This window comes from Malania oleifera, chromosome 7 (assembly GCF_029873635.1).
Source record: "Malania oleifera isolate guangnan ecotype guangnan chromosome 7, ASM2987363v1, whole genome shotgun sequence".
Classification (NCBI taxonomy): domain Eukaryota; kingdom Viridiplantae; phylum Streptophyta; class Magnoliopsida; order Santalales; family Ximeniaceae; genus Malania; species Malania oleifera.
In genome coordinates, this window is record NC_080423.1 from 93,240,748 (window position 1) to 93,312,836 (window position 72,089).

At 37.9% G+C, this 72,089-nt stretch overlaps 2 protein-coding genes across 8 annotated transcripts; one reads left to right on the forward strand and one right to left on the reverse strand.

Moving 5' to 3' along the window:
• The first annotated feature begins 10,654 nt into the window (after window positions 1-10,654).
• LOC131160129 (V-type proton ATPase subunit E1) lies at window positions 10,655-24,575 on the forward strand. 4 transcript variants are annotated; one of them, XR_009137936.1, is made up of 7 exons: window positions 10,655-11,121; window positions 12,163-12,263; window positions 13,407-13,563; window positions 13,761-13,957; window positions 14,412-14,511; window positions 14,813-14,945; window positions 23,985-24,575. XR_009137936.1 is itself a non-coding variant. In XM_058115485.1 (6 exons), exons 1-6 carry the CDS (start codon window positions 11,020-11,022, stop codon window positions 14,846-14,848), a joined length of 693 nt encoding a protein of 230 aa, XP_057971468.1. In that variant the 5' UTR covers window positions 10,655-11,019; the 3' UTR covers window positions 14,849-15,037. The 4 variants fall into 4 exon arrangements, 2 of the variants coding, with proteins under 2 accessions (XP_057971468.1, XP_057971467.1); XR_009137937.1 differs by lacking the exon at window positions 23,985-24,575 and adding an exon at window positions 22,909-23,166; XM_058115485.1 differs by lacking the exon at window positions 23,985-24,575 and having other exon boundaries at window positions 14,813-15,037.
• LOC131160128 (BTB/POZ domain-containing protein At3g08570) lies at window positions 15,640-28,913 on the reverse strand. Of its 4 annotated transcripts, none has more exons than XM_058115483.1 (6): window positions 28,103-28,832; window positions 27,871-27,944; window positions 26,769-26,878; window positions 19,500-19,566; window positions 17,089-18,243; window positions 15,640-16,586 (listed from the first exon to the last, which is right to left on the reverse strand). In XM_058115483.1, exons 3-6 carry the CDS (start codon window positions 26,864-26,866, stop codon window positions 16,065-16,067), a joined length of 1,842 nt encoding a protein of 613 aa, XP_057971466.1. In that variant the 5' UTR covers window positions 26,867-26,878; window positions 27,871-27,944; window positions 28,103-28,832; the 3' UTR covers window positions 15,640-16,064. The 4 variants fall into 4 exon arrangements, with proteins under 4 accessions (XP_057971466.1, XP_057971464.1, XP_057971465.1 ...); XM_058115481.1 differs by having other exon boundaries at window positions 27,871-27,975; window positions 28,103-28,702; XM_058115482.1 differs by having other exon boundaries at window positions 27,871-27,953; window positions 28,103-28,397.
• Between the last annotated feature and the right edge of the window lie 43,176 nt (window positions 28,914-72,089).

Consider the following 72,089-nt stretch of genomic DNA (forward strand, 5'->3'; position numbering starts at 1 on the left):
TAGGGATCACCCTTCGTTCGAATGACGCCACATTTTTTGGGTTAGCTCAAATGACCTTAGATAGACCCTAGGTCCCTTCACGTCACTTGGAAAAATCTCCTCTACTTTATAGGTCACATCTATGTTAACAGGGGTAAACTTCAAACTCAAAATCGGGACCTAAATGCACACTTTAAGTGTGTTCGGTCGACTGAACCCAAACCTACATAAAAGCCTCGGTCAACCGAACATACTAGGGTCAACTATTGACCATTTGGTCAACCACTTTTAAAATGAACTTGCACTGCACGGTCAACCGAATTGGCACGTGGCTGATTCCCAACGCCCTGGTCGACCGAACTTCTAGTTGAAAAATGACCTGGTCAACCAAACCTCTGGATTTGGTCAACTGAACATATCGTGGTCAACTGAACCTCGGAGGGTCCAAAATCGCCTAAATATGATCGACCAAAACCTCAGTTCAAAAATGTCATGGTCGACCGAACTTAGTGATTTGGTCGACCAAACCTCAAATATGGTCAACCGAAACTCTCGAGTTGCTCAATTTTTACCGAGGTTAAACTGGGGTTATTTTTTATTAACCGTCATTAAAATTTTTCCAAAATTCCTTATATGTTCCCAACGGAAATATTTTTGAGGATATCTATATATACCCATTCATTTGGAGAGATTAGCAACTAATTAGAAATATAATTAGCAAAAATTCTCTCTGATTTTTCTTAAGCCCATTTTGCTTATACTTCATATTTCTAGGATAAATTTTTAATACTTTCTCATTTTATTCTTGCTAAATCTTTTTCAAAACAGAGAGTTATATTTTTTCCTGAGCTCCTTCTTGCAAACTAATTGCAAGTTAAAGTGAGTTTGATTCTCATTTGTGAGAGGTTACATATATTGCTCTTGAAGCTTTTTACTTTCATTGTCTTGCATTGTTTGATAGTTTTCTTGGAGAGTAAAGCTAGGGTTTTTCTCAATATATTTGATTGATAAATATTATTTGAAAAGAACTCTTGTTAGCTTCTGAGTCTTGGCATCTTCATTGCTAGATTCGAAAGCTTACTTGCACTATAAAATAAATTATTTTTGAGCAAGCTTGATCCCTAAATCTCGATTGTGCTTATACTGAAAAATATTGTGCTGAGATTTTCTCTTTGAGATTCAAAGTTCCTTTGATATATATTGATTTTATTTGTCTTGAATCAAAGGTAATCTCTCTCACGTATACACACATATATACATTGTTATTGATGTTAGAGATGGAGCCAGAAACATAGCTGGAGACGCGTTGAGCGAAGTCAGAAAACGCGTGCTTTTATTCTCCATTAATCTCTTAGTTTTAAACTTCCAATTTGTGATTAATTTGTAATTGATTTGTATTTAATCATGATGTAAATTCCAAACCTATATAAAGAGGGCTGTGGAAAGTGATATAGCACAGTGCAGAGATAACACAGAGAGAGTGCAGAAAACATAGAGAAGCTCAGGAGAGCTGAGAGGAAGAAGAGAGGAAGAGAGGGAGAGAGAGAGAGAGAGAGAGAGAGAGAGAGAGAGAGAGAGAGAGAGAGAGAGAGAGAGAATTGTAACATTTTCGGCGAGTTATTGAATTGTTAGTGTGTGCTTCGTGGACGTAGGTCGTTATTGACTGAACCACGTAAATTTTTTGGTGTCACTTTGATCTGGATGCTCACAGGGTTCTAACAAGTGGTATCAGAGCCGACGGTTCGTAACTCTGGGTGAGCGACATCGTAAAAAGTCGAGACGGGAAGCTAATTCTCCTGACGTGCTAATAGTTGGAGGACCAAGTGTGTGGCTGAGGCCAATAAGGATCATCTAGGTTGTGGATGGATCCGAATAGGGTCAAGACGTGGGAGGTAGGATTGGTTTGGAGGCACGTGGAATGCAATCTGAGGCACGTAAGATGCCAGTGGTAAGGCCCACTTGAGCAACTGTTGGAGAATTGTCCCAGAAGGGAGATGGTTTCCGTTCAAGGGGGAGCAAGAACTCACACGTAAGGGGGAGATTGTTGAGAATTCCACTTCTAAGCTTGTCCCACATTGGAAAATTAAAATGGATAATGGGTGCTTATATACATGGATGGACCCAATACCCAATTAGCTTGAGCTTTTGGGTCAAATTGGTGTTCACTCATGTGTATCAAGCCCACCCATGGGCTCCTCCGGTCCTAACAAGCAAAGAACTCACAAGTGAGGGGGAGATTGTTGAGAATTCCACTTGTAAGCTTGTCCCACATTGGAAAATTAAAGTGGATAATGGGTGCTTATATACATGGATGGACCCAAGACCCAATTAGCTTGAGCTTTTGGGTCAAATTGGTGTTCACTCATGTGTATCAAGCCCACCCATGTGCTCCTCTGGTCCTAACAAATAGTATCAGAGCCCGGTTGGAGCAGAAAAATCAGAACGAAAGTGATCCTGAAATTCAGAGCTCTGTCTAGTAGATCGAAACTGTGTTTTGAGGACACCATCGCATTCAGCTCGCCAAGATGAAAAGAAGGGTGTCTGACGGAGCTCGAACGAAGTTCAGATAAGGCAACACGCGCCCACACGCGCCTAGCCGGAAAAAGTCATCTCTCCACACGCCGCACGCGTCTTCCTCGCCCGAACCGCCTCAACCCGACCTGATACACTACCTAGCCCAACCCGAAAAAACTCTCAGACCCGAGTGAACTTGAGATCCGATCCATGAATCGGCCGCTCAGAACCGGCCACATCAGCTGACACGCCAGCGAAGCGCCACGTCAACAGGCCCACTGCCACGTCATCAAGTGGGCCCTACTGCCACGTCAGCCGACACATCATTCGGTGGGCCCACTGCCACGTCAACAGGTGCCACGCAAGTGCCACGTCAGCAGTTTGACCAGGTTTGACTAAAAACTTTGACTAAGCTTTTCGGAGTCATTTTGGGTCTGTTTTTCGAGCGACTCGAACCATTTCTAAGGTTTTTGATCGTTCTGGATCCAACCGTGCTATCCATTTGAGCTAATCCCATATCTAGATTAGCAAATCGAGATGTCAAATGAAAAGAGCTCAAAAATTGAAATGTTCAACGGGAATAATTTCGGTTTTTGGAAGATGCAGATAGAAGACTATTTGTTTGGGAAGGAATTGCACTTACCGCTGAAGGGTAAGTCAACATCCATTAATGAGGACGAGTGGGAGTTACTTGATCGAAAAGCCCTCAGAGCCATCAGAATGACGTTGTCGAAATCTGTGGCGTTCAATATCAAGCATATAACATCCACCAAGTCTCTAATGGATGTGCTCTCTAATATGTACGAGCAGCCTTCAGCCGCAAACAAGGTACATCTAATGAAAAGACTATTTACGATGAGCATGTCTGTAGGTGAGAGTTTCAGCAGACATCTGAATAACTTCAATGAGTTGTTTGACCAACTCGCCTTAGTGGGGATAACGTTTGATAATAAGATTTGAGCCCTACTAATTCTCAGTCAGTTGCCTGAAAGTTGGAATGGTGTTGTTACTGCCATCAGTAGCTCCGCAGGAAAATCAAAACTTGTATATAATGAAGTGTCAGCATGATTTTAACAGAAGAAATAAGAATGCAATTGAACCATGGATCCACTTCAAGTTCAGCCTTGAACATGGAGAGTCAAGGCAGAGGAAATAGGAATGGATGATCAAACAACCGAGGCAGATCTAGACCCAGACGGTCAAAATTCAGAAATCCTAGAGATACTCAAGACACATGTTCTCAGAGCACTAAAGTTATTGAGTGCTGGAACTGTAGAAAGACTGGTCATTACAGGAACCAGTGCAGGAGTTAGAAGAAAGAATTTGAGACGAGGGCAAAGACAAAAGCAAATATTGCTTCCGAGAATGATGAGATGTTGATCTGCTCTTCGGAGAGCAAATAGGACTCTTGGGTCTTTGACTCCGGAGCCTCATTTCATGTCACATGCTGCAGAGATTGCCTAGAGGAGTACACACCAGGTCATTTTGATAAGGTATACCTTGGCAACGATCAACCTTGCGACATTACCGGTAAGGGAGTTATGAAAATCAATATAAACGGGTCAGTATGGAAGCTGAAGGATGTCAGGTATATTCCAAACCTGAGAAAGAATTTGATCTCAGTTGGTCAGCTGGCAGATGAGGGATACACGACGAAATTCATTGGCGATGAATGGAAAGTTTCAAAGGGGGTACTAACGATTGCGCGAGATAAGAAAAGTGGAACACTTTTTCTAACCTCAAATGCCTCCATGTCTATTTCAGTTGCTGCAGGAAATGATGATAGCAACATCTGGCACCAATGACTTGGTCACATGAGTGAGAAGGGACTCAGGGTGATGCACTCAAAAGAAAAATTGAGTGATATACAGTTAGTGCAAGTTGACATGTATAAGGATTGTATAGTCAGAAAACAAAAGAGGGTTAGTTTCCAGATAAACACCCATGAATGTGTTGGGACACATCAGCAAAATACCGAGAATCCTCAGGTGGAGGAACCAGTGGAGCATATTGTCGCACTAGCGTCTCCTACTCCAGCTCCGGAGCTTAGGAGATCTACTCGGTCACATATGCCAGACAGAAGGTATATTGATTACTTACTTCCTACATATGGAGGAGAGCCCGAATGCTATGATGAAGCATGTCAGGTGGCAGATACGAGCAAGTGGGAGCTTGCGATGAAGGATGAGATGAAGTTCCTCACCTCCAACAGAATGAGGAAGTTGCCCAAAGGCCTTCACAACAAGTGGGTGTACAGAATTGAAGAGGAGCATGACGGCTCCAGAAAGTACAAGCCTCAGTTGGTAGTTAAAGACTTCGAGCAGAAGAAAAGGATTGACTACATTGGCATTTTTACACCAGTTGTGAAGATGACAACCATCAGATTAGTCCGCAGAAATCGAGTAAACAAGAAGATGGCGACTACAGAAAAGCTGAAGTTGTGCTCAACTTCAGTTGGTCTTCATGCTTGAAGACACATATTAAGAGCACATCATTTATTCATGATACTGGTTGAGGAGGTGTCTCTGTCTCCAAGTGGGAGATTGTTAGAGATGGAGCCAGAAACACAGTTGGAGACGCGTTGAGCTGAGTCAGAAAACGCGTGCTTTTATTCTCCATTAATCTCTTAGTTTTAAACTTCCAATTTGTGATTAATTTGTAATTGATTCGTATTTAATCATGATGTAAATTCCAAGCCTATATAAAGAGGGTTGTGGAAAGTGATATAGCACAGTGCAGAGACAGCACAGAGAGAGTGCAGAGAGCACAGAGAAGCTCAGAAGAGCTGAGGAAGAAGAGAGGAAGAGAGAGAGAGAGAGAGAGAGAGAGATGTAACATTTTCGGCCAGTTACTGAATAGTTGGTGTGTGCTCCGTGGATATAGGTCGTTATTGACCGAACCATGTAAATTTCTTGGTGTCACTTTGATCTAGATGCTCAGAGGGTCCTAACAATTAAGAGCTGATATAGTGTTTTAGCAAATCTAACTTGAGCATTAAATCCATTTCAGCTGTGAGTGCATATTTATTTGGACTGTATTGTAGTACATAATCTATTTGTGTAGAAGCACTTAAATTGTACACAAAATTTCATATTCATTGATTGTATTCCAAGCGTGGCTTGAGGGGGTTTGATCTAACCCATAAGGATCGGTAGGGCCTTCTTCGCCCCGCAATGAGAGTTTGTAAATGTTGAGGTCAGCCCTAAAAATTTGACCTGGTTGTAAAACGATGTCACTCCACCCGTTAAGTGAGCAATAGTGGTAATCCTTGGGCTTGCGAGCTGAGGCGGGGACGTAGGCACTTTTGTCGAACCTCGATAACATATTCGTTGTTATTTTTACTTTTCTCGCTTTTCTATGCATGTTTGGTTGATTTAATTGTATAATTTAAATTACAACTGCATTTATTGGTTTACCTTATTATCTACTCTAGATTGACCCTAGGATTGTGAAATACTGGTGCTAGATAATTGACCTAGGGGAGAAATTCTTTAAAATATCAATCCACCCCCCCCCCCCTTTTGGGATTGCATCAAATTCCAACACTACCCCATTCAGGAATGATGCATTTATATTGCAGTTAATTACTCAAATTCCTTGATCATACTCATTCTATATTTCAGCAGCATCTCCCTATAATTCTCCAAGTACACGCGATGGAGGAAGTAAACATGTTGCTAATTTTTCACTAACAAATTGTCTCGATACCCTACTATGCACCCAAAGAACATAAGCAAAGACGCTATCGAAATATTTAATGAGAATGAACAAAGTATGAATGCTGACAACAATGTAAATACAAATTCCTAAATTGTCCACACATTAGACAATTCAAGAATGGTTAAAATACAAACATTAATCATAAATGAAACAAATAATTAACATGTTCCATTGATTATTAATCTAGATAGTATGAATAATAATTAATTGAGTATTAATTGATCTGTCTCACATTTATGATAAGACATGAGTGTATAGTAATAATTTTTGAATGGGTCTAAGTTTCAATGAACACATGCATATAATGAATGAATGCTTTGATGAAAACCTTATTATAAATAAAACATATACTATCGAAATATAATATATGACCAACTAAATGTTGTTAAAAATTATTTTAGTAGCCTTAAATCAAATTATAACAATAAAAATAAGTTAAGACATACAAAGTCATGTCTAAGGCTATAGAAGTATAATGAAAAAAATGGACATGAATTACATAAGCACCATTAAAAATAGCAAATCATGAAAAATGTGAAGCCAACATTTTTTTTCTTATTATTGTTGAGTTTGATTGCGCAAGTTGACATAAATTATCTATTACCAGAAGTTATTGTCTTTATGTTTATGTGAGGCTTGCGTTTCTACACATTTTTTCTTATTTGATCAAGGTTCTACTTGGCTAGGGTGGTACTCATGTTTCCTCTGTTTTTAAGATTCATAGGTTGTTTTTTTTTTTTTTTTAATAGTATGTTTAATTATTTATTATTTTTTGTTTAAGTTTTTTTTTTATTAGAGAAAGTATATGCATGGGATATGATTTTTTATTGTTGGTAAACACCAAAAGTTTTGTTTTTCGAATAATTTTCTTCATCCCATAAATAATATAAAGTTCAATTTTTTATTAATTTTTCTCGACTCATCCCCTTACTTCTATTGCTTAGAAAGTATGAACAAAATGATTTTTTATTGTTTAAATGTATTTTACTATTTGTTTGTTGTACCTATATTAATATATGCAATTCTCGATTATATATTCTAGAAATTAGGATTTCAATTCATCACTCACATCTTGATTTGGTCACTCCAACGTACAGCCTGATTACTCCCAACTATGACTACCAAATGTATGTCTATCTTACATTCAATTAAAAAAACTTAACTACAAATTTACCCCAACATAACATAAAATTTACACAACAACAATGTATAAAAGGCATGTATTCTAATGTCCTAAATCTATGCCTAAAATATGTATGATGAGTAGGAAATCTAAATATAGCATAAGAAATACATAGGCAATATCTATACAAACACATTAAGCCCTCCTTTGAAATATCTTTAAAAATAAAAAAGTACTCTTTATAGAGCAAATCACATGTGAGAATTCTCCCCCAACAAGTTATCCATAGGAAAAAAGAAATTCTTAAAGGGATAATATATAGAGCATCCAAATTTGTTTATATATATATAAAGTTTAAGAACTCAGGGATGCTTACTACAGCAGCACTAGGCTTGGCCTCGCTACAGGCGGGCGGCAGCGTGGAAGGGGATGGCAGCAGGCAGGTGGTGAGTCCTTGCGGCGGTGCAGTTGACGAGTGGCGGTGCGGGAGGGGATGGCGGCAAGAGGGAGGCAGTCCGACTCTTCAACGAAAAATCAAGAAGGGGCGATTTGGGGGAAGAATGAGCGAGAGTTCAAGGGAGGGAAAGAAGTTGTGGATATATTGGGTGAAGTATTAGCGACGATTTTAAAAACTATCACTAAAAGTCCACTATTGTCGCTAATAATCAGTCTTTAAACCATTAGTGATGGTTTTGAAGCTGTCACTAATAGTGGGCTTTTAGTGACGATTTTTAAAATTATCACTAATAACTAAAAAATTGTTACTGCTATATTGACGTCATTGTTAGAACGAGAAAATCTACATTTAGTGATGAATGCATTAGTAACGCACTGAAAATCGTCATTAATAATACATTATAAGTGACGGATGTAATTATGTATTAGTGATGAATTTTAGTTTCGTCACTAATAGCGCATTATTAGTGACGATTTTTGGTTTGTCATTAATACTTTCGTCACTAAAAAATACATTTTTTTGTACTAAATGCAGAAATACTGACAATAGTTTTCTATATTTTTTCCTTGGCTCTTGTCAATCTTCTTTGCACCATATACCTATAAAGTGACATTTTCAAACTAAGAATATGCATACTCAACTTGAATTACCCCTTTATGTTCATCATTTTGTGCCTCCAAGATAAATCAACCAAGCACAAAGAGCTTAGGCAAAGACTTTTATTCTGTATAGTCATTTTCAAATTCATCTGAATTGTAAGGTAGAATTTTTAATGATCTTGCTTAATTTCAATTTTAATGTCACTTTTTTAAAAAATAGTAAGCTTAAAAAAGAATGACTAAATTTGTAATGATCTTTCTTAATCTTGATTTTTATATCATGAGTCTTGAGCCCCTGATGCAGAAACAAGTGCGGGAAAAGAAGGAAAATTGATCTAGTATAGGTTTGTGGAAGATATTGTTGATGAGAAGGTCTGAATTTGATTTACTATTATCTCGGGTTAGAAAAAGAACGAAAACTCATTGTAAAATGTTCGTCCCACTTGTAAATTAGTTATTGATTTTCTATGTAATTTGCCTTCATCATGAAAATGAGGCATAACTGTTGTAGTGATTCCATGAATTGATTGGTTGATTTTTGCATGTTGTGATACTTGAATTTCTTTTTTTCCCAATTGTGATTTTTTTTATCTAGGATTTTCCTCTATCAATTGTGTGCTAATTGATTGATATTTTTCTCATCTTTTAATGACGCAATAAAACGTATGCAATTGACACTTTTAGCCAAGTTTTTTTTTTTTTTTTTCCCATTCAAGTGCATATAGATTGCTTGTTAAGATGTCAAAGTATTGAAATATTTTTTAGTTTTCGTATTGCAATCATTTCTTATTGAAATTTGTTTCATAATTCATAACAAGTTTACTGTATAATTAATTCACATGAAACAAACTTTTATGAATTATGAACCTAACTATGGCTTAGATTTAGTCATAGGAAAGTATTCATAACTTTTAATTAATGTCATTCAAATTTTTCGAACTCAATGGAGTGCAAAGAAAAATAAGGTAACCATGAACTAGGTTAGTAGTGATGCATGCAAGAACCAATTCCTTTTTGAAAAATAAAACTATTATTTGCTTATTTTCTTAAACTATTTGACAGCCGATTCACTAACCTTATATCTGGAAGCATGGAATTTGAATCTAAGATGTACACAAGACACATTGTTTATAGTAGTTCAGTCGAAAAGAAGTATTATGCTCTACACGAAAATATTTTGGTGGGGCGATGTGATTAAATTAAAATTAATTTAGTTGTATATTCATTTATATACCTTATCTTTTCAAAACATTGATTCTCCCCTATACGTCGTTTCCTATATAAATTTCAAAGGGTTTATGTGTTGAATTTACATTGAAGTAAGTGATTCTTATTAATATATAATTATTTATTAAAAGCTATTCATTATTGCTAGTGTTATGCATATGTTTCAAGAAATCTTATTTTTCATTGTCATAGCTAAAATATTTACGGTCAATGTATGTTAAATCCTTTCACATGCATCACACATATTCCTACTAGTATTATAAAAAAAAATTAAAACTTAATAGTTTGCCTATATTTATTACCCACTGCATAGAGTCTAATCTTTACATTTAGATTTGCATAGATTCCGGCAAAACGTTATACAAAATTATATTGACCTTAATCTAAATCCAAACAAATACGAGCCCAAGTATCAACACTCACACTCTAAAAACACTACCTTAGGGCATACGTGTCATGTTTATTTTATAATTTTAATATTTAAGATAAAAGACATTGACCGGTCCAAAGATTAAGTAAAAAGAGCATAGACTTTTTCTAAGATTTCAAATATCTCAATCACCTCTTCTAAGGTTCGACAAAAAGACATAGACATGTCTTAAGATTTCAAAAATCTCAAAGACATTATCTAAAGTTTCAGAAATTTCAGGTACCTCCCCTAAAGTTTATTATAAAAACATAAGACTCTCTTTATAAGTGGCAAAACAATAATTTTTTGAAGTCTATAAATATCTCAAAAATCAAATATCAAGAAATTTGTAAAATTTTAAAATCGGAAAAAGGACCGAAGGATTTTTAAAATTTCAATAAAGTTCTTATCTTTTTGTTAAATTTGAAGTGAGGTTAGTGTTTTTAGTCTTAAAATTTATTAGGTCTCTATATTATGTGGTGTCATAATAATATTTTATATATGTTCATGTTTAATAATTTTAAAATATATATATAAATTTTTATACAAAACATTGAATATTTATTATTAATTTATTTTGAAAATATTAGAAATTACAAAAAAAAAATACTTTACACAAAATTATTAACGTGCGGCGAAATATTTTTTAGAGTAATTGAAAAATGGAGAAAATGAGGAACTGCGGATTCATTCAAAGCCACTGCTCGGAAGCAGATTGAAGTTCGCCCAAATATTCGCGGTGAAGGCAAACTCAGAACCCTGAAGAAATGTTCTCCAATCTACACTCGCCTCAAACTGTGATGCGACCTTTCCTCCTCGCTCCTCTTCTCGTTTTGGAGCCTCTCGTGTCTCCTCATTTCCTTGAAATTACCATTTTCGGACGCTTCCGTTCTCGCTTTCAATCCCTCTCAGAAAGAACAAACCCCGGAATCAGAGCCAGAGATAAAATCTTGAATTGGGTTTTTCGTGGGAACCCTAGTTTTGGAGAAAGATGAACGACGCAGATGTCTCCAAGCAGATCCAGCAGATGGTCAGATTCATTCGGCAGGAAGCCGAAGAGAAGGCCAACGAGATCTCTGTCTCTGCCGAGGAGGTTCTAATCTATTTCTATATTTGTAACACTTGTTTTAGCAATTTGTATATGATTGATTTTGGTTAAACTTTGCGTTAAGATGAATAATCATGAATGTTCTAGAGCTCATTCTTTTCCTATGTAAATTACGCCTTGTTGAAGTTAGCTGTAGTTATCAGTTGCACATTGAATGATCTCATTGCAATTTGCAATTTGCTTAGTATTTGATCCAAAAATGAAACTTTAGGTTTTTTATTGCATCCGAAGAAAGTGGTCCGTTTTTTCATTCTTACTCTATTACATTAAGGTAGTTCTTGGAGCGTGAATTTTGAGTTTGAAAGAAATTCGATATAATTTCATACTACATAGTTGTTTAACAATTTGTATATAATTGATTTTGGTCAAATTTTGTGAGAAGACGAACAATCATGAATATTCAAGATTTCATTCTTTTCCCATAAATTGTAAGCCTACAATTACGCCTTGTTGACGTTAGCTGTAGTTATCAGTTGCTAAGTGAATGAGCTCGCTGCAATTTATGTAGGATTTGACCCAAAGAAGGAACTTTGTGTTTTTTGTTGCATCTGAAGAAATGGGTTATTTTTTTCATCCTCATACTCATTTGCTTTAATGCTGCATTTGGGAGCATGAATTTCATGCCTTGGATTTGGATTTGGATTTTGGTGGATTTGGACTGAACTCAATATAATTGTGTATTACATTTTATGTACATCCATACAATTCCAAACCTAAGACCTCTCCCAAACATAAGGGAATTATAAATTTCCTTGTGGGTATGTCTTCATCTCACACTATTAACTCTTGCAGTAGATGACTGATTCAATCTCTGCAACGTCCAAAGTGTCATGAAGTTTGCTGAATTATGCTAGGAATTATTTTAGAGCACTGGACTTGTATTTCTTTTGCATTTTCTTAAATTTATCTATTTTCCCCTTCTCTTTGCCATAGCTGGATTTTTAGGAAAATTGAGCAGGATCCATCAAAGTTGGTGGGAGGATCTATTGGCAGATTTTTGTTCACACAAATATATATGGCTTGCAGGAATTCAACATTGAGAAACTGCAACTTGTCGAAGCTGAAAAAAGAAAGATTAGGCAAGACTATGAGCGTAAGGCAAAGCAAGTGGAAGTTCGCAAGAAGATGTAAGTTGCTGACATTGTTTCCTCTTCTAGAGGTAGATCATAAGGCCATCACCTGCGGGGCAAACCTTGGCTTTCATATTGTTGTTAAACATGACTAGTTTGTATTTAAACCCAGGAGAATGGCAGTGATTGATGGCCTAATTTTGTAATTGGAAAAGATGGTTATGATAAGGTTTCTAAAATAGAAGATCTCAATTGGCATTTGCATGACTTTTTGCAAGCTATAGTAGGAGCATTGGATGATCTATCTTGTAGTTCATTTGTAGAATAAGTTTGCTTTGTTATAATAGGCATTGGCAAACCATCTGTGTGTCAAAAAGCAAATGACAATTGAAGTTGCAACGGAGTGAATGGATTTTATAGTGACACGTCTAATGATTGATACTTTTTGTTGATTAATGATATTTGACCAAAATCTCAACCTCAATTTCTTTTAGCATACCTTTTTAGATAACTAAGAAAATTATCTTAAGAGAGAAAAAAAGAATTACAAGTAGTCAGCAAGGTTCCTCTCAAGTCACAAAAGAAGAGAGAGAGAGAGAGAGAGAGAGAGAGACAACTTAAACTCAGCCCAACCCAGAAATCAATGAACTTGATAATGAAAAAGAATACCAAGTAAAAATAATAATAAAATCCTTTTATCTCTTTATAATTTTAATTACAAGTTCAATATTTGTTCCATCTAAAGTTTGCCGTAATTTTACCAAATTCTAGATCTGCTTAAATTGCGTATGTTTCTGATTGTAGCTTAAAATTTGTATGCACTAGAGTGATGTTTAAAAATAGAAGTGTTTACATCTGGAGTAGACTTAATTGATCGGAATACTTTTTTAATAAATGAGGCTTTAGACTAAATTGTATTGACTGATAAATCAACAGAATTCTTTTTTGGATTCTCAGAAGCCTGATTTGCATTTTTCAAGGTTGCGTTATCTTTTAATATTTAGCAAATGTGAGAGATGTTTAGACCATTGCCGCTAGAAAAGTTTTGCACTTATATAAAACTTCTCTTGTGTTTCATTGGAAACATATATCCTTATATTGGCTTCTAATTGAAGTTGGGATATACTAATGTCCATTTTGTTTATTACATTTTTCTCTTGAACTTCAGACCATTTGATTTCTGCAAATGTTGTGATCCAGTGAGTACTCAACACAGCTGAATGCTTCCCGTATTAAATTTCTTCAAGCGCAAGATGATGTGGTGAATTCCATGAAAGATTCTGCTAGCAAGGAACTGTTGCGTGTTTCTAATGACAAAAATGGATACAAAAGACTTTTGAAAGATTTGATTGTTCAGGTATGCAATGTGCATCAATTTGCTTCATCTGTGTTAAGCTTGTATAATATTATTTGTATGCTTTACACCTTTTCAGCGGCCCTATCCACTAATTTGAAATTTTTAATCCTGGCAACCAATGCTTAACGTTTTGTTGTGGCCTCTTCATTGAAATGGTAAGTCCTATTGATTCTGGATCTGTTTCCTTGAACTTCCAGGGTTTGATATGGCTAAAGGAGCCATCGGTGTTGTTACGTTGCAGAGAGGTTGACCGTGGGCTAGTTGAGTCTGTCCTGGAGAAAGCAAAACAAGAATATTCTAACAAAACAAAATTACACACTCCTAAAGTCATCATCGACAACAGTGTATTTCTCCCACCAGCTCCAGCCAGTGCCGATCCCCATGCTTCTTTTTGGTAAAATTTTTGTGATTGCACCTGCAAATTCCTGCATCTTTTGATGGGTTGCCAAATCATACTCCTGGATTTACATTGTCACTCCTATAGGATCGTGTTAGGATTCGTAAAATGACTTTGTTCTTATATGTTGACTATTATATTTGCTATTATGTATGGTCCACAGATGATAGTTTTAGTTTCATGTATTGAGTCTTTAAGAATAGGTTACAGCTTATTCCACATAATTTGACGTATACACATCAGGAAACATTGCACGATTTGCTGATTTAAGGTTTAGATTTTTGCAGACAACAGAGTATATCTAGACTCCCAGATTCTTCCAGCATGCTTCTATATTGTTGCTTTTTCTTGTTTTAGATTGCATACTGTATGTTGTTGCTATTTTACAATTCTAAAGTCATATTATGGATTCACTTGTAACCATTTTCCTGAATTTTTCATGGTTCGAAAGCTCGGGAGGAGTGGTGTTGGCTTCACAAGATGGGAAGATAGTATGTGAGAACACTTTGGATGCTCGTCTGGATGTCGCTTTCCGTCAAAAACTACCCGAGGTACATCTGCAACATATCGATTCATTTGATGGTTGCTATCAGCGGTTTCATTTTTTGCTCCCAACAGCTTGAATTTGTTTACCCAAATTTTTGTCCACTGTGCACCTGTGTCCAGGCTACGTCGCTCTCTAAATTTATAGGCAATGTTCTACAGTACCTTTCATTTTACATGCTACTTCATGAAGTAAATAAGAAATATCAGAAAGAGCGATAAATAAAATAAAAACTGAAAAATTATCTGATTTTACTTTGTTAATCTTTGCAATTTTTTTTTTATAATTTTTTTGGCTCATCCATGCAGATCAGAAAGCTTCTTTTGGGTAGTGTGGGCGTCTGACTGGAACTTCTGATTGAAGCAGGAAGCTTGGGGATTATTTGGATGGAATTCGGGCATATCTTCATTCGTTTTTTTTCAGATTAGAAGACCTTTGGTGGTAATTATTTGATTGTATTGTTCTGTAATAATTCTGTGTTGGTTATTAGTTGAAAAATAAAAAAATTAATTGATTTCAGCTGGTGTTACAAATTTCTTGCTCTCATTTGTAGACTGATTGTTGTGTTGCATAATTAGTGTTCTGCTATTTATAAATGCAAAATAACCTCAGTTTAATTCTGAAGATTAATAGGAGGCAATCTACCTGTTTTTGCCCATTATATTTATAAAATAAAATAGAAAATTCTTTTACAATTTCTATTATAAAATTTTTACTCGATGATTAATTTAGTAAACATGACTTCTACTAATAACAATCATGTTTTCAATCTTCCCTCTTTTATCATTTATTACTATTTATGACTTGAAAGTTGACAAACCCAAGTGTAAACATGAGGGAAGAGGATGTTATTTTCAATAGTCTTACAAGTTACATTTTAAGCATAACGTTCATAAATCATGGACACAGATAAATTTGATAAAAATTAAATTTAAATACCTTTAGGACCCTGATTATCTCTATAACTCTCCATTATCTTTCACAAAAAGGACTATTGTGTGAAAATGGGCCTATTTAATTGCCAAAACAGTTTTGAAAATTCTTATTTCTTTAAAAAAAAAAAAAAACCTAATTTGGCCCTCGATTTTTTTCTCTCTTCTGTTTTTTGAAGGATTCTCCGCAGGTCTTAAAGAGCTAGGTTTTAACACAATTTACTAATTTAGAAAAGTGGATTACAAATAATAAAGTAACAAATTCTTCTCCCTCTCTTCCATACGAATATAGAACATACATTTTTGGGGGGCTGTTGACTGTATTGCAGGCGAACTCATGACTAGATTAAACTCCAGTAAATGCAGGCAGCAGAGGGGACCTGCTCATACATTATGGCCTTATGCTTGCATCCATATATTTATTCTCAACTTGTAGAACATTTGGCTTGTAATCTCTCAGCTGGAGCCTTCAATTGTGGTGACATTCCTCTTTGCTCGATGCTATACCATAACCATCTCAGCTCGGAAACTGCCCGTTTCTACTGAAACTCCCGTGCATTCATTAATGCATGATACCGCTGTTCTGTGTCCCACCGCCAAAAACCGAACTGCAAAATTGAACTTTTAACTAGGAAACAGAATGCCTCCTGGTCCTACCAGATTTCCCTTCTGTCCGTGATTTCCTCCCTTGCTTCAGTCGTTTCCCCCCAGTTGGAGCATTGAAAATTCCAATCCTCCCGATCCCTTTAGAAATTGAGGTCAAGAAAGTTTTCCCATTTCCTGATTTCTCCAGCATCCCTTGTTTCATGAACGCCTGCTCCTTCTCCAACTCACTGAGCCTCACTCGCATTCTTGAAATCTCTAGCTTCAGTTCTCGGTTCTCCCTCCTCAAGGAAGCGTAATTGTCTCGTGGGGACATTGCTGCACTGGCAACACCACTGCTAATTTTTTGCGACATAAATCCATCTCCAGAACTACTGGATAGGGCATTTGTTAGGCGAATCTGCTCGAAATAGAGGACTCGTACAGTCATTTGGACTGGGAGCCGATCATTCTGTGCTGCATGATGACAGGCTTCTTGAGATAGCTTTTGGCAATCTATGAACTTGCACAGCTTCTTACACTCATGCTCAGTTAACATTGGATGGGCCTAATCAGGGGAAAAAAAATTTTAAGATACACAGACCCAAAAAAGTTAAGAGTCGTCTACAAATTTCATCAGATCAGTCAAGATGTCAAAGCTGGACAAGTTTTTCTAAAGCATATTGGATCAAGTTTATAACCTAAAAAAACAACCATCATAACATTATAGCCACCAAAATAAAAGTACAAGATGCTATTTATGGGGGAAAAAAAGAGACCCACCCCTAGAGCAACTGTTAAAGAAAACAGTATTTACTATAGGGCAATCAGAAAAACATAAGGGGCTTAAAATGCACTGATTTGTTAGGAAGCCCAAATGCTGTATGCCCACACTCTGAGGTTATGCCAATGAGGATAATTCACACGTCAATTAGAAAACAAAAGCGGGTTAATAACACTAATCACAGAGAGGTGTGTGACAATAGATGTAAAAGCAAGCACGAGTATTATATTGCAAGAAATGCCAAGATGGTATTGATGGCATTCTATCATTTAAGATGAAAATCTACCTTCAAATATATATCAATAGCTCTGTAGAGCCCATCATCAATGACACGAGCATAATCAGGCAGTATCTCAATCATGGCGATGAATTTTTGTGAAGTCAGATAGGGATCTGGAGCAATTTCTGCTAGATATGCATCAATAAGCCGCCCAACTTTCAAGACAGAACCGTGGCTTGGAGAACCAACGCCTTCTGATTCAAACCCATACTCTTCACTTTCTTCCTCTTCAATCTGCTGCAGGAAATTCACAAGTATCCGATGGACAGAATCGACATCAAATAAGGAATCTCCACTATGGATGTTTGGTATGAGCAGATCATCCAGAGAAACCATTTCCAACCGAAAACCAATCCTGCGTTCAAGCTCCATCCTGCAGGCAATGGTTGCATCCACTGTTATTGCCATCCTCAACATCCCAAACAGGAAACTAAGAGGAATAGATGAGCTTTTCTCTGCTGGCATAAGTTTCACAAGAGTTTCTACCTTTGCCCTCTGGTCATTCTGCACCATGCCAGGACTCAGTTTTATTCTTTCAGAATCCCAAGTTTGGCGTTTACCAACATCATTCAATGTGGCCTGAGCATAGTGCATTAAAGAAGCTGTAATGCTATCAGGACGAATACCCATTCTGTCCAGAGCAGTGATAACTCTCTGATAAAAGTCAATTTTTAGTACCGAGAGATCTTCAACCCACCACTCAAGGCAGCCACCCTTCAGTTCTGAAGATCCGCCATCACAATCTAAACGAGATAAACCAGATACCAGTTGCTCCTTACAAGCATTCATGGCAATAGCATCCACACATCTGCTAGGAAGTTCCACTTCCTCTGCTATAGAGAGTAAAGCCTCACAGGCAGATAGCACTTCCACTGATTTTTCAAGACTTTGAAATACAACCTCAATCAGATAAGTCTCTGTTCGTTCAATGAGGTTTTCCTCCCGGTAATCTTCAGTCATTTCTAGGTATTCCGCAGCACAGCGTAGATGGGCTACATTTGTAGTCATGATCTCGAAATTCATGCCATAACAGAAATTCACTGCAAGTTCAAATGTCTGTGGCCCACCAGGTAAATTAAAGAGCTCCAATTTTGACATATTTGAGTCCTTTACATTTGCCACCATTTTCCTAATCTTTCCACTCCGAGATACCAGGGGAAACTTTAATAAGCCAAAAACCAATAAGAGAATTTGGTTAGATTTAAATAAATTAAGGACTGAGAAGTTAATTAAAGATGAACATGAATTTTTTCTTTTTGGTGGTAGCGAAAGGGAAAGAATTGGGGAAAGCTCTTCTTTACAAAAGTAAATCTAAAAGATACATGTATCAGCAGCCATTGAATTATTTCTAGCTCAAAAATGAACAATGAGACCAGCAGTGATAAGAGTCTCGAGGACAATTATACGCTGGAGAAATGTCCATAGACATGTGCTCGAGAAAATATGAAATTAGATAAAAAAAAAAATGCAGATTGTTAGAATACAGGGTTGCAGATTGCAGAATTTAATCTACCCATAAATCACAATGAAGGATTTGTCAACTAAATAAAATTATGTAATTCCATGTCCAACATTACTTGTTAAGAGATGTGCTAGGGGAATGCTAAAGCATGGTCTGTCACTATCTCTTCAAAAGTTAGGCCCTTTTTGAGTTTATGCACATGCATGTTGCTTATACATATCCTGCCTCTGGCATGTGCCTGTGCCTGTGTCCGTGTCTGTGTCTATTTAGCAATAATTACTTTCACTTACATACCAAAAGCATTGTGTTATTCCTAAATTTGCAACTGAAAATTCAAATTATTCCTTACTTATAATGGAAAATCGGTTAAAAGCATTTTGAGGCATGACATGTACAAATTCAGATAAGGAGTCAGTCAGACTTGGGCGTTCCATAAACCAGACTGGGTTCATATTATTCAAAATGAAAATTATGACATCAAAGAGCATCATGTAAATTTTCAAAGATAAGACTACCATAGCATCTCCAAGTAACCTGACATAAATTACAATTAGATATCAATGATACATTTAAGCATCCAAAATAGTTAGCTATCTCAGATAAACACCACAAAGGTATGCTTTTAACATGCCAGAGACATCCTAATGGAGACCTGGTTTGCATAAACTGGCAGTTCCAATCAATCAAGGAAATTTCTAGAATTAGCCTGATAACAATGTGCAAATGGATAGAAGTTCTCCAATAAAAATAAAAAATAAATGGATAAAATATCTGGTATTGCTTTCAACTGTCCAAAAGAAGTTAGTGTGACGTTTTAATATCATGGACCAAAACAAAGAAAACAATGTATGAAATCAAAATCAAAATCAAAAATAAGATATAAATTCAGCTGAAATGTTAGTGAGCATGTCACTCAGTACCTCAATTGACACAATTGTTTGGAAGAATAAATTACCTTGTGTAGGAGGAAAGACACTCCATCAACAACAATTGTAATGTCTCCAGCAACTTCTGAAAAAATTCTGTACAAAATAAAATTTTAGTTAAGAGTACACCAAGGAACTGGAACCAAAATGCCAGGTTTAACTAAAATTGAAAACTTTGCAATGGCAATGCATAATTAAGGGGGAGAACTTCGACATCAGAAGCATATAGAGAAGATTTAGATATCTTGGATCTATTATGCAAGCGGAAGGGAAAATTGAAGAAGATGTAGTACATAGAATTAAAATGTGTTGGGTAAAATGGGGGAATGCGTCAGGTATGTTGTGTGATTGTAGAACATCTTTGAAATTAAAAGGAAAGTTTTATAAAACGGCTATAAGGCTGGCTATGCTTTATGGTTCTAAATGTTGGGCAACTAAGAAATAACATGTACAAAAAGTAAAATTTGTTGAAATGTTAATGTTGAGGTGGATTAGTATAACATTAAAAGCTAAAATAAGAAACGAGCATATACGCAATAATTTAGGCATAGCACCAGTCAAAAACAAGATAAGGGAAAAGCGACTTAGATTGTTTGGTCATTTGAAACGCAAGCCGAATAGAGCACCTATAAAGAGGAGAGAGTTAGTTATAGTTTTTGGCATGAAAATGGGGTAGGATTCGACCTAAAATAATTTGGAATGAGCAACTAATGAAGGATTTAATAGCCCTTAATCTAATAGACGAAAATGCTCTAGATCAGATGAATTGGCGGAAAATGATTCATGTAATCGACCTCACCTAGTAGGACTTGAGGCATGTTGTTGTTGTCATGTGTTATATATAAAGAAGATATTGAGCTACTTAGTTTTATAAAAAGTAAAACATTAACTTCATGGATATTTGTCATCTAAAATAGGAAGATCCGAGTGTGAGAAAGAGAAAGTGGCCTCTAGTACTTCATATCCTACCCTCTTGTCTATCAATGCTTGATCATGACATATCCACTAGTAACAACTGATCCAAACATACACAGTTGCTTTCTTCACTTGGTCCAATTAAATGCTTTCCTTTTTGTTCGGTTACCACTTTACATAAGATTACCATTTCATATAAAAGATTAAGCTATTAGGTTTTGGGACAACAACATACATCAAGCCTTAACACTCTCCCACACGTGCAGCCAAACAGCAAATGGAGAGATAAACAAACAATGAATGACACCTATATTGGGAACATGATAATTTTTTACAAACTTAAATGTGGGCAACTAAACTAGAACCCAAGACCTCGTATAGCAACTATGGCTCTAACCATGTTAGCTTTGCACTTCACCCAAAAGCTTAAGTTGTTAGATTGTGGGCCAACAATATATATCACACCTTAAAGCTTTTAAAGAAATAGTCAAACCTAAGCATAATCATTGCCTTCAGCTTAGGGACCATGGCATTTAGTCAACAAAGGCTTGCAATCTTTTAGCTTCTTCTATTCAAAATTCCTGCTTTGCGTCTAGCATGCATATAGTCACAAAGGTTTGATACTCGTTGGGGTTCAATTTGTAAACAAAATGGGTCCCAAAATTCAGAATCGTCCCATTGCATGAAACAATCTGTTAGGAGTGTTCAAGGTTGACTCAAAGGCATCATAAGAACATACACGTGGCATTGTTAGTTTTGATTATAAAATTCTTCCATGAATACCTGATTCTATAACAAATGATACGTCTTCTAAATTATGCCACAAAGATACTACAGAAAATGTGATGCAACAACTTAGATCATGTCTCATCAATTGTCATGTTGGTTTTAGTCAAAGAAACCACTCTTCAATTGTCTTTCTAGTATCCCCTTTATACTTTCTTTCAATTTTTAAGATTCCAATTAGGGTTGCTAGAAAGATTGAGAAGATAATGAGGGACTTCTTATGGTCGAGGTAGAGGATTTTAGGGATCATTTGGCAAGTTGGGATGTGGTGGGAAGGCTTAAAAGAGAGGGTGGCTTGGGTATTGGAAACTTGGTGTCTAAAATCACAGCTCTTCTAGCTAAATGTCTTTCCATTCTCCGCTCAAGAATTCTTCCCTGTCACATATAGTTGTTAAAAGTTAGTATGATTTACACAAGAATGTTGGGATATTAATTTGAGATTTAAATGTTCTTTGGAGAGTCCATGGAAAACTTTCTCAAAGTTATCCCCTCTTCATTCCCCACATTAAACTTCTAGTGGGAAGGGGTAGTAATATTCATTTTTGGAAAGATCCTTAGTTGGGGAATGTAGATTTGTCCACCTCTTTTCCATGTCTCTTTCACTTAAGCTCAAGGTAGGATGGTTCATCTTTTCCATGTCTCTTTCACTTAAGCTCAAGGTAGGATGGTTCATCTTCTTTTCTTGTTGATCTAGGTGGTCCTTTGCCTTCTTGGGATTTCCATTTTTGTAAGTCATTGAACGAGAAGGAGATGGTAGAGCTAGTCTTGTTGAATAATTGTCGTTTTTCTTTGGAGGATAGTGGGTTTGGTCTTTGGATCCTACGGGGTTTTATTCTAGCAAATATTTTTTGTGATTTTCTATCTAGGTCTAACTCACCTTTTCCTCTCTATGGTTCCATTTGGAAGGCCAAGGTTCCCTTTAAAAATCAAGGCTTTTGTATGATTGGTTGTGCTTGATAGAATTAATACCAATAACTTGCTGCAGGTCAAGAGACCTTTGCTTATGATATTATCAAATCACATATAATACTAACAAAAACCCTCCTGAAATAAGAAATAATGAGAAGTATTGGTCTTTTTTTAAGGTATGGTAGCTTCTTCTCACTTACATCAAACAATTTGTTAAATTTTTTACACCGAAAATCACATCTGACCCAAACTTCTCTTAAGTCTGTTGTAGGACTGTATAAATGCGAGTGATGGGAAACATAAATGCATTATTGGGTGCAAATAAACAAGCTCCAAGCCATGGGCGTAAATCAATTTGCTCATAAAATGTTATGGCTACATGTTCGTTTAATATGTTATCCACTTCTGTGAATGTTGGATGGGAAGGCAGTGTTCATAACATGAGAATATTTATTTATTGTCTGCAAATGGCTGAACTTAATTTCTTGCATAATAGATTTTAGTTTTTATTGGATAGGAAAATATTATGTGGTTGATGCTAGGTATACAAATATGTATGGTTATATGACACAATACAAGGAGAATCGATACCATTTATCTGATTTTAGGAGGGTCAATACCAGAAGGAATGTTGAAACTTTTTAACTATTATCATTCATCATTATGAAATGTGATCGAGCAATGCTTGGGGGTGTTGAAAGAGAGATTTTCAGTGTAAAAATGTGTATTGTTGTTTGTTTGCATGATCGTACCGTAATTTTATTAGACTAAAAGCACAACGCCATAAATTGTTTGAATTGTATGGTGACGAAAATGTCTCATTATAAGGTGAGGTTGCATCAACTTCAAATGTCCAAGAGCATGCCATATTCGATACAATGCACCCGACTGTGATGACTAATTTGAGAGACCAGGCTGCTAATCAAATTTATGCAAAACGTGATCATATGCAAACATTGAAGGCTTCTCAAATTTATGCAGAATGTTGTAACTCTATTTTTGCAAAGTTGTATTATAAATTCTACTGTTCGTACTCTATTTTAATTTTTCCGCATAAGATCTACTATGAGAAAATAAAATTTTCTAAGATATAAAGCAATAATTTTCCATTAAAAAGTAGGCAAAATTTATTTTATATTAGTGTAGCCAAATAGTACTTCTTTCATAAGTACTTATATCCTTCACTTATTTTCAGGCACAACCAAATAGTACTTATGGCTTCAACACTTCCTTAGGCAAGTACTTATTATCAGTACTTTCCCAAAAAGCACTTTTTTAAAGAAGCACTTTTTTTATAAGTGGTTTCAAACAAAGTAATTTTTTTTCTTTGAAAAAATACTTAATTCTTAAGATTGTAAAGGTACTTATTTTTAAAACGATCCAAATGGAGGCTTAGTATCAAACTCTATGAGAACATTGACCACATAAATAGAGGAGAATGTCACAAGCTAAACTTGTTCAAGGCCTTATGTTTGCCTATAATTGGTTATGTTGTTTTCATTGGATGGGTAACTAATAGTGCTGGTTTTGTTCTTTAAGTTGTTTGGCACCCTAGGGAAAATAAGAGTGATTCGCACATGTTGATGTATCCTTGAACTAGACTAAGAGTTGCATACTCTTTAGGGGTGGGCGAGTGATCATCAATCATTTTAACTCACTAACTATTGTAAATATGTGTAACTTACTTGCCTCCCTCGCTAAACAAAGGCAACCTAAGGAGGTGCAAAAGATGAATTATGTTGCTTTGTTGTTTACAACCTGATTCTTGTGTTCACTTCTTCTTCCTTAACGTGTTTTTTATATTATGCTTGACATGTTCACTTCCTTTGTTTTGTATTCGATGCTCGACACGTTCATTTTTCGAGTTGGCAGTCTACTTTGGACTAACTTGTAAAGTTGCCCAGTGTTTTGAAAGGCATTTTTGGCGCGCCTCGGTGCGTTTTGGGACAAAAACGCCTCAAGGCGTATGTGTAAAGGCGTAAATCCAAGAAAGCGTTCGCCTCAGCCAACAAAGCGTACGCCTCAGCCAAAAAACCACTCTTTTTTACGCCTCATAAGCAAGGCGTACGCCTTTCGGTCTCCCGCGAAGCTTCTTCTCCTCTGCTCTGTCGTCGAAGCCTGACGAAGCCTTCGCTCTCTCTTCGAAGCCTGGACGAAGCTCGACGAAGCCTTTGCTCTCTCTCGAAGCCTCTGCTCTCTCTTTTGAAGACTCGAAGAAGGTCGGCGAACCCTCTGCTTTCTCTTTCGAAGCCTGGACGAAGCTCGACGAACCCTCTGCTCTCTCTGCTCTCTCTGCTCTCTCTCTCGAAGCCATCTGGTCTTTCTCTCTCTCGGCATCTGCTCTCTCTCTTTCGAAGTCTCACGTGTCTGAGTTCTTTATTCATCTCTTAGGTTTTTGTTTCATATTTTAATTGTTTTAATTCTTGCTGCACCTGTTGAAATGTCTGAAGTTGATTCAAGGGACCAAAAAAAAAAAAAAAAGATTTTCTCCATTATTCTAACACTTTTTCTCATTTTAATACTATATATGTAATTTTTTATTTATTAATTATTTTAAAAAAATACAGCCCAAAAGGCTTACGCTTGGCCTTCTAAAACACTGGTTAGGCCTGTGACAAGTGAAGATGTGGGATTTTAGCCCCCTAGATCATTCATGAGTGGCAAGTTGACAAGATTTATAATTTTAATACTTAAACATCATGATACAAGAGAATGGGATATTAAATTAAGAATAGCCAAGAGAATTGAATCCCATAAAATCTAAGTTAAGAGTACAGTAACTGCCAAAACATGACATGTACTGATTTTCTTCAACTAGATTTCTCCACCAATTAATTCAATTTTTTCAATCTATGCAGAAATTATCGAACTAGAAGCAAAGAACTGACCAAAGAAAATAGAGATTAAAAAAAAAAAGCCCCTAACAATGAAGCATGCATGCCAATAATAGAGACCAAAATGAGGTATCTCATGCCCGTGGCCGCAACACTCAAAAGCACAAGGAAAATGGCAGAGGGACATAATCAAAGATATCATTAGAGAGAAGTTGAAGCATTAGTTTGGTCTAGTCTTGGAACCTTTTTGCTCTTCTTGCATGACTTGTTCAAAGCACCGCCACTGAACTTGAAGGAAGAAGACTCTGGGGAACAAAGGCTAGAACTAGGCTTAGGGTTAGGGTCAACAACAAAGTTACAGAGTTCGATGTTGTTTCCAATAAATAGTTCCTAAAGTGGGAATTGGGACTTTTTTTTTTCCTAGTGTGGTAGTGGTGTGAGAACACAAACCGCCCCTCAGAAATGCACAATGCCCTTATCAAGTACTCAGTGACTTATATAAGATAGGGCAAATAGGGTATAGAGTCATAAGTTGTAGAAGAGGGTAGAAATAAAGGAGGTGACAGGAAATAGAGTAGAAGAGGAGGGAGGGAAGGAAGGGCACCTTGCCAACTTCAAAGCCAATTCAAAAATCATTTTTTGAAGGGTATTCTTATCTACATAATAATGTTTTAGGAGCATTTCTATTTATTTATGTGAATGCGAAACAAGTTTTTTCGCATCAAAAATAAAAAGAAAAGGGAAGGGGGAAAACCCAAAAGGCGTAATTTTCAACACGAAAGACAGAAAACAGTACTAGCATGAGAAGACTTTTTTTTAAAAAAATTGTTCCTCGTGTTTAATTTGCTGAAGCCTAAGAAAGATACCCTATCCCCCATTGAGTGTAAAATGGCTAAACAACCACACACTATGAATACTAGGATTGAAGATTATGTCTGTTTTGCAGAATGGAACATGCTAGAAATGTAATGATCATAATATATAGCTTACGAAAGAAATTGTGTAGATCATAAATATCAATTGACCATTCAAAAACATATACTAATCCATAACATGAAATAGACAATGACTATTCCCAAATTTTTCATCCTTTCTTGTTCCATATTGGATAAAATAATGCAACTTCTTCACAAGTGGCATTTTCTAATCATTTTATTGGAACAAAATTTCTATTTCATTATCATCCTATTGCATTATGTGTAAAAAATATCAAGGAATAAAGAGAGTAATGATATCAACAAGAAAGATGAATCTAGTGGAGCTCAAAGTAAACCCTACAAATGAAATAAATAAACGAATACACGAACAAATAAATATTTATTATTGTTTAACTGAGAAATGAAACATTTAGCTCTTAGTTAATAAAAGCAATCAATTGAAACAGAATAGCCCCCCCCCCCCCCCCCCCCCAACACGTTTAGAATGTTATCACTACAAGATTATTAAAAAAAAGCATTAATCAAGTCACAAACAGACAAACAGGCAGGAATAACCATAATTTCGACAATCTCATCCAAGCCCCCTGTAAATTGACAACACGCCACTTTATCCAAAAAAATAAAAGAAAAAGAAGCAAAAAGCCGGAGCGAAATTCAATCTTTGTATCGACAAATCCCAATATAACTTCAAATTTACGTTTTGTTCAAATCTGTCCATTCCAAATCCAGTACTCTTCTCATGCATTCTATGCGCCCAAACACAATATAATTTACTAATAATTTGAAAAATTTTAAATTAGGTGCGAAAAAGAGTGAGAGAGAACTAAAGAAATCCACGTAGCATTATTCCCATGAACACTAGAACTGATAAGAAAATCAGTACTGCTAGCTAAAGCATGAGCGAGAGAGAGAGTACCTGTTAGCGAAGGAGTTAGAGAACTTGGGAGTGGGAGAATGAGTAGTGCTGTAGGAAGAAGAGAATGGAATTTCAGAAAACATTTTCTCCACCTTCATTTCCTTCCGTGTCTGTTAAAATAAATAAATTGTATTATTCTATTGATTAAAGTTATTTTTACAGTAGTATTTATACTAATATTTATATTAATATATGAAATAAAAAACACAGAGATAATAATTAATAAATTAACAACTAAATTAACTAATAAATTAATAATTCTAATACGCCATGGAGATGGTAAATAAAGATTTCGCATAGCTATCTTGTGGTAAAAAGATGAAAAAAAAATTCCATTAATGTTAAGTATGACAGGAGCAGAGAAGGTAACGGCAACGGATCACTAGATGCCGATGCATAAAGCAGGACGAAAACGAAAATTGCTGTGAAGTGAAGGCAAAAAATATGGCCCAAAACGAAGGAAAAGCTAGTAAAAATTTCCTTCAGAATGAAGAAACTCCAAGACATCAACCGTCTCTGCGAAGGAGTGACGAAACACAGCATTGTTGGAGCGAGAATGGCTGACCAGCAAATCAGACCCAATACAAGTGAGACGGAGACGGAGACGATGACAAGGACTAACAGATCAACCAGAAATGAGAGTGGAGAGCTGCGAAGTCACTCTAAAGTGCGAAGCTCCTGACCGGCAATCACCGCAATTAAAAAAATATCAAAGAAAACTGATATACCGAGCCGCATTCTAACACGGGTGCCGAAACAAGGACACGAGAGCCAAAGAAGTGGCCGGAAAACCCAAGGTCGCGAGAGGACCCAAGATGAGTGGCGAAGGTGAAAATACTTGAAGGCTCTGCGAGTTGGCTTCCTCAACAAGTTAAAGAAAACACTTCTTGAGATTGAAAGAGAGGGGAAATGCTCGCCGGAGGATCTTTCAGGAGGCAAAAACAGGTGATTCTGAACTTCAAATTGGAAGGAGTTGAAGAGTCCGCAGGGAACGAACTCTGCAACAACAATCTGCGATCAACGAAATGCAGCTTTTTTATTTTATTTTATTTTATGTTTTTCACCGGAAAAACAGCCAGGATTTGCAAGAGAATCGCGAGACCTGAACAATCAACGGAGCCTGGTGAGCAGTGCTTGAGAGGCGAACATCGACTTGCACATACGAATCGCGACGATCTGAGACGGCTTCGGAGAGAAGCGAGTCGCACTCCAAGATTCAGCGATCCAGTAAGATTTAGAGATAAAAAAAAACATAAAAAGAAGAAACGAAAAATAGATGTACAAAGAACGATCGTTCGAAGGCAAAGAGCCTCAGCCGTGATAAAGGCGCTTACCAGTCACCTTCTCAGTTCTCGCTTCTGCCCTCTGCACTGCGAATCTGCAAGTTGCCGACGCCAGTCACACCACGCTGAGTCTCTGTCTCTCGACTCCCTGTTTTTTTTTCAGCATCTATCGGCGTTGTCTCAGTCCGGTTGTCTTCTCCGGCCAGACCCTTTCGCTCGGCGTACGCTCAACCTCTCCGGCAGTCTCTCAGTCTCTTGTTTGTTCTCAGTTCTTGGCGTCTTCCACCTTCTCCGGCCTCATCTCCGTGCACCGTTAAGTCGCCGGCGTCATATCTCTCCTCCCAGCTCAGTTGCAGCTCTCAGTTTCGGTACCCACAGCAGCTCTGGCATCGTCTCCATCATAACTCAGTTATCCGGCAGTTCTTTTCCATCTCCGGCGCAGTCTCTCTCAGCTCCAGTTCGTCGTCCCGGCTGGTTTCTGTTCGCAGTTTTCCAGCGATCCATCTCAGCTCTGTTTTTCCGGCGATCTCTTCTCAGTTCGACGTTCAGTCTTCGTTCTCGGCGCTCTCTCGAACCGCCGCCGTCGGCATCCCTCTCTGCTTGTGTTCGGGCAGCTCCAGTCCGGCGTTCTCTCAGTTCTCAGGCTTCTCTAATATCCAATAGAGTCATCTTTGATATATATCTGTTGCGAATTGAAAACTAATAGTTTATCTCTAGAAAGTATTGAACACCGTAGACCACCACATTCTATGTCAGCATTCTGCTCAACCTTGGCTTTCCCTCATATGCAGAAGACCGAAGCTGTACCTATCGATATTGGTCCTCGAAGATTGTTGTCTTGAGACATTAAGGAAAGCTAGGAAATTGAGGCTAGTCTCCGTTTGAGCTCGCCTTAGTGGTCTCAATACTCCCATGACACCTTTGGCTTATCCGATTAAAGTCTGAAAATTATCAAATTGAAGGTTTATAATTTTTTATCGTTGCAAAGCTCTGAGTTGCCTCGATTCAGCATTTTTTTATCTGACGTTGTGGAAACATCTGATTTTTCAATGATTGATAATAATGTCACAGGTGCTTCAATCTCTTCTGAGGTTGCTATCTATGGTCTTACCAGCGAACAATACTGATAACTCTTGGATCTCTTATCGTCCTTAAACACCAATTCTGCCAATTTTGCTGGTAATCTTACCTCTTGTCATTCTGCTTCTCTTTCTAACACTGAATGGATTGTTGATTCAGGTGCCTCCAATCACATGACTTCCAATTTGTCTTCTCTTGATAATATTCAGTTTCTCCATCAGTCATGCCCCATTAAGCTTCCAAATGTTGACATTGTTCCTGTAACTCATACAGGCACTATGCGATTTTCTCCTAATTTCTCTTTTTCTAATGTTCTTTATGTGTCTTCATTTAAATTTAACTTATTATCCATCAGCAAACTTACCACTGATCTCAATTGTGTTACTATATTTTTTTTTCCCACTTTTTGTGTCTTTCAGGACCTATCAACGAGAAGGCTGATTGAAACGTGTGAAGTACGGGATGGGATTTATCACTATAAACCTCCCTCAACCTCAGTTTTTCACTCTCAACGTGTTTTTGACACTACTCTTTGGCATCAACGTTTCGGTCACTCTTCCACTTCATGTATTCTGTAAACTTTAAATATTTTTTCTCCTCATTTGCCTTGTGATGTTTGTGCTAGAGCAAAGCATACTCGTTTACCGTTTTCCTTAAATACACATAAGAGCACATTTTGTTTTAATCGGATTTATTGTGATATATGGGGTGGTTATCCTATAGTTTCACTCTCTGGTGCACATTATTTTTTAACAATTGTGGATGACTACTCACATGATACTTGGGTCTATCTTATGCGCATGAAATCTGATACTTTCACTTGCCTTACAAATTTTTGCGCAATGGTCAAAAATCATTTCAATTGCACTGTCAAGTATGTACGCACTAATAATGGTCAAAAATTTTTATCCACCCTGCTTCAAATCTTTTTCCATGATCAAGGCATTTTTCACGAGCGCACATGTGTGGATACACCTCAGCAAAATGGTGTTGTCGAGCGTAAACATCGTCACCTTCTTAATGTGGCTCGGTGTTTATGTTTTTAAGCCAATCTTCCCATTTCTTTTTGGGGCAAATGCATTCTAACGGCCACCTATTTAATTAATCACACTCCTTCACTCAGCCTCAATCATAAGTCCCCTTATGAACTTTTTTTTTAGAAATCACCATTATATACACACTTGCGAGTGTTTGGGTGCTTGTGCTATGCCCAAACCACTCGCCAACATTGCGATAAATTCTCTCCTCGTGCTTTTCGATGTGTTTTCTTGGGTTATCCTACTCATCATAAGGCTTATCATGTATACGATCTAGAAAACAAAAAAATTCTCACCTCTCATGATGTCACTTTTCAAGAAAATATCTTTTCCTATCATCTCATACCTCCAACTCCTACATCCTCTCCTGTCCTTCCCCTTCCTATTCCTGATATTCATCCTTCCTACACACCTACCCATAGCCCCCTACCTCTCTCCCCTTCTCCCTTGGTATCCTCCCCAACAACCTCACCCCCACCCCCTCCACCACCCCCTCCACCCACCTCTTCTCAGCCCAAATGTGCTGTTACACATCCCTCTTACTTGGCTGATTATATCTGCCCTATTTTACCAAAGTCCTCCACAGCTTCATAGGTTTCACGATGTCCCTCAAGTACGGTTCATTGTCTCTCCTCTTTTTTATCTTATCATCGTTTCTCTAATCCACATTTGAATTTTCTTTCTGTCATGTCTCAACATCCCGAACCCACCTCATACTCTCAGGTTGTGTTGCACCCACACTGGCATGATGCCAAGGCTTCTGAAATCCAAGCCTTAGAAATTAATCATACATGAGTTCTTTCAACATCTTCCACTTGGAAAAAAATCAATTGGCTGTAAATAGGTGTTCAAAACAAAATTTTGGGCTGATGGATTCATAGAGCGACACAAAGCTCGCTTTGTGGCCAAGGGCTACACTCAGGTAGAAGGTTTGGATTATCATGACACGTTTGCTCATATTGCTAAACTCGTTACTGTTAGGTGTGTTCTTACAGTGCCTGCAACTCGAAATTGGCATCTCCTTCAATTGGACGTCAACAACGCTTGTCTCCATGGTGACCTCGATGAGGAGGTCTATATGCTCCCTCCACCGAGTTAATGCAAGCAGAGGGAGACTCGTGTTTGTCATCTTCAGAAATCCCTTTATGGCCTTAAGCAAGCCTCTCACAATTGGTTCTCTAAATTATCTTCTATTTTACTTGCTGAAGGTTTCTTCCAATCTCAAGCCGATCACTCTCTCTTCACCCGCTCTCGGGGTCAATCTTTTACTCTTATACTTGTTTATGTTGATGACATTCTCGTGGAAGGTAATGATATTTCCGATATTAGCACTTTCAAAGTCCTGCTTGCTCAAAAGTTCAAACTCAAGGATCTTGGCAAACTGAAATATTTCTTCGGCCTCAAAGTTGCTCGTTCTCCCACTAGCATCTTTCTTAATCAACGGAAATATGCTCTTGACATCCTTACTGATGGTGGTCATCTTGGTGCTCGTCCTGCACACTTTCCCATGGAATAAAATCTCAAGCTTAATAATACTGATGGTGATCTTCTCTCCAATCCAAGCTCGTTTCGGCGACTCGTTGGCCATTTGCTCTATCTCACCATCACTCGTCCTGACATTGTATTTCCAGTCAACGTTCTCAGTCAATTTATACATTAGCCTAGACAACCACATTATGATGTTGTTGTCCGTGTTATTCGCTATATTAAGGCATTTCCAAGCCAAGGCTTATTTTATTCTACTGCCAATACTCTTCAAGTCTCAGCCTATTCTAATTCAGATTGGGCTAGTTGTCCCCTCACCCGCCGCTCCACCACTGATTTTTTCATTCAGTTGGGCCCTAGTCCAATTTCCTGGCGCACTAAGAAGCAAACTACAGTCTCTCGCTCCTCCGCCGAAGCTGAGTACCGGGCACTTGCTTCCATTACCTGTGAACTTACATGGCTCAAAATTCTTTTACATGATCTTGGCGTACCGCATTCCCAACCTATGCTCTTATATTGTGACAACCAAGCGGCTCTTCACATTGTTCAGAATCTTGTATTCCACGAACATACCAAACATATAGAAATCGATTGTCATATTGTGCGTGAAAAGTTACGGTCTGGCCTGTTCTCCACTAAGCATATTCCTTCCCACAATCAACTTGCCGATATCTTCACCAAAGCTTTGGTTCGTGAACATTTCCAAGACTTATCACGCAAGTTGGGCATTACGGATCTCCATACTCCAACTTGAGGGGGAGTATTAGAATAATATATACTTTCCATATAGAAAAATATATACTTTCCATTTTTAAATTCTCTTATGTATATATATATATATATATATACCCTTGTAATCCTTGTAATGTCAGTGCATCAATAAAGATTTTATCTTTCTCCTCCAAATTTAATAGAGTTTCCCTCGTTTAATACATTTGTCGCCTTTGATTAGATGCTGGAGCTGTTACTCGTGGAAGTTCTTTGTTTGATACAATAAATGGTGCAGTTTTCCTTTTAAAGCTTTCAAATTTTGAACATTCAAGAAAAAAAATCGACAAACAACGGGGAGAAGCGCGCTTAGATGGATCAAGCTCGAGAAGTTGTTGTGCTTGAAGTATTTGGAAAGAAAATCCCAAGCAAACTCAGCAGGCCGCTAGACTATGAAGGTAGATCCGTCTTCGTTCCAAGACATTAGGTTGTCAAAGGAAAGATCATCAACAAGTTGATAAGTTTTGGTGAGGATTGGCGTCGGGAGAGATCATTGTGAGTCCCCATGGACGGATTCACCGGTCTGTTCACTGGCAATGGCGCCATGGCCCTCGCCTTCAGATCCAAACTTTAGAATACTAGAAAGTTGAGATTTCTTGTAACGAAGCGCACGATTGTGTGCTTTTTTGGAGTTAGATAAAATTCGCCAAAGTTCAGACAAGAAGCCCTCGATGGCGTGCTTGGCTTTCCTCAAAACGCAACAACCGTAGACAATGCGAGAGAGAGTTTGAAAGAGAGCGCGGAAGACAACGAAATCACAGGCGAGTGCCGCAAGAGGATGAAAAATTGCAAGAATGAGCAACTTTCTAGATCTGCAGAAGAATTCGACTGCGATCACGATGATGGAGTCCTCTGAAGTGAATGAGCTAAGACGACACAGAGATCGAAGAAAGCTTCGCGGAGATGAAGATTGCAAGTTCTTGAAAACCAGGAGACGACCGGGAAGGGAGAAGGAGAGCGTCGGAGCCGAGAGAGCGAAGAGTGCTCTGATACCATGTTAAAATAAATAAATTGTATTATTCCGTTGATTAAAGTTATTTTTACAGTGATATTTATACTAATATTTATACGAAAAATACAACTAAAATAATAACTAAAATAATAACTAACAAATTAACAACTAAACTAACTAACAGATTAACAACAAAATTAACAATTATATAATAGTGTCTCTTCAACACCTGTTGCTGCTCCTCTTCCTCCACTTGCTTCTCTCTCCTCGCTTCTCAACCGAGATCGATGATACAGAGGGGAGCTGGGAGGGTATGTAATTTGCGCAGTTGACGTAAATAACCCAGCGCCCTATCCTCAATTACAACACGCCCTCCTCTTTTTGCTGCGAACCGCCCTCTCTTTTGTTCTTATTATTATTTTTTAAAGAGGAAATTTTTTGAGGGAGTAGTTTTGTCTTTTCGAGAACTGTTACTATATAAACATTATACTCGTAATAATAACTCATTCAGATGGCGTTCAAATTCATCACAGAATCAGATACAGAGCTCACACCACCCCCTTCATAATTAAAAGAGAGATAGAGAGACTGAAAATTTCGAATCTCTGGATGCGACGTTACAGACAAGCCACGCCTTACGAGCTAGCTAGCTAGCCTAGCCCGGCCCCAAGCCCCGCCACCCACGCGCCGATCTGATTTTTTCCTTCAGCTCTGTTTGGTATTTGAAAAAAGCAAGAAAAATACATATAATTTATTTTTTCTTGATTGGTTATTAAAAAAATGTTTAAAAAAATAAAAAATATACTAAATTAATGAGTAAAAATTTAATTTTATGTGTAATGTAGATTTATTATAAATTTGTTTTAATTATTTATAAAAATTTAAGTTTTTAGTAGTATTTGAGATTGAGAGAAAACATAATAAAAAATAAAATTTTTCTTATTTTTCTTTTCTTTTTTCAAACAAATTATTTTATTTTAGGCTCCAAAAATTAAAATTATTAAAAAAAATAAATAAATTTTATTTTTTTTTTATGCATAGATCTCTTTTATAAGAAACAATTTTTTTTTTCATCAAATCTATATTTCCATGCATTAGTTAATATAATGTGGGAAATTAAAAAATATATATATATATATATATATATATATGTGAACTTATTGAACAAAAAATTATTTTTGAACATTATTAACATTTATTTTTTTCTTAATTATGAATCATATTAAAATAATTTTTTGCAATTTTTAATTTATAATAAATTTATTTTTTTAATAAATAAATTTAAGGATAAAAGACATTGACTTTCCCTAAGATTTCAAAATTTTCAATTACATCTCTTGAGATTTGTCAAAAAGATACAAATCTCATCTTCTCTTATATTTTACAAAAAGGCAAGTTTTTTTAGATGAAATTTGTATTTTTTTTCAAATCTGTCTAAAATCTCAAACAAGGTTAATGGAAATTTTAAAATTTCAATAAGGTTTCTGTCCTTTTATCAAATCTTGAAAGAGATAAATATCTTTTATTTTAAATTTAGTTTAATAGAATTTTTAATGTTGCATTGAAAATATTATTATTTATATAAAAATACAGAACTAGAGTTAAATTATCTTTTAGAATTCTCATATTCAATCAAACTGGTACAAACATCTTATATATATATTTTTAAAAAATTAACAAGTTACAACGTAAATTAAATAAAAAAAAATATTTATGTAAAACGAATGTTTCATTTTAATGAACCACTCTCAAAAATACCATTTACTCGAATTTTTACTAAAAATAAAAATAGCAAGTGTTAGACCGTTTGCGTGGCAGAGTCGTTAATTTGAAGAAAGCCGAGGGCATGTTGAAAGGGCAAAGAAGGAAAGTGGGTGGGGATGGGGAGTTGGTGACAGAGAGTGGTCACGGCCATGCACGGAACTCAAGAAAGAAGCAATTATTAATTTGGGCCAAGTTCGTGCCGTTCTCTGCTTTTTTCTCATTTATTTTCCCTGCTTCCAAACAAGTATAATATTATTTAACAAAAGGCTATGGAATGTTAAAGGAGATAGAAATGGAGAATCCCAATGTGCACTTTTCCTGTATGGGATCTTTGTAATTGTTGACTGGAAAAGAGAATTCAATTCCAGATCAAAAAGAAGAATGATCAAAATCCCATCTTCTGGATTCCCCTGTTTGGGCATTCTCAAAGTCCCACATGCAGAGTCACTGTTTGGCTGCATGGGATGGCACTTTTCCTGTCGGCTGGTCTGCTCTTGCATTATTGAGGGCAGAGAAAATCACGGAATTTTTTCTCGTTTTAACTTTTTTTTAAAAAAATATATTAAATAATACCTCATTCTGGAAAATATTTCCCAAAATGACTCTAACGTAATCTCGCTAATCCAAGTAGCGACTTTTAACCAAATCTCGCTACTTCAAGTAGCGAGATTTAATTGGAGAATTAATGCTCTGCCAGCCGCTTTCGACGCGTGGTAAATCTCTGCCAACTACCATTTGACGCGTGGAAAATCTCGCTACTCAAAGTAGCGAGATTTTAATGGGATAATTAATGCTCTGCCACGGCCTTTTGAATTAACTCCACCCGGCTCTCGACGCGTGGCAAATCTCGCTATTCCAAGTAGCGAGATTTGCTTCAGTTTAACCTCGCCCATTCTTCCTCCTTCCTTGCGCGAACAGAGTACCTGTTGCAGAAGCCGAGCAGGTGACCGTTGAAGGGAGCCGGAGTAGGTGACCGTTGAAGAGAGCCGGAGCAGGTGACCGTTGCAGGCTTTATCAAATCGAAATCTATATAAGGAGATGGGGTAAGTTATGTTTTTTATGTTCAGTGCTTACATTTTTACATTATTTTGATTTCATCGAAAGCTTTGATAATCCAAGAAAGATTTTGTGATTTGTGTTAAAAGATTCGTGGACAAACATTACTGAAGGTTTGTATTTCATTGTTTTGGTATTTAAATTTAATTTTTTTGCTGATAATATTTTATTTGTATTTCATTCATTGGTTGGGTATTTGAATTTAATTTTTTGCTGATAATATGTTATTTTTTCCATTCAAACTATTGTTTAATATTTATTTATTTTTTTTACGATTGTTATTTCATTGTAAAATGCATTATGTTTGGTGCCCTATAAATTGTTGAAGTTTCCTCCACTCACTAAATATGTTGAATTTCCTTCTACTCTTTTGAATATAATTGTGCAATTATAATTAGATCATATGGTTTACTTTAAAAGTGTGAAATTTTGTTATTCAATTCTTAAATTTTCTTCTACTGTTTTTAATATAATTGGACACATCCACTAAAGTTGTGAACATAACATGCAAATTGTATGGTTTTAATTGATACTTTGAGTTAATGTGAGTGCACATTCTAATTATAAATTGTATTGTCATATATATAAGATCCTACGATCTTATACCTTATTTTTCGGGTTATTAATAATTATGTTGAAAATTTTTTAAAAAAAATTTTGACTCTTATATTAATGTTAAAGAAGTAAAAAAAAAAATATGTGATATTTTTATAATATACAAAAGAAGAATCTGAAAATTGAGAATTATTTTCTAAACATCGAACACATCTTTAGGCTTTTCTCTTCCCTTTATTCTTTTCTTTTCACCAGTAATTTAGGACTAGTTGAAAAATTAAAATTTGACAATATGTTTGGTTAATATTTATGAAAATTAATATAAGTTAATTTTTTTAATTAAATAATATTTATGTATTATTTTTAAATCAATTGATATTTTAAATATATAATTAAAAAATAAAATTACAAATAATATATAATAAAAATATTATTAAGAAGAAACAATTTATTATAATTATTTTAATTAATTGTTGTACTATCCAAATTTATTTTATAATAAAATATTTCTTTATATGACAATTGAAAATGTGTTAAAAATATTATATTATTGCTTATATATATATATATATATATATATATATCTTAAAAATTGAAAATAAAAACAAAAAAATGACCACATAAAGAAACATATTTATATAATATGTTTTCTTGTTCACTTTTCTAATTTTTAACTAAATAGTTTTATTTTATTTTTAGATTTATGAATTGGTTCTTCAAAAAACTAATAAAAAAAAAAAATTAGGGCCAGCACAGCACAATGATTCATATATATATATATATTGTTGGATGCTACGCCTTCTCAATTTCAAAAACTAACTCATAGGATAAATCTTTCCAAATACTTAATAATTGATTATTAGTACCTTTCACAATAATCCAATAATCTCTCTCTCATACATGAGACTCCAATTTTAACCCATCTCGAGAAGAATGTTAAAACTTGTTTTTGACACTAGTATTTCGGGTGGGATTTTTTCCATACTTATATATATGTATGTGTGTGTGTAGGCTATGAAAAAAATGTTGCTTTGGGAATGTGTGTGTGTAGGTTATGAAAATAAAATAAAATTTATTACCTCTTTGTCTGCCTACTCAAGAATCCAGCTATAATGTGAATTGCTGTTTGGACATCAATGAGTTCTCCCTCTCCTAGACTAAGATGATCATGTGGGCAAGGTTTGACAAGTTCTCTTCGAGTGAAGAGTTTTCTTAGTTCTCCAAGCTCATAGCCTAAATTTCTGTTATATTTTGTTCACCAATACTGACAAGCGTACTACTTGGTTTCCAACAATCTACTCAATTCTAATTCACCCAAAATCATATACACAGAGGCAATGTTCACAGAATCACAGCGCTAGCTATGAAAGGTTATCTCACCCATCCTCTATCATTAGTCCATCCTATGTAATAGAACAATGACTTTAACGAATATTAAAATAGAGGCAACTCCTACACTGCACATAAACTGCCAAAAAAGAAAGGTGCTTGAACAGCTGACCATCATTAGAATCCTGAAGTAGCAGAAGACAATTAGTCCGAGTTATTTGGTAGGTGCAGTAGTTCTAAAAAATGCGGTTCCTTAGGGATCAAATTAAAATAAAAAATTCCATGAAAAAAGTCTCATATGTATAACATCCTAGGGTGCAGGGTGCCTGAGGAGGCCACAGTCGACAGAGCACCATTAAAGATCCAACGGTACGAGGGCGAAACCGGCCTCAACTAGTCACCGTCGATGACGCTGATTGGGAACACTGTAGAGATGATAGCTAAAAGGTCACATTATTAAAGGAGAGTAGTAATGAGTTTTTTCCTCCCTGAATTTATGTATTTTTCACCAATATATCGATATAAATGCAGTGTTCACATTTTAAAGCACTTGCCATAAGACAATCCCATTCCCATTTCATGAATCGGGATGTTATGCGTTCTAAGTAACATTTTTCCAAAAGATCCCTTCAACTCCTTTGGGTATGGGTGTTTGGATTAGCAATGAATCCTCAAAAGGCTACTTAACAAAATTGAACTTCAAATTAAGTGGCAACCCAACCCATAATGAGGCAGAGTACGAAGTACCATTTTGGAAAAAATACTCTTAAGAGCACCATTTCATAGCTCTTTGGATTCTAAGTTAAATTACAATTTTGGGAAAATCTGAAGAATATGTCATATGGGGAAAATCAATGCATATTCATGTTGTTTATTCATAGACGCTGAATTCATCTATTTATTTTCTTTCTGGGAAAGTTAGGTCCAAACTCTAAGTTCATTCATTCATTAGAATTTGTATACATCTATTTGGTTTATAGTTATTACTTATTTCGTCTCATTTACACATAACTTATACATACAATTTTGTCTTGCGTAGGTTTGTTTTATTTCCCGATCGCCGATCCAAATGGCAGGAAGCTCAAGTAATGATCCAGTTACGGTATTTTTATATATAGGGGGGAACATTATAACCGCAACAGATGGTGTTAGGTATAGTAGTCGGCCAGTTCGACTTATTCGAATTGGCCGTAAGTGTAAATTAAGTAAATTATATACGAAGATATATAAATATTTGCATATTGATCCAGATCAATATGCATTGCAGGTGACCGCAAGATACCCTGCGCGAGAGTTAAATAATACAGCGTTCTACGAGGCTGTTCCGATTTCAGATGATTATGGGTTGTGCATTGTATTGGATGCACACTGTGTTGGTGAGACATATTTGACGATGCAATTGTATGTCAAGACTATTCCTCAAGTGGGTGTAATTGCAGTTAGGCAACCAGATGAGCCGCGGAGCAATTGGGTGAAGTCGGTGAAGACACCGAACAAACACATCAGGTCGATGTTGGTCGGGAGGTTCGTGCTACGTCCACGGTCGATTTTAATGAATATCCGGGATCGTCATTCCAACCGTCGGAGTACGAAGCACCTGTTCCTCAGATTGTTTTCGCAGGGAGGTTGCGAAGATGTCCCAAGTGCGGTACCAACATCGTTGTTTGCCATTGCGAACGACGCATTGGACGAGGGCATGAACATTACAAATGATGTTCATATTGAAGACGAACACATGCACGAGCAGGAAATGGGTGAAGGGTTAAATGATGTCCCCGATGATGTGAACTTACCTCACCATGACACGGACGACGCAATGTTTGCCACGCAATTCATCGGCGAGCTTCCGATGTACGGTCATATTGACCTAGCTGCTGCAGATTTAACTGCAGTCGATGAGCTTCCCATACGCGTCACTCGTTGGGAAGAATCCTCTGAGTTGAGTAAGGGGATGCTCTTCGGTTCGAAGGATCAGTTGATCGCCGCAGTGCGAATATATCACACTCGCACCCACCATGACTTCCACGTCGTGCGAACTACTCCTGAGTTGTGGGTTGCTAGGTGTAAGGACCACGATTGCACATGGAGATTGCATGCCATGTATCGGATGATACACCGTTTTTTTCGAAATCACCCAATATAGTGGTCCGCATACGTGTCTGAATGAACTTATATCGCAGGACCATAACCAAATCACGTTGTCCCTTATTGCTGGGGAGAGAGTGACTATGATCAGGGGAGATGCGTCGACGTCGATCGCTACATTGAAGGAGTTCATTGATCGTCGATTCGGGTATTCAATATCTTATAAGAAGGTTTGGTTGGGCAAACAGAAGGCAATAGCCCAAGTCTTCGGTGATTGGGAGAAATCGTATGAAACATTACCGAAGTGGATGGAAGCGATGCGCACGTACAATCCTGGGAGTACAGTGAGGTGGAGGTCAACTCCGGTTCCAGGTAGCACTAACAGCGCAACTTTTGTATCAGTATTTTGGTCATTTGCAGCATCTATTCAGGGTTTTCATCACTGCCCTCCCGTTATATGTGTGGACGGTACACACTTGTACGGTAAGTACAAGGGCAAACTCCTTATTGCGACGTGCCCCGATGCAAATAGGCAAATATTTCCCCTTGCATTCGCTATTGTGCAAGAGGAAAGCCTCGACACATGGAATTGGTTTCTGTGTTCTTTGCGTTTGATTACCGACAAGGACGACATTTGCCTCATATCAGATCGACATCCAGGGATTATCGCTACGGTGCAGCACAATCCTGATTGGCAACCACCATGTGCGCACCACCGATTTTGCCTTCGACATGCCGTAAGCAACTTTAATACGAAAGTGCGGAGTGTGAATATAAAGCGAATGGCTGAGCGAGCCGAAAGGGAGCATCAGGTGAGAAAATTTGACACCTAGATGGAGAGGATATTCGACGAGGGTGGAGAGCCAGCCAAGTCGTTCTTCGATCAGATCCCTCCTCATATGTGGACTCAGTGCCACGACGGTGGAAAGAGGTATGGAAACATGACCACCAACCTCGTCGAATGTTTCAATGCCGTCCTAAAAGGCGCATGTAGCCTTCCCATTACGGCTCTCGTGCAACTAACATTTTATCGCGTTGCCCATTACTCTAATAGCCGACGGGAGTCTGCTCGTAACGCAATATCTGGGGGAAATACGTTAACTCCGCATATATTGCTAGCGATGGAAAGAAGGAAGCTGAAGGCGACCGGACAACGAGTCACGACGTTCAACCGATCTAGGGATACTTTTAGCATCACGACCGCGCAGCGGGGACCCCATAAAGGAAACAATGTCCAAACTTTGAGCATCCAGAGGCGCAAATGCTCCTGCGAGAAGTGGCAATCTTTACACTATCCTTGCTCACACCTTCTTGCAGCTTGTGCTGAGACACGACTAAATGTGAGCCAGTTTGTTGAGCCATATTGGAGCACTGCCGAGCACTACGCAACATATGCTGCAGAATTTTATCCAATCATGCATGAGGCATATTGGCCAACTTCAACTTGCTCGTTGCCAAACTTGCAGGCAAATCCTGCATACGCTAGACATAAAGGTCAGCCTAGGAGCTCACGTATACATAACGAGATGGATGCTCGGGAAGGTCGGAAACATATCACATGTAGCATATGCCGTTAAGAAGGACATAACCGCACATGATGTCCGAGAAGGACCCAACCTGGGGATGCAACTGGACCTTCGCACTGACCTATAACTTATAGGTGATTCGAGATTTGCGTACTCTTACTCCTCACGTGACGACAAGTTTTCACCTGCTAATTCCTAATGAAAACTTGGTGAGACATTTTCATTTGTACACATATAGGATAACCCTTGAGATTTTTGTTCGTTCCCACCATACAAAGCACCGGGGACAGATACTCAATCCTTATGCTTTCTATGTTAATGCTTTCAATATTCTGGCTTGTTTGCAGGATCGATCCAGGGCCGTTCGATACTACTGTACTGTGTATGGGTGATCGGCACCGGTCCAGTCGGGCGTGGACCGATTCGCATGCTGACGTCTTATATTGCCGAGGGGGCAGTCAGAGCGTACAAGATAGGATAGGCGCAGACCCTCGCATTATTAATTGGATACGTGACGCGGGTTTTTATGGGATATATCAGATTGGCCATATCCAGTTGGATTGGCATCTTGTGACTGCGTTGGTCGAGCGATGGAGGCCAGAGACACACACTTTCCACTTGCCGCACGGGGAGGCGACTATCACATTACAGGATGTTGCGGTGTTGTTCGGGCTACCGATTGATGGGTTGCCCGTCACTGATCGTACAGCTGGACCAGTATAGGATGGAGGCGTCGGTCAGGGGGGAGGACTTTGCCGCATGTGCGAGAGATTGTTAGGAGTGGTGCCCCCAGACAGTGAGCTTGTTGGTGCCCGCATTCGCATGCGGTTTCTAGTGGGGGAGATGTTTCGCCAGCTTCCGGCTGATGCTAATGATCAGACTATAGTGTGTCACGCACGTGCCCACATGCTGCGATTGATATGTGGGACGCTGTTCTGCGACCTATCGGGGAGTTACGCACACTTGATGTTCCTTCCACTACTCGCGGAGCGAGCAGAGATACGCCATTATAGTTGGGGTGCTGCGACGTTAGCTTGGCTGTACCAGGAGATGTGCCGCGCCGCTAACGTGTCGCACTCACAGATCGGAGGAGCACTCCCGCTTATTGCAGGTTTGGGCGTGGGAGAGATTCACGTCGTTAGCTCCTACGCACCGCGGTGTTCAACGTCTTATTCAGAGGGATGAGGACGGACGACCGATTGACCCAGCTCCACTCGCGTGGAGGTTAGTAACTAAACTGAAAATAATTTGCTTTAGTTGTAGTACGTAGTAGTGATTAGACCTTGCTAACGTACGTTTCTATTGTGTACCGGTGGAGGGATCAGTTGTTGGCGCGTAATGTTGCGCAACACACGCTGCCCTGGTACAGATTCGAGCTGGACATGCACCGGGAGCACGAGGTAGTCTCCGTTATGTGTATTTAGGGCTATTTCAAGATTTGCATATATTCCCGTCCCACCTCTGACATTTACTATATGTCTACGCGCCGTTCGTAGGGTGCCCTACACGATGATATTGTTGCCGACCTACCACCTGTTGATGCAGTTGGTCTGACCCCTGGGTGGCCCTAGTGCCACTCATATGTTTCATATGTCGATTGGGCATCTCCCGACCGCGTGATGCGCCGTTTGGCTTTCGACAGGGGCATTCCCCGTCGCGTCTGTACCTCATGGGTGGAATGTAACGTGGTGAGGACTTGCACAGCATTGATGGTCGCATCGAGGGAACACAGATTGGGCAGCGGAGCACTCCATGTACGTGAGTATTTGGGTACATAGGCGCGACTACATTGTCGAGGGGTCCGGGCAGATGGCCCGATGCGTCCGGATGCTCCTATTACGCGTGGTAACAGGGCGATCACACGTCGCTTCGTAGATAGGACTGCGGCGGTCTACATAAGCCTCGTACTCTTACTCAACGTTTACCTAATTGTTACCGGAATAATTAGGAGTTAAATGTTTTAAACACTATTTTCGTATGATGCAGGCTAAACCGATTACACCAGGTGGAGTCGCTACTCAAACCTCGTTGTGACGATTTAGCGGAGGTGGTTGGGCATTGTCTACGGGACGTGTGACTGATCCTTACCCCCACGCCAGGACGTCGTCTCCCCCCCGAGGTGGTCGGCAGCTCCAGTACGATGGTGTCGAGGCAGCTACCTCCAGCCGTCCATCGAGTCCGACCTTCTTCACCACCCATTGTACATTAGGTAGTATTTGTTTGGGCCGTCCGCTGCTGATTTTGCGTGGAACCTCCATAGACCGGCGGATTATCGATTCTGACTCTGCCGCGACGCCGTCGATGTCGTACTTACTAAAGCACCCTCTCGATGCAGAGAGGTGGACTCACCCGGCTTTGCCACTCGGACTCGTCCAAAACTACATACGACAATGCTCCCCGTCCTCTTCAACCTAGAGAGGTATTCTCCATTACGTGTGCGGAAGACCGAGACGATGTAGCCCCTCGACTTGACCGACACCAGACGCGAGGAGTCAACCAGGTAGGGCAGACACATACGGCAGCCACCCCGACACCGGAGACACCTCCATGGGTACCGAGTAAGCCTGATTATATGCATGTGAATTAGTTTCAGTAATTTGATTTGTAACTCAGATATATGTTTACAGCTTCAAATTGTACATAATGTATTTATTCATTATTCATTTGGGCATAATGGTATTTAACAATGACTTCATTGTACAGCATCTATTTGTATATAAGATATCATTTCTCCTTTTATTTCAATTGTTTGAGTAATCATTTTACATAATGTAATTGTTTTGGAGTATCATTTGTACATACTGTCATTACTTAATCTGAATCTAGTAGAGCAGCATAGGTAAAGTGAAAAGCAGGGTATATTTAGTGACTAATTTGATAGGTTCATGTCTACGATTCTCTTGAATGTAAGTTGTGAATCATACTGGCATCAACTGTAATTGGAAGAATGTTTTATTTGCACAGGTGCTTGGATGGATATGCTCGAATTTTAAACATGACTCTCCGAAATTAGTATACTATTTTTATAGTTATTGTATACGATCTCGTGATGTAATGTTTGTTGAGCATACGTTGCAACTGATTGGAAGAATGTTTTTTATTTGACAGGTGCGTGATGATATGCTCATTTTTAAAACAGGACTCTGCTGAAATTAGGTTACTATTTTGACAATTCATGTCTACGAGTCTCGTGAAGTAACCGTTCTGAAATATACTTTAGTCTCTCTATGTATGTTTCTTAGGTTTGATTTCTACTTTATTCACAATATTGAAAGTACACCAACGGGTCCCCGAAGAAAAGGAAAAAGAGTCAATTAGGTGCAATGCAACGTGAAATAGGGTTGAAATGTAGACTCAGTCAAACGCTGTATGATATGATGATTTATTTAGAACTGTCAAATAAAATATATCCTAAAAAGTGTATACCGAGCCATTTGTATTCTACAACCTTGTTTTCCCGTGGTCTTTATTTACATTCGCGGTCCATAATTGTTGTTAATTGACCAGTCGGAATTTTAAGATATGAAGGACAGCAATAACATAAGGGGGCAGCAATACAATATGTAATGATTTTTTGTAAAATAATAATTACATTATGTTATCATTGACTTTTCCTAAGATTGTCAAAATTTTCAATTACATCTCGTGAGATTTGTCAAAAAGATACAAATATTCTCTTCCTCTTACTAATTTTACAAAAAGGCAACCCGTTTTTTTTCGCTGCCCCTTTGTTCTTTTTTTTTCCCCTCTTTCTCCCTTCTCCTCCCCGGTTCCTAGGAAATTTTAAAATTTCAATAAGGTTTCTGTCCTTGATTTAATCAAATCTTGAAAGAGATAAATATCTTTTATTTTAAATTTAGTTTAATAGAATTTTTATGTTAGAAATCAACATTGCCCAATAATTATTAATTTATATAGATAATTAATATGCAGAACTAGTTAAGTATCTTTTAGAATTCTCATATTCAAATCAAACTGGTATAAAAAAAAAAACAAAACTCTTATATATATATATTTTTAAAAAAAAATTAACAATTTACACAACGTAATGAAATAAAACAAAATATTTATGAAAACGAATTTTTCATTTAATGAACCACTCTCAGAAATACCATTTACTCGAATTTTTACTACAAAGTAAAATAGCAAGTGTTAGAACCGTTTGCGTGGCAAAGTCGTTTAAGTTGAAGAATCAGAGGGCATTTGAAAGGCAAAGAAGGAATTGGGTGGGGATTGGGATTTGGTTACAGAGAGTGGTCAATACAGGCCATGGCACGGAACGCAAGAAAGAGCAATTATTAATTTGGGCCGATGTTCGTGCCGTCTCTGCTTTTTTTCTCATTTATTTTCCCTGCTTTCCAAACAATTAGAAGATTATTTAACCAAAGCTAATGGAATTTAAAGGAAGATAGAAATGGAGAATGCCCCAATGTTCCCTTTTCCTGTATGGATCTTTGTAAATTGTTGATTGGAAAGAGAATTCAATTCCAGATCAAAAAGAAGAATGATCAAAATCCCATCTTCTGGATTCCCCTGTTTGGGCATTCTCAAGTCCCACCTGCGAGAGTCACTGTTTTGGCTGCATGGATGGCACTTTTTTCCTGTCGGCTGGTCTGCGCTTGCATTATTGAGGGCAGAGAAAAGCCCGGAATTTTTCTCGTTTTAAAAACTTTTTTTTAAAAAAATATATAGAATATACCTCATTCTGGAAAATATTTCCCCAAATGACTCTACGTAATCTCTCTAATCCAAGTAGCGACGTTTACAAAATTTAACACCCAATCTCGGCTACTTCAAGAGCGAGATTTAATTGGAGACTTATTGCTCTGCCACGCCGCTTATCGACGCGTGGTAATCTCCTGCCAACTCATTTGACGCGTGGAAAATCCTCGCTACTCAATAGCGATATTTTAATGGGATAAATTAATGCTCTGCCACGCCTTTTGAATTAACTCGCACCCGCTCTCGACGCTTGGCAAATCCGCTATTCCAATAGCGAGATTTGCTTCATTTTAAACCTCGCCCATTCTTCCTCCTTCCTTGCGCGACATAGTACCTGTTTTCCGAAGCCGAGCAGGTGACCTTTTGAAGGGAGCCGGAGTATGTTACCGTTGAAGAGAGCCGGAGCATGTGACCGTTGCAGGCTTTATCAAAATCGAAATCTATATAAGAGATGGGGAAGTTATGTTTTTTAATGTTTCAGTGCCTTACTTTTTACATATTTGATTTCATCAATCATCGAAAGCTTTGATAATCCAAGAAAGAATTTTTGTGATTTGTGGTTAAAAGATTCAGTGGACAACATACTGAAGGTTTGTATTTCATTGTTTTGTATTTAACTTTAATTTGTTTGCTGATAATTTTTATTTGTATTTCATTCATTGGTTGGGTATTGGAATTTAATTTTTGCTATAATATGTTTATTTTTTTTCCATTCAACTATTGTTTACTATTTAGTTATTTTTTTTACGATTGTTATTGCATTGTAAACTTCCTTATGTGTGGTGCCCGATAATTGTTGAAGTTTCCCCTCCTCCTCCACTCCTAAATATGTTGAATTTCCTCTAACTCTTTTGAATATATTGTGCATTATAATTCTAATCAATGGTTTACTTACTTTAAAAGTGTGAAAATTTTGTTTTCGATTCCTAATTTCTTCTACTACTGTTTTAATATAAAATTGGACACATCCCCTAAAGTTGTGAACATAACATGCAAACTGTTGGTTTTAATTGATACTTTGCGTTAATGTGAGTGCCATTCTAATTCGTCAATTGTTTGTCATATATTCAAATCCTACGATCTTATGCGCGTATTTTTCGGGTAATTTAATAATTATGTTGAAATTTTTATAAAAAAATTTTTGACTCTTAATTTATGTTAAAGAAGTAACACAAAAATCTGTGATATTTTTATAATATACAAAAGAAGAATCTGAAAATTTGATAATTATTTTCTAAACATCGAACACATCTTTAGAGAGAGGCTTTTCTCTTCCTTTATTCTTTTCTTTCACCAGTAATTTAGGACTATTGAAAAAATTAAAATTTGACAATTGTTTGGTGTTAAATTTATGAAAATTATATAAGTTAATTTTTTTTAATTAAATAATATTTTGTATTATTTTATAAATCAATTGATATTTTAATATATCATTAAAAAATAAAATTACAAATAATATAATAAAAGTATTATTAAGAAGAAACAATTTATTATAATTATTTTAATTAATTTTTGTACTATCCAATTTATTTATAATAAAATATTTCTTTATATGAAAATTGAACATGTGTTTAAAAATCTATATTATGGCTTTATATTATATATATATATATATAATATCTTCAAATTGAAAATACAAACAAAAATGACCACCTAAAGAACATAATTTCATATAATATTTTTCTTGTTTCACTTTCTAATTTTTAACTAAATAGTTTTTATTTTATAGTTTTTAATTTAATGATTGGTTCTTCAAAAAACTAATAAAAAAAAAAAATTAGGGCCAAAAGCACAACCAGCACATGATTCATATTTATAATATATTGTTGGATGCGACGCCTTCTCAATTTTCAAAAACTAACTCATAGGATAATCTTTCCAAATACTTAATAATTGATTATTAGTACCTACCTTTCACAATAATCCCATAATCTCTCTCTCATACATGATACTCCAATTTTAAAACCCATCGCGAGAAGAAATGTTAAAACTTGTTTTTTGGACACTAGTTTTCGGTGGGATTTTTTCCATACTTAGATTATTGTAGTGTGTGTTTAGGCTAATGAAAAAAATGTTGTTTTTTTCCTTTGGGGAATGTGTGGTGTGTAGGTTTGAAAATAAAATAAATTAATTACTCTTTGTCTGCCTACTCAAGAATCCAGACTGATAATGTGAACTTGCTGTTTGGACATCAATGAGTTTTCATCCCTCCTAGACTAAGATGATCATGTGGGCAAGGTTTGACAAGTTCTCTTCGAGTGAAGAGTTTTCGTATTCCCAACTCATAGCCTAAATGTCTGTTATATTTTGTTCACCAATACTGACAAGCGTACTACTTGGTTTCCAACAATCTACTCAATTCTAATTCACCCAAAATCATATACACAGAGGCAATGTTCACAGAATCACAGCGCTAGCTATGAAAGGTTATCTCACCCCATCCTCTATCATTAGTCCATCCTATGTAATAGAACAATGACTTTAACGAATATTAAAATAGAGGCAACTCCTACACTGCACATAAACTGCCAAAAAAGAAAGGTGCTTGAACAGCTGACCATCATTAGAATCCTGAAGTAGCAGAAGACAATTAGTTGGATTATCCGAGTTATTTGGTAGGTGCAGTAGTTCTAAAAAATGCGGTTCCTTAGGATCAAATTAAAATAAAAATTCCATGAAAAAAGTCTCATATGTATAACATCCTAGGGTGCAGGGTGCCTGAGGAGGCCACAGTCGACAGAGCACCATTAAAGATCCAACGGTACGAGGGCGAAACCGGCCTCAACTAGTCACCGTCGATGACGCTGATTGGGAACACTGTAGAGATGATAGCTAAAAGGTCACATTATAAAGGAGAGTAGTAATGAGTTTTTTCCTCCCTGAATTTATGTATTTTTCACCAATATATCGATATAAATGCAGTGTTCACATTTTTAAAGCACTTGCCATAAGACAATCCCATTCCCCATTTCATGAATCGGGATGTTATGCGTTCTAAGTAACATTTTTCCAAAAGATCCCTTCAACTCCTTTGGGTATGGGTGTTTGGATTAGCAATGAATCCTCAAAAGGCTACTTAACAAAATTGAACTTCAAATTAAGTGGCAACCCAACCCATAATGAGGCAGAGTACGAAGTACCATTTTGGAAAAAATACTCTTAAGAGCACCATTTCATAGCTCTTTGGATTCTAAGTTAAATTACAATTTTGGGAAAATCTGAAGAATATGTCATATGGGGAAAATCAATGCATATTCATGTTGTTTATTCATAGACGCTGAATTCATCTATTTATTTTCTTTGTGGGAAAGTTAGGTCCAAACTCTAAGTTCATTCATTCATTAGAATTTGTATACATCTATTTGGTTTATAGTTATTACTTATTTCGTCTCATTTACACATAACTTATACATACAATTTTGTCTTGCGTAGGTTTGTTTTATTTCCCGATCGCCGATCCAAATGGCAGGAAGCTCAAGTAATGATCCAGTTACGGTATTTTTATATATAGGGGGGAACATTATAACCGCAACAGATGGTGTTAGGTATAGTAGTCGGCCAGTTCGACTTATTCGAATTGGCCGTAAGTGTAAATTAAGTAAATTATATACGAAGATATATAAATATTTGCATATTGATCTGGATCAATATGCATTGCGGGTGACCATAAGATACCTTGCGCGGGAGTTAAACAATACAGCCTTCTACGAGGCTGTTCCCATATCAGATGATTATGGGTTGTGCATTGTATTGGATCACACTGTGTTGGTGAGACATATTTGACGATGCAATTGTATGTCAAGACTATTCCTCAAGTGGGTGTAATTGCAGTTAGGCAACCAGATGAGCCGCGAGCAATTGGGTGAAGTCGGTGAAGACACCGAACAAACACATCAGGTCGATGTTGGTCGGGAGGTTCGTGCTACGTCCACGGTCGATTTTAATGAATATCCGGGATCGTCATTCCAACCGTCGGAGTACGAAGCACCTGTTCCTCAGAGTGTTTTCGCAGGGAGGTTGCGAAGATGTCCCAAGTGCGGTACCAACATCGTTGTTTTGCCATTGCGAACGACGCATTGGACGAGGGCATGAACATTAACAAATGATGTTCATATTGAAGACGAACACATGCACGAGCAGGAAATGGGTGAAGGGTTAAATGATGTCCCCGATGATGTGAACTTACCTCACCATGACACGGACGACGCAATGTTTGCCACGCAATTCATCGGCGAGCTTCCGATGTACGGTCATATTGACCTAGCTGCTGCAGATTTAACTGCAGTCGATGAGCTTCCCATACGCGTCACTCGTTGGGAAGAATCCTCTGAGTTGAGTAAGGGGATGCTCTTCGGTTCGAAGGATCAGTTGATCGCCGCAGTGCGAATATATCACACTCGCACCCACCATGACTTCCACGTCGTGCGAACTACTCCTGAGTTGTGGGTTGCTAGGTGTAAGGACCACGATTGCACATGGAGATTGCATGCCATGTATCGGATGATACAACACCGTTTTTTTCGAAATCACCCAATATAGTGGTCCGCATACGTGTCTGAATGAACTTATATCGCAGGACCATAACCAAATCACGTTGTCCCTTATTGCTGGGGAGAGAGTGACTATGATCAGGGGAGATGCGTCGACGTCGATCGCTACATTGAAGGAGTTCATTGATCGTCGATTCGGGTATTCAATATCTTATAAGAAGGTTTGGTTGGGCAAACAGAAGGCAATAGCCCAAGTCTTCGGTGATTGGGAGAAATCGTAATGAAACATTACCGAAGTGGATGGAAGCGATGCGCACGTACAATCCTGGGAGTACAGTGAGGTGGAGGTCAACTCCGGTTCCAGGTAGCACTAACAGCGCAACTTTTGTATCAGTATTTTGGTCATTTGCAGCATCTATTCAGGGTTTTCATCACTGCCCTCCCGTTATATGTGTGGACGGTACACACTTGTACGGTAAGTACAAGGGCAAACTCCTTATTGCGACGTGCCCCGATGCAAATAGGCAAATATTTCCCCTTGCATTCGCTATTGTGCAAGAGGAAAGCCTCGACACATGGAATTGGTTTCTGTGTTCTTTGCGTTTGATTACCGACAAGGACGACATTTGCCTCATATCAGATCGACATCCAGGGATTATCGCTACGGTGCAGCACAATCCTGATTGGCAACCACCATGTGCGCACCACCGATTTTGCCTTCGACATGCCGTAAGCAACTTTAATACGAAAGTGCGGAGTGTGAATATAAAGCGAATGGCTGAGCGAGCCGAAAGGGAGCATCAGGTGAGAAAATTTGACACCTAGATGGAGAGGATATTCGACGAGGGTGGAGAGCCAGCCAAGTCGTTCTTCGATCAGATCCCTCCTCATATGTGGACTCAGTGCCACGACGGTGGAAAGAGGTATGGAAACATGACCACCAACCTCGTCGAATGTTTCAATGCCGTCCTAAAAGGCGCATGTAGCCTTCCCATTACGGCTCTCGTGCAACTAACATTTTATCGCGTTGCCCATTACTCTAATAGCCGACGGGAGTCTGCTCGTAACGCAATATCTGGGGGAAATACGTTAACTCCGCATATATTGCTAGCGATGGAAAGAAGGAAGCTGAAGGCGACCGGACAACGAGTCACGACGTTCAACCGATCTAGGGATACTTTTAGCATCACGACCGCGCAGCGGGGACCCCATAAAGGAAACAATGTCCAAACTTTGAGCATCCAGAGGCGCAAATGCTCCTGCGAGAAGTGGCAATCTTTACACTATCCTTGCTCACACCTTCTTGCAGCTTGTGCTGAGACACGACTAAATGTGAGCCAGTTTGTTGAGCCATATTGGAGCACTGCCGAGCACTACGCAACATATGCTGCAGAATTTTATCCAATCATGCATGAGGCATATTGGCCAACTTCAACTTGCTCGTTGCCAAACTTGCAGGCAAATCCTGCATACGCTAGACATAAAGGTCGGCCTAGGAGCTTACGTATACGTAACGAGATGGATGCTCAGGAAGGTCGGAAACATATCACATGTAGCATATGCCGTCAAGAAGGACATAACCGCACAAGATGTCCGAGAAGGACCCAACCTGGGGATGCAGCTGGACCTTCGCACTGACCTATAACTTATAGGTGATCCGAGATTTGCGTACTCTTACTCCTCACGTGACGACAAGTTTTCACCTGCTAATTCCTAATGAAAACTTGGTCATACATTTTAATTTGTACACACATAGGATAATCGTTGCGATTTTTGTTCGTTTCCACCATACAAAGCACCGGGGACAGATACTCAATTTCGATGATTTCTATGTTAATGCTTTCAATATTCTGGCTTGTTTGCAGGATCGATCCAGGGCCGTCCGATACTACTGTACTAAGTATGGGTGATCGGCACCGGTCCAGTCGGGCGTGGACCGATTCGCATGCTGACGTCTTATATTGCCGAGGGGGCAGTCAGAGCGTACAAGATAGGATAGGCGCAGACCCTCGCATTATTAATTGGATACGTGACGCGGGTTTTTATGGGATATATCAGATTGGCCATATCCAGTTGGATTGGCATCTTGTGACTGCGTTGGTCGAGCGATGGAGGCCAGAGACACACACTTTCCACTTGCCGCACGGGGAGGCGACTATCACATTACAGGATGTTGCGGTGTTGTTCGGGCTACCGATTGATGGGTTGCCCGTCACTGATCGTACAGCTGGACCAGTATAGGATGGAGGCGTCGGTCAGGGGGAGGACTTTGCCGCATGTGCGAGAGATTGTTAGGAGTGGTGCCCCCAGACAGTGAGCTTGTTGGTGCCCGCATTCGCATGCGGTTTCTAGTGGGGGAGATGTTTCGCCAGCTTCCGGCTGATGCTAATGATCAGACTATAGTGTGTCACGCACGTGCCCACATGCTGCGATTGATATGTGGGACGCTGTTCTGCGACCTATCGGGGAGTTACGCACACTTGATGTTCCTTCCACTACTCGCGGAGCGAGCAGAGATACGCCATTATAGTTGGGGTGCTGCGACGTTAGCTTGGCTGTACCAGGAGATGTGCCGCGCCGCTAACGTGTCGCACTCACAGATCGGAGGAGCACTCCGCTTATTGCAGGTTTGGGCGTGGGAGAGATTCACGTCGTTAGCTCCTACGCACCGCGGTGTTCAACGTCTTATTCAGAGGGATGAGGACGGACGACCGATTGACCCAGCTCCACTCGCGTGGAGGTTAGTAACTAAACTGAAAATAATTTGCTTTAGTTGTAGTACGTAGTAGTGATTAGACCTTGCTAACGTACGTTCTATTGTGTACAGGTGGAGGGATCAGTTGTTGGCGCGTAATGTTGCGCAACACACGCTGCCCTGGTACAGATTCGAGCTGGACATGCACCGGGAGCACGAGGTAGTCTCCGTTATGTGTATTTAGGGCTATTTCAAGATTTGCATATATTCCCGTCCCACCTCTGACATTTACTATATGTCTACGCGCAGTTCGTATGGGTGCCCTACACGGATGATATTGTTGCCGACCTACCACCTGGTTATGCAGTTGGGTCGGACCTCTGGGTTGCCCGAGTGCCACTCATATGTTTTCATATTGTCGAGTGGCATCTCCCAGACCGAGTGATGCGCCAGTTTGGCTTTCGACAGGGCATTCCCGGTCGCTTCTGTACCTCAGGGGTGGATGTACGTGGGGAGGACTTGCACAAGATTGATGGTCGCAGTCGAGGGAACACAGATTGGGCAGCGGAGCACGCCATGTACGTGAGTATGTGGGTACATAGGCGCGACTACATTGTCGAGGGAGTCCGGGCAGATGGCCCGATGCGTCCGGAGGATCCATATTACGCGTGGTACAGGTCGATCACACGTCGCTTCGTAGATAGGACTGCGGCGGTCTACATAAGCCTCGTACGCTTACTCAAACGTTTACCTAATTTGTTACCGTAATAATTAGTAGTTAAATGTTTTAAACACTATTTTCGTATGATGCAGGCTGACGTATTACACCAGGTGGAGTCGCTATCATCAAACCTCGTTGTGAGCGATTTAGCGAGAGTTGGTTTGGACATTGTCTACGAGGACGGGTGACGGATCCCTACCCCACGCCGGACGTCGGCTCCACGAGGTGGTCGAGCAGCTCCAGTACGAGGGGGTCGAGCAGCTACCTCCAGCCGTCCATCGAGTCCGACCTTCTCACCACCCATTGTACATGAGGAGTATGTGTTTGGGCCGTCCGCTGCTGATTTTGCGGGAACCTCCAGTAGACCGGCGGATTATCGATCTGACTCTGCCGCGACGCCGTCGATGTCGTACTTACTAAACGACCCTCTCGATGCAGAGGAGGTGGACGCACCCGGCTTGCCAGCTCGGACTCGTCCAAAGACTACATACGACATAGCTCCCCGTCAGCTTCACCTAGAGAGGGATTCTCCAGTACGTGTGGGCGGAGACGACAGACATGTAGCCCCTCGACGTGACCGGACACCAGACGCGGAGGAGCAACCAGGTGAGGGCAGACACAGACGGCAGCCACCCCGACACCGGAGACGACCTCCATGCGGTACCGAGTAGCCGATATATGCAGTTGTGAATTAGTTCATAATTTGATTTGTACATCAGATATATGTTTACAGCTTCATTTGTACATAATGTATTTATTCATTATTCATTTGGGCATAATGTATTTACTAATGACTTCATTTGTACAGCATCTATTTGTATAGAATATATCATTTCTCCTTTATTTCAACTTGTTTGGAGTATCATTTGTACATAATGTAATTGTTTGGAGTATCATTTGTACATAATGTAATTTACTTAATTCTGAATCTATAGAGCAGCAATAGGTAAAGTGAAAAGCAGGTATAATTTAGTGTACTAATTTGATAGGTTCAATGTATACGATTCTCGTGAATGTAATGTTGTGAACATACTGGCATCAACTGTATTGGAAGAATGTTTTATTTGCACAGGTGCGTGGATGGATATGCTCAATTTTTAAACAGGACTCTGCCGAAATTAGTATACTATTTTTATAGGTTTATTGTATACGAGTCTCGTGAATGTAATGTTGTGAGCATACTGTTATCAACTGTATTGGAAGAATGTTTTATTTGCACAGGTGCGTGGATGGATATGCTCAATTTTTAAACAGGACTCTGCTGAAATTAGGTTACTATTTTGACAAGTTCAATGTATACGAGTCTCGTGAATGTAACGTTCTGAAATATAATTTAGTCTCTCTATGTATGTTTCTTAGGTTTTATTTCTACTTTTAATTTCACAATATTGAAAGTAACACCAAACGGGTCCCCGAAGAAAAAGGAAAGAAGTCAATTAGGTGCAATTCAACTTGAATAGGGTTGAAATGTATACTCAGTAAAAAAGCTGTATGATATGATGATTTATCTTTAGAACTGTCAAATAAAATATAATCCTAAAAAGTGTATACCGAGCCATTTGTATTTCTACAACAGTTGGTTCGTGGTCTTATTTTACATATAAAGTCATAATTGTTGTTAATTAAGACCAGGTCGCGAATTTAGATATGAATGAACAGCAATAAACATAAGGGGGCAGCAATACAATATTAATGAATTTTTTGTAAAATAATAATTACATTATTGTTATTATTATTATTATTATTATTATTATTATTATTATTATTATTATTATTATTATTATTATTATCACCAAGATCCAGCACTATCTATGATAAGTATTTTTGTCATTTGACTTAATAAATGAAACTGTCGGATCCTTCTAATTTAAATATTAATATGAGTAAAGATATTTTAAAAAAATTAGGCTACTTGTTGAGTGTAACCTTTAGCTACTAATCGAGCTTTGTACCTTTCAATAGTTCCATCTGCCTTATACTTAATTGGAAATACCCACTTACAACCAATAGTCTGTTTATGTTGAGGAAGAGTTACAAGTTCCCAAGTTTTATTTAATTCCAAGGCATTTAATTCATTTTGCATTGCAGCTTGCCATTCAGGTATTTGAGTAGCTAATTTGTAAGTTTTGGGTTCTTTAGAAGCTGAAATGGAGACTAGAAAAGCTTTATGAGAAGGAGATAATTGTTTTTCATAAAGATAATCAGAGATGGGATATAGAATACCTTTATTAGAAAAACAATTAGCAATATCAGATGAAGAAGTTGCAAGTGAAACCTTGGAAGCTGTACCACAGTAAAAATCATGCAAATAGCTTGGCCGTCGTGTAATTCTTGAAGATTTTCTGAGTTGTGGTGAAATAATATCCGGGATGGGAACATTGTTCAAAGATGTTAGATGATTGTTGGTTGAATGTGAAGAGGATGGAGGAGTTTGATTAGAAGAATAAAAAAAATCAGATGTAGAAGCTGATGGAGGGAATAACAACGAATGTGATTCAGGATTAGGTGAAAAAACCTTCAAAGGAAAAATATTTTCAGAAAAAACTACATTTCTTGAGATGAAAACTTTATTAGTATTAAGGTCCATTAATTTGTAACCTTTTATGTTAGAAGGATAACCCAAGAATAAACATTTGGTACATCTTTGATCAAATTTATGTTTTTGGGTTGTAAGTGTTGATGCAAAACAAAGGCAACCAAATACTTTAAGATGAGAAAGATTAGGAGGTTTATCAAAAAGCATTTCAGATGGTGTTTGGTTGTTAAGACTTCGACTTAGAATTCTGTTTATAATGTGAGCTGCAGTTAATACACAGTCACTCCAGAAAGGTAAAGGCATATTTGCTTGAAACAATAAGGCCCTGGCAGTGTTTAGCAAATGTTGGTGTTTTCTTTTCACAACACCATTTTGTTGTGGAGTTTCTACACAACATCTTTGATGTATAATGCCATGGTCATTATAGAATTGAGTTAAAAGAAATTCAGGACCATTATCTGATCTCACTATTTTAACAGGAACATTGAATTGGGTAACTACCATTGTGCAAAAATTTTTAACGATAGAAGAAACTTCAGATTTCATCTTGAGCATGTATACCCAAGTACAACGAGTATGATCATCAACTATAGTAAGAAAATACTTGAAACCAGAATAGGAAACAACATTGAATGGTCCGCATATATCACAATGGATCAAATCAAATTTGTTCTTTGAACTAGACTAAGATACAAGAAATGAGAGTTTTCTTTGTTTTGCTAAATGACATACATCACAAACATGTGTGGTATTAAAAGATATGGATGACTCTAGCTGTTTAAGATAAGGTAACCTTGAGTTGGAAACATGACCAAGTCTGTAGTGCCAGGTATCTAATTGATTTTGGGTAATGGTTGAAGCCAAAGATGAAGAATGAAACTTGGCTTGATTGTGAGTAGCAGCCTTTGAAGGAACTTGAGATAAATGATACAGTCCATGTTTCTCAATATGAGTTAAAGAAGGCAGTATGAGTTAATTGGTCCCAATCATCTTCTTTGTTAATTGGTCCCGTAGAAGGCAATATGAGTTAAAGAAAGAAACACAAATGTTAGATTGTTTTGTTAGTTTAGAAATAGACAACAGATTGAATGAAAAACTGGGAACACACAACACATTATGTGAAGACAGTATATTTGAAATGCAAATACTGCCAATGTGTGAAGCTGGAAAAGAGTTTCCATTTGGCAAATTTATGGAAGTGTTGATTGGTGTAGGTGGAGAAGAATATACTGAAGGTGAACATATCATGTGATCTGTTGCACCTGTATCTAGAATCCATGAATGTACATTCTGCAGAGATGAAGAAACTAAATAACAAAAATTTGAAGGGTTTCCAGAAAATTGAGAAGTAACAATGTTAACAGCCGGAGAAGATGTTTGATGAGATATTGGAGATGAAGTAGAATTTGCAAGTGCTAGCAATTTATTGAATTCCTCAGAAGTAAAAGAAAACTTTGGATCCTCATTACTCTATTGAAGAGAAAGCTCAGGAGTTGTCATGGCAGCATGTGCAGTAGGTGGCTTCCTTTTTCCTTTTGGTCCAGTCCAGCCAGGAGGAAAACCATGAAGATGAAAACATTTTTCTATTGTATGCCCATTGTATCAACAAATGTGTACAGTATAGAGAAAATCTCTTCTGTTTATCCTTTGAGAATTTCAAAAAACCAGATGGCTGAATGTTTTGTTTGGCAATCAAAGCATGAGTTTCACTGCTGACAACATTATTTAGTTGTCTTTGACTTTCCTCTTGAAGTAGTAAAGAAAATACTTTCGCCATACTTGGTAATGGCGAAATCATAAGCAATTGACTTCGAATTGGAGCATAGAAATCATTCAAACCAATCAAAAATTTCAACACATAATCAGATTGCTGTCTAACCAACAAAAAATCAAACAGGTTGCAAGTACAAGTTGCCATTTTACCACAGCTACATGTAGGGAATGGTCGGTAGTTAATATATTCATCCCATAATGATTTGAATGAATTAAAATATTCAGTAATTGATAAACAACCCTGAGTAATAGAACTAAGAGATTTTTCAAGATGAAAAATCTCGGACCATCACTTCGTAAGTATCTTGTTTTCAGCTCATTCCAAAGATCAACAGCAGATGTAACATAGAGAATACTATTTCTTATTTCCTTGGAAATGGAATTCATTAACCATGAAAGAACTAGATTGTTTGCACGTAGCCACGTAGTATGGAGAGAACACTGATTTATAGAAGGAGCAAGAATCGAGCCATCAATGAATGCTACCTTATTTTTAACTGTTAGAGCAATGGTGATTGACCGACTCCATGCAATGTAATTATCACCACTAAAAATTTCAGAAACCAGTAATGCACCAGGATTATCACTTGGATGTAAGTAATATGGACTGGATGAATCATTATAAAGATTGATCATACGATGACAATTTTGAGAACTGGTAGAATTATCAGCAGAAGTCATATATGGAATCTCTCGAAGAAATATAAAAAATTTGCAGATCAACGAATTTTTCTTTGTAAAGACCAGAGATAAAAGCAATTCACTTGAGGCTTTGCAATTTGATACCAGAATAATGCCGATACATAATACTAATCTATCATCTTCTCTTGATCAGCGTCAGAATTTTTTTGAATATTCGTACTGCTCAGAATTTGGAGGCGCAGTGTGGCTAAAAACAGAGCTTTCATGGTTTCTTGAAAATTAAAAAAAATTGCGGAAGGGAAGCAAGTGCTCTGATACCATGTGAAGTTTTTACATAAGTTGAAAAATTCTTCTCTATTATCTGCTTCAAATACAGAGTATATGTTTGTATTTATATAATACAAGAATCAAGAATAAAGAAAACTAACTAATCAGGCTAACTAATTAGCTAATCTTCTCTTCTTCTAATTTACCTTGCGTAGCTTTGGATTTTAGTTCCAACTGTTCAATTCTTGAAGCAATATTCCAACACTTATTTATCTTATTATTGATCTTATCATGAATGATGGAATCATTATATTCAATATAGTATGCACGGGCCAATCTGCATATTTTTTTTGTTTTACGTCTCGTAACTTTTCCTCAGCCAGGCTTGGGCTGAATAGCGGAGCAAGTACACGTATTAGTATAAAAAATGCGTCCTTTGTCATCAATATTTACTCGTGGCCTCTCGGGAGAATCGATGACTGCATCTTTATTTATCATTTTTGGGGCTATCCACCCGAGACAATCCATTCAACGAACCAAAAAACACCACAATACAAGGAACCGAGTTTTTTCCTTTTTTATCATTTTTTAAAATATAGATATTAAATAATATTTTTTTTACAACACATAATTAGATTTGTGTTTTACAAAAAATAATCTGCAGTGACACGTGGTAAATCTCGCTACTCCAAGTAGCGAGATTTGTGCTTTACGAAAAATAAACCCCAGTGATACGTGTAAATATCGCTACTTGAAGTAGCGAGATTTGGTTAAAAGTCGCTACTTGGACTAGCGAGATTTGTGCTTTACGAAAAATAAACCCCAGTGATACGTGTAAATATCGCTACTTGAAGTAGCGAGATTTGGTTAAAAGTCGCTACTTGGATTAGCGAGATTACGTCAGAGTCATTCTGGGAAATACTTCCCAGAATGAGGTATTATTTAATATATTTTTTTAAAAAAAAAGTTAAAACGGGAAAAAACTCGAAAATCACGTTTTCTCTAATTATGCCAATAAATCGAATCTTCTATGTGAAACAATTTATTTTTTTATTAATTAATTGAAATTTTCTATTTATTTTAGGAATTAAATTTTATTTAAATTGACACGAACCTAAATTCATATCTCAAATCCATACTCCTAAACATAATATAAAACTCTTTATTAATTACAACCCCAGAATTGTAGATTACTATTTATGCAAAATAAAATTTGTTCCCTACAAATAATATTTTTATCATTTAGATAGTGTTTGAGAGTTTGAATTTCAGACGTTAAGTTTGGATTTAGGTAGATTTGGATAAATATTAATATAATTTTATATTACATTTTATTCAACTATAATACAATTCTAAATCTAACACCTCTCTGTTAAAGTTTTTTAATTTTTTTTTTAAATTCATTCTTGAATGTTTTAACGTTTTCTAGCTAATTTTAGTAATGTTTTTAAATATTTGATTTGTCAAAGAGATAACAAACATGACTGTAAACTTTCATATAATGGCTTTTGCGTCTTGACCTCGTTAGATTCGAGTGTTTCTTTTACACCGATAAAGAATTTTATTTGAAAACAAAAATAAAGAAAAGGAAAACAATTTAAAAAAATTTAATTCATTGATTTTGTATATTTTTAACTTTATTTCTTGCTTTCTTTGATGACCAGGTATAAAAAAGTGGATTCTTTTATTTTTAAAAATATACATTTTCCAAGTTTCAAATGGGGACTTTGTGTTTTGCTTTAATCAAAAATTTTATTTGAGAAAAATAAAAAAATAAAATTAGAAATATATTTATTTGTATTATATTATCTCAAATATCTTCAAAATTAAAAATATATATAATTAAAAATTAAGAAAAAAACCATTAATGATCTGTAAATCTATTTTATCAATTTACATATGATTTTTTTTCCTTTCTTGATAACTAAATACAAAAAAGTATGTCCTACATATATATTTTATGATAGGACTAATGTTAGAGGTCCATAGGATAGTTTGGTGGGACAAATAAAAGGCTCCCTTTTCGCCTTTTTACTTAACAAAATCTCTCATATCTTAAAATTGGAGGTTACTAAATGACCAAATGATTACCGAGCATCTTGGTAGCTTGACTTAAGAAGAATTCATAAGTTTGTTTATTTGTATAATAAATAAGTTTGAGTAAATATATTAAAGTTTAATCTAAGCTTAGTTTGAGTTTAGCCTAGATTGAAAATTTAATGATCAAGTTTGAGCGTAACAAAGTTCAGCTTGAGTCGACTAAACTGGATTGCAATCTTATGTGAAATCCCTGAAACATTATTAATATAACATAGAATGAAGGTGTTCTTATGCATGACCTAAATGTATTAGGGCCAATAAACATTCTAGAAGTACAAAAGAAAGAAAAAGAAAATAAAGCAGTGGAAATTGGAACACAAGCAACTATGGCAAGACACGCCCAAAGGTTTTGGGTTGGACTAAAAGTTGGTTGCTCTCCGATTTTTGGTCTTTCGGTGGTCCAAGGAGAACAAGAAAGCCTAACACTCCCCAGCCCAACCCCCCATCCCACCTATGTTTAAATTTTGTTTGAAGGTTAATAAACTTAGTATATCAGTTAGTATGTTAATTGATATTATGCAATATTATCATATATTTAGAGTGTCACACAACAAATGGACATTGACTTGAAAAATGATATAGGGGATCAACCCTTTAGGTCCCTATACCTATTATATATTTAAACACAAGATATGTGATTAATAGGATGCACTCGCATGCTTGATCTGTGCTTGAATGAGGAATTGGAGGTTTTTTCATTGACATATAAGACTAATGTGTTGTTGTTATTATAAGGGTTGTGTAATGATTCCAAAAAAATAAAATAAATAAATAAATAATAAAAAATAAATCAATCAATAAATAATTAAATTAATTAAAATAATTAAATATTTTATTATTAATTAAATTATATAATATAATATAATAATATAATATATTAAGTTTTATATATATATATATATATATATATATATATATATATATATAAACATATATAAGTTAACAATCCTTCCTAACTCTTCAGGAAGGATTGAAATTACAGAGCACTCACGCCCCCCCCCCCCGGCCTCAGCAAATTCCTGCGGCCAACGGCCGCCTCCGTTTCCGTCCCTCTTTTCTCAATTTTTAGGCGGATTTGCAGCAGATTGAGAAACGGAAGGTGCCGTTGGATTCCTGGTTTCGCTGCTGATATTTCTACTGGAGCAAATTTGTCGTAGGAACGGCTTAAGCACTGCTCCTTTGGACAGGTAATTTTTTCCTATTTTTCTAATTTCCCTTTAAATATACTGTTAAATCGATGATCGAGCACCACCACGTAGTCCTAGTCGCGATTGTCGTCATTTTGACGTAGGTAAACTTCCAATTGGGGTTTTCTAGGCCCCATTCCAAAGTGAGAGTGAGATTTGGGAAAATTGGCAAATTATTTATATTTACAAGTATAACTGTTAATTTGAAAATTATGGCTCTAAAAAATTTTAAATTAATGTAACTAGAAATTTAATTTCAGGGTCCGGATGAGCGCTGCAGGCATCTTTTCGAGGTCCCTATTGGCGTAGTGCAAGAAATTAAGGGGAAAATATATATATTAAATCAGATTTTTTATGAATTTAATGAAAAATACGTTGTGTTATATGTACGTGTATATGTTTCGGTATGGATTTAAAATATCAACTGTTTAAATTATATTTTTTCAAATTTAGGGCTATTTATTAGATACGTACATGTGAAAACGAACTAATGAAAGTGAAAAAATATTTTCAAGGTAATTATGTAAGAAATGAAACGCATTTTCAGCATATAAACATTAAATGTTGGTTGACTTATTTTACAGGCAGTGTATGAATTTTATTGTTAAATTATGTGGCATGAGTAAATAGGAATGCTATGTGCAAATATATATTAAATGTATGAGACACAGGTTAAGTAATGCATTGTGAATAAAATATGATATGAACTACGTTACTTGTGTGTGTTAATGCAACCATGTAAACAGCTAAAAAATGTTGGGTAAACAGTTAAAAAATGCTGGGTAAAATAGCTGAAAGATGCTGGACAAAACAGCTGAAAGATGTCAGGTAAATGTGTAACAACTGAAAAATGTTGGGTAAAACAGTTGAAAGATGTTGGGTAAATGTAAAACAGCTAAAAGATGTTGGGTAAAACAGTTGAAAGATGTTGGGTATGAAATGAAATGAAAAGGAAAATTAATGAAATGGAAATAAAATGTGAAATGTGAACAATGTAAAATGGGAAAGAGTCACTTAAAGTGAAATGAAATGTGATGTTTAAAGTTATGAATATGAACAGATGTGTATGAATGAATAATGACAGAAAGAATAATGTATTATGGTATTAGCAGTATTTATACTAGTAGAACATGCTATGTTTGTGCGAGGCAAACACTTCGCTTGAGGGCTTGCTGAGAAAGGCGAATGTCCTGATTGTTTTAGATGTAACAGTAGGCTGCATAACATGTTAGGGCAGAGGGAAACTACTTGTATGGGCGGGTAGATTTCTTTATTCTTGGGAGCCTTCACCGGCAAACTTTTGTATGAACTGTGTAAGTACGAGCTCAATTTATCACCTGAGGGCTTACTGAGTAAGGTGAGTGCCTTGGTATGCTTTAACTGTGACCTTTCGGTTGCCAAATGTATTAGAGCAGAGGGATGCTACTTGTATGGGTGGGTAATCACCCCTATCCTTGGGTAATCTCGTGGGTAAAATATCTTATATGTGTTTGAATAGGATCAAAAAATGATTTTAGAAATTATGTTAAAGATTTGCAAATGTTAAATATTATGTTGATTATAAACTCATGTTGGCCATACACTGTTTTAATATATTGTTTCTTCCCTTACTGAGATGTGTCTCACCCGAATATAAATGTATTTTTTTTTCAGGACCTTCTCAAGATCAAGCTTAGAGAGCTCTAGATTTTATAGTACGTTTGGAGGAAAAAGGGTATAATTTTGATAATATTTTAGGATGTAGATATCTTATGTTTTATGTTTTATGTTTTAAGTCTTCTGAATAATGGATGGTTGTGAAACATACTGGTGTTTGTGAATACTGGAGGTGTAGGTTATGTTTTGGAAATATGTATTTATGTGAATACAAATGGATGTAGAAAACTTTGGTGTCGTATTTGTTGAAAGATTTTAGTTATGTTTTTCGCTGCACAAATGATATTAGAATGTGGATTATTAGGTAAATGAATTGATTAGTAGCACTCCGGGCCCACTTAGAGGGTCGGGGCGTTACAGGTGGTATCAGAACAATGTCCAGCCGGAAGTGTGATTAATTTCACATTGCCTGGATATGAAAATATTAGAGTATTAGGTTAGAGATGATTTATACCAGAGTATAGGAATAAGTTAGGATGAAAAATAGGAGATTGGTAGGTTAGGGGTTGAGAACTAGGTTTGGTGTAGGGAAGTATAAGATTTTTTCTTATAGCTTGGAGGCAGAAATCCCTTGGCGGACTTCTGTGATTTTCTAATTCAGTCGACGGTCTCAGAAAACCATGGCAAATCCCTGGTTTTTTTTTAAACCGTGGGTATATGTTGATTTATACTGTGGTATTGGGATGGTCGTGTCTTAACTTGTTTAAACTGTACTTGTTTGGAAAACCATGATTTAGATTACCAAATGAGTGTGGTTTGTTTGGTTATATGAGCATGCATGTGTGTGTGATATGTTGAAATGCTAGTAGGAATGAGGTTTTGAATTGTTCCAGGAACTGAGAGTGTCCGGCTCTATATCCGAGGGCGTGTGTTTATCGCCTACCATGTAGGCAAGAGTTTTCGGCTCTATATCTGAGGGCGTGAGCCTATACCGGCAGATCAGGCTGAAGGGTGTGGATCCATCAGTTTAGCGCCGGTACGATGCCATGGGAGTCGGGGACTAGCCATGTGCCGGTGTCGCCGTGTTCGCGGGTTGGCTATGGGCCAACGCCATACATCGCAGGTCGGTTTCGGGCCAAAGGGTGTGATGACACCAAGATTGCTGATAATGTGTATGTGTATGTGTGCATGTGTGCACTGTGGAAATTAGTACTTGAATGCATTTAACTGCATGTATGTTGTATCATGATAACACTCAAATGCCACACATCGATATAACATGTGCTCTTCCTTACTGAGAGGTGTCTCACCCCTACTGTACGTACATTTTTACAGGTCCTTCGAGTAACCGGAACTAGCGTCCTAGTGTAGGGAGCGTAGTGGCCAGTGTACTGCGGTTAGCGCTAGGTAAGTGCTAGGACTGTAATTTTGGTGGGTTGCCATTTTGAGATGTATTTGGGCACCCATTTGTACGTTTGATAGAGCTTGTTTCTGCTCTTGTATAGACTCTGGTATGGTACTATATATGTTAATATAGAATAACCTTTTTCCTGGTTTTGTTGAAAACTGTAGGTATATGTTGATTTATACTGTGATATTGGGATGGTACTGCATCCTTGGTTTTGTTAAAAACTATAGGTATATGTTGATATAGAATAACCTTTTTCCGCTGCATATATAATTGTGATTGGATGTGTTTAGGGTGCCTAGGAACCCCACAGGGTCGGACCCTCATCCATGGTATTGTATCTTTGGATGTTTTATCGGATACAGGGACAGGTTAGATTACATTTTTACCCTTAGGTCCCATTTCGGGGCGTGACAGCTTGGTATCAGAGCTAACCAAGTTACTAGATCTTGTAGACTTTGTTAGGCTTAGTTGTGAGTACATACCAAAGTATAGGATGTGGATATAGGTATACTAGAGTTGGTTGAGGGTTGTTCGGTTACTAGACTGAGATTTGTCGACAGTATTCCATGTTTTTCCTAGTATGATGATTCTAGTAAAAACAGGGCAGATCATTGATGACTTTCGTGTCGGTGTGATAGGACAAACCTAGACCTAGCAGGGAGTAGTTGACACAATTAGTGTAGATCATGGTGTTAACTGTATGTGTTGTAGGGATACTGATAGATTCCTATTGTGTTGCAGAATGGAGTCCACGGATAATAACCTGGGGAGTGGCTCCGAGGAGACTGCGAGTGATAAGTCTCCTTCTGTGCCTCGAGGTTTGATGAGGCGGGTGTTATGAGAGATCGGGCGGAGTGTGAGGAGACGTGAGCGCTCTCCTACTGCTGCGGGGTGCACCACTAAGAGGTTCACACGCATACATCCTTCAACGTTCTCTAGAGGACCTGACCCGACGACAGCAGAGGATTGGGTGGAGAAGACTGAGAGGATCTTGGAGGTCCTGCACTGCACGGATAGGCAGCGAGTCCTTTTGCCACCTTCCAGCTGTCTGGGGAGGCGGGTCGATGGTGGAATGCGAGGAGTCTGCTAGAGAAGCAAAGAGTTAGTCCTGAGGAGATGACATGGAATCGTTTCAAGGAGGTGTTCTTTGATAGATACTTCCCGACTTCAGTATGTGATGCGAAGTCAGATGAGTTTTCTGCTCTGATGCAGGAAAATTTGACGGTGCAGGGGTATGCGGCTTGATACATAGAGCTGTCCCTCTTTGCATCATGTATGTTCTCGAGCGAGTATGAGAAGACTCAGAGGTTCGAGAAGGGTTTAAGGAAGGATATCCGCAGACTGGTGGGTATGCTTCAGATCCGCGAGTTCTCAGTGTTGGTGGATAAGACCACGGTGATTGAGACTGGTATCCGAGAGGATAAGGCGGATCAGGAATCAAGGAAGAGGACAGTACCTTCTAGTTCTCAGACAGGATCTCGTCAGGGATCGTGGAAGAAGAGGAGCAAGGGCTCAGCTTATCATTAGAATACCAAGCGCTAGGATTCTCAAGGGAACCAGACTAGTGGTCGTTGTACTTGATGCTTCAGACGGCACGATAGTGAGTGTCGATCTTTTAAGGGTAACTACTATAATTGTGGTCGACCTGGTCATATAGGTCGTGATTATCGTGCACTGAAGCGAGATGTGCCTACATTTAGTGGGGACCGAGGGAGCAATCTGATACCTCGGGAAACCGTTTAGACGAATATAACTTTGGCCAGAGTATACTCTCTTACTCCAGCAGACGCTGAGCATATAGGTAACGTGGTGACAAGTACCTTATTATTGCTTTCGAATAAAGCTTCTATTTTGTTTGATTTGGGTGCAACTCATTCCTTTGTGTCTATGAATTTTGTAGGACGGTGTGGGGTTGAGATCCGAGACATGAATGAGGTGTTATCTATTACTACACCATTTGGTAGTGTATCTTTCTGTAGGAAGATGTTGGTAGACTGCCCAGTGGAAGTTCAGGAGAAGCTGCTACCAGTAAATCTTGTGGTATACGACATGTTAGGGTTCGACGTCATTCTGGGGATGGATTGGTTGTTCTCCAGTTATGTTGTGATTAACTGTCGTAGGAAGGTGATAGTTTTCAGATCTCCTGGGGAGTAGGAGTACGAATTCGTGGGATCGTGTGTGCGTTCAGCACCACAGATTCTGTCGACACTATAGGTGAGGAGGCTACTCTTGGACGGATGTCAGGGGTACCTAGCTTGTGTAAAGGAACCGCCACGGGATGGTTGAAACTCGAGGACATTAGGGTAGTCAGCGAATTCCCGGATGTGTTTACAGATGATTTACCTAGTTTACCTCCGGATCGTGAGGTGGAGTTTACGATAGAGTTGTTGCCCGGTAAGGCACCGATCTCTAAAGCTCCGTACCGGATGGCTCCAGCAGAACTTTGGGAGTTGAAGGAGTAATTGAAGGAATTACTGGACAGGGGATTCATTCGACCTAGTGTTTCGCCCTGGGGAGCTCCAGTACTGTTTGTGAAGAAGAAGGACGGGTTGATGCGGATGTGCATTGATTACCATGAGATTAACAAGGTGACGGTGAAGAATCGCTATCCTTTTCTGCGTATAGATGATCTCTTTGACCAGTTACAAGGAACGCAGGTCTTTTCGAAGATCGACTTGTGGTCAAGATATCATCAGGTGAGGGTTAGAGCAGAGGATGTAGCGAAGATAGCTTTTTGAACCAGATATGGCCACTACGAGTTTTTAGTCATGCCGTTTAGGTTGACGAATGCTCCGGCGGTGTTCATGGATATAATGAACAGGGTTTTCCATGAGTACCTAGATCAGTTTGTAGTGGTATTCATTGATGACATTCTGGTATACTCGAGGAGTACAGAAGAGCACGTAGAACATTTGAGGTTAGTATTAAAAATTCCACAGGAGAAGAAGTTGTATGCTAAGCTGAAGAAGTGTGAGTTCTGGTTGAGTCAGATTGCGTTCTTAAGCCATGTGGTTACTAGGGATGGTATATCAGTTGATCTTAGCAAGATTGAAGTTGTGTTCGACTAGTAAGGCCGAAAAATGTGCAAGAGGTTCAAAGTTTTTTGGGACAGGCGGGTTACTATCGTCGGTTCGTAGAGGGTTTCTCTAAACTTTCTGGACCTCTGACACGATTGACCAAGGAAGGAGTGCGGTTTGAGTGGACCAGTGATTGCGAGCAGTGCTTTTAGGAATTGAAGCACCGGGTGGTTATTACTCCAGTATTGACCATTCCTTCAGGAGATGGTGGGTTTGTGGTTTATAGCGACGCGTCTCTAAAAGGCCTGGGATGTGTGCTCATGCAGCAGGGTAAGGTAGTAGCGTATGCCTCTCGGCAATTGAAAGAATATGAGAAGAATTACCCTACGCATGATCTGGAATTAACTGCTGTAGTATATGCACTGAAAATCTGGCGACATTGTCTATACGGGGTGCAGTGTGAGATCTTCACTGACCATAAGAGCCTTAGGTATTTCTTCACACAGAAGGAATTGAACATGAGGTAGAGACGGTGGCTAGAGTTGATTAAGGACTACGATTGCATGATCAGTTATCATCCGGGGAAGGCTAATGTGGTGGTGACTCGTTCTAAGTTGTGCTTCCAAGTGCAGAAGTGTCAAGTTGTATCAAGGATGAGTCCAGGATCGTATTCCACAGGGACCACTGAGTATCAAAGTATTTATGCAAGTTTAGTGAAATCCTGTTGCTGAAAAATGGGGTTTGAAAATCTTTTTGGTCTTTTACGATTTTGAAAACAGTAAACAAAGTGAGAGAAGCTTGAGTAAACTATCAAAATGAAACTGAAATTTCAATTCTCCAAAAATGTAAACCTACTAACACAATCAAATTAAACAAAATAGCTGAAACAATTTATCAAATACTCGGATTACGGGTCAATGTCTGCTTGCTTCCATCATTTACTAATTCCCTAGGTCTTACTCCTCTTCTTGTTAATCCAATCAAGGCATTAATAAGATGAAATTTTATTACTAAGCTCGAGTAAATTTGCCACATCCAAACGGAAGAAAATATAAACTCTCATTAAGCATCAACCGAATGTCGTGTAAATAAATTGATGAAAATGTTAGATTAAATCAAGGTTTTGATGTGCCCAATGTCAACAACAAAACAAGAAATAAGAGCCAGCGATTTATCAACGATGCCTTAAATTTTCGGTTTCAACCAAATAAAAGGTTAGCAATAATATTTTAGGTAAACTAACAAACCATGGAAAGCAAACGACTTTGACCCACAATCCGAGTTACCGAACTTAGCCACTCATGCTTACAGTACACACTTTTCAGGTTAAATTAATTCCATGGTGGCTCATTGCATCAATAAAACGAAAGACCATAAGAAAAATACAAACTCTGGTAAAACCAAACCTAATCTAAATTGAGTTTCAACAAAAAAATAAAAATAAATCTTGAACAAAAAAAAAAACACAACTAATTTAATTTTCCAAAGGCAAAAAACAACTTAACAATTATTTAAAATCTAAAATAAACCTTAATACTAATTTAACCATGTCCAACTTTCAATACAAAAAAAGTAAATAAATAAATAAAAAAAGAAAGAGATAGAAAAAAGAGAGAGAAAAGAGAGGATGGGCGGCTGTGTGATCACAACTGCTGTGGAGGAGCTGGTGGGGCTGTGCTATCCCGGGTTTCTGCTAGAGGATGGTCGTGCGTGCTATTGCAACGGGGGCTGCGGTTGGCTGTGCTGTTTGCTGGGCTGCCGGGGGTTCGTGGGCTGTGTTGCTGGAAGAATGGAGCAGGAACAGCGGGAGAGTGGCTCTCGGGTCTATTGGTGCTGTTGGCGTATGCCAGAGAGAGCAACAAAGTTGCAGCAGGAGCTTTCTGTGCTGCGGCAACAATGGGCAAAAGAGGTTTGAGCGAAAGAGAGAATAGAGAAAAGCTAAGGGAAAGAGAAGGAACAAGAGGAAGAAGAAGAAGAAGAAGAAGAAGTGAGGAGAGCCCTCCCAGGGTTGCCTGCGTAGGGGGAAGAAGCAGGGGAATAAAAAGGGGAAATTGGGTGCCCTAGGATCCGGCGTGGAACAACCCAACCCGATTGGAGCTGACCCGGCTTGCTATATTTTTTTCATTCTATGTTCATCACAAATCTGACTCTTCTGGAACCAGTTTCTCACAAAACTCAAAACATAAAAGTTGTAGATAATCCTTTTCTCTTTCTCCAAAAATTTGAATCGTCTCGATTGGAGCTCGGACGGAAAAGTTATGCATGAAATACGAACAGGTGTCGGTTTTGATTCCCGAAAATTTTCTTGCGATAAAAAATTATCAAAAATTAAAAAATTGTGCAATAAAACTCAAGAATGATAATTTTTGCACTTTTTTAAAATATTGGACAATTTTGGGCATTTAATTAAAAATATAAACCGTAAAGCCCGGGTTAAGATGCCCAATTATGTAGTTTTGACGCGTAATCAGGTGGCTGATGCGTTGAGTCGGAAGTCAGGGCCTACGGCTGTATCTGCCGTTGTAACTCAGTGTTACATCAAACGGGATTTGGAAGCTCAGGTATAGAGTTGGTGGTTGGTGATCATCAGGCTTACCTTGCTGGTTTGGTGGTCCAACTGACCTTGTTTAAGCATATAAAAGCCGCGCAGGCTAATGATGCAAAGTTGGCAGAGGTTATGGAAAAGGTACAGCAGGGACTAGCTACAGAGTTTAACATCTCTGAGGGAGGTGTGTTGAGGTTTGGGACCAGACTATGTGTTCAGAACGATGATGAGATCAAAAGAACGATTCTAGAGGAAGCACATCGTTCTATGTATACGGTACATCCTGGTAGTACAAAAATGTATCGGGACTTGCGTGAGACCTTCTCGTGGTCTGGTATAAAGAGGCAGATTGCTCAGTTTGTGGAGCAGTGTCTGACGTGTCAGCAGGTGAAAGCTGAACATCAAAGGCCGGCAGGGCCGTTGCAGCCTTTGCCTATTCCGGTGTGGAAATGAGAGCATATTTCCATGGATTTTGTGACTGGTTTGCTGCCAGTACTTCACAGGCAGAATGTTATTTGAGTGATTGTGGATAGATTGACGAAATCTACTCATTTCATACCGATGAAGGTTGGCTATCCTTTAAGTAGGCTAGCAGATTTGTATATGCATGATGTCGCGACGTCCCGGGAACGCGTGTGCCCGGGCGGCGAAATTAAAAATCAATTTTAATTTCTAAGGAAAAATCATGGAATGTCGGAG

Coding starts and splice junctions, on each gene's coding strand:
- LOC131160129 (XM_058115484.1), top strand. CDS start 11,020: ATGAACGACGCAGATGTCTCCAAGCAGATCCAGCAGATGGTCAGATTC. Junction 11,122..12,162: donor TCTCTGTCTCTGCCGAGGAG/GTTCTAATCTAT, acceptor TATGGCTTGCAG/GAATTCAACATTGAGAAACT. Junction 12,264..13,406: donor GTGGAAGTTCGCAAGAAGAT/GTAAGTTGCTGA, acceptor GTTGTGATCCAG/TGAGTACTCAACACAGCTGA.
- LOC131160128 (XM_058115479.1), bottom strand. CDS start 26,866: ATGAAGGTGGAGAAAATGTTTTCTGAAATTCCATTCTCTTCTTCCTAC. Junction 19,567..26,768: donor TCTAACTCCTTCGCTAACAG/GTACTCTCTCTC, acceptor TATTTTGTACAG/AATTTTTTCAGAAGTTGCTG. Junction 18,244..19,499: donor TGTCTTTCCTCCTACACAAG/GTAATTTATTCT, acceptor GGCTTATTAAAG/TTTCCCCTGGTATCTCGGAG.